Here is a 56,513-nt window from a genome sequence, read left to right as displayed (position 1 = left end):
CATTTTATAATGTGCCAAATGTTTTCAGTGGGTGACAGACCTGGACTGCAGGCAGGCCAGTTTAGCGCCCGGACACATTTAATACAGAGTCATGCTGTTGTAGTACATGCAGAATGTGGTTTGACATTGTTCTGCTGAAATAAGCAATGCCTTCTATGAAAAAGACGTCGTCTGAATGGCAGCATATGTTGCCAAAACATGTATATATCATGACGATGACTCAGAGGTGCAGTGACAGGCCTGTAGACCGATACACCAGCACTACTGGCTGTTCAGCAGCCTGATGGCCCAGGGGAAGAAACTGTCTTGGAACCAGCTGGTTCTGGACTTTATGCTTCTGTACCTCCTCCCGCTTGACAGCTGTGAGAACAGATGATGGTTTGGGTGGATGGAGTCCATCCGCACCACTGTCTGCACCTTCATCAGGCTTTCCGCATGATGGCAGTGCAGTTCCCATACCAGGTGAGCCTGTTAAAATGCTCTCCACAGTACATGTGTAAAATGTTCTGAGGATGCGGGGGGTTCAAGCCAAACCTCCTCAGCTGCCTGAGGTAGAAGAGGTGCTGTTGTGCCTTGCTCATCACCCGTGTGGTGTGTTAGGTCCATGTCAGCTCCTCTTAGATGTGAACACCAAGGAACTTGAAGCTGTTGACCCTCTCTCCAGTGGCTCCATTGATGGTGATGGGGGTGTGCTCTCTCTCTTGCTTCCTGAAGTCCACTATAAGCTCCTTGGTCTTGTTGACATTGAGAGAGAGGTTATTCTTCTCAAAGCACTTGCTTATGATGGCGGTCAGAGCAACTGGGTGCCAGTCATTTAGAGTATTTACCCTGGCTGACTTTGGAACTGGCACAATGGTGGCCCATTTGAAGCATGCAGGAACAACTGAGAGTGAGAGAGAGCGGTTAAAAATGTCTGTAAACACTCCTGCCAGCTGATGTGCACAAGCTTTGAGAGCACATGCAAGTATGCTGTCAGGCCTGGCTGCCTTGCAGATGTTAACATTCTTAAAGGCTCTACACACGTCAGCCACAGAGACGGAGGCGGGGGGGGTTGACTCAGCGGGAGCGGGGGCAGGGACGTGCGGCGTGATTTGCCTCAAAACAAGCATAGGGAAGTGTTTAGCTCGTTTGGAAGCACAGCCCTGATGTTATTCACAGTCCGTTGTTGTGTTTAACCCCTCCCACGGGCTTCTTGTGTTGGTGGTGTTGAACTGAGATTCCACTTTAGCCCTATACTCACGTTAGGCTGCTCTTATGGTCTTACGGAGAGCATAGCTGGCTTTTTTTATACTTAGCCGTGTTTCCTTACTTAAAAGCAGCGGTACGTGCATTCAGAGCTGCAGGGCTTCACAGTTGAGCCATGGTTTCTGATTGAAGTAAACACAAACTGTTTTTGTGGGCACAACATCCTTTGTACACTTTTTGATGAACCCTGGAACTGAGTTTGCATATTCATCAATGTTATTGTTTGACACCTCGTGGAACATCTCCCAGTCTGCAAATCTTCAAAACAGTCCTGGAGCGCATTATCCAAGTGGTCCGACCAGTGGTGGACCTCTCTGATAATGGGTTGTGCCCTTTTCAGCTTCTGCCCATAGGTGGGCAGGAGCAGAATGGAGAGAAGATCCGATTTGCCAAATGGAGGTTGGGGCAGGGCTTTGTACGCCTGACGGAAGGAGGAGTAGCAGCGATCCAGCATGCATGATTTTCGTGTGCTGCATGAGATGTGTTGGAAGTACTTTGGAGCGACTTCCCTAAAGTTTGCTTTGTTAAAGTCCAACTACAACAGTAGAGGCTGCCTCTAGGTGTGCGGTCTCCTGCCTGTTAACAGCCTCGTACAGTTACCCAAGTGCCAGGTCTGTATCAGCCTGTGGTGGAATGTATACTGTGGTGACAATGATCTCTCCCTGTAATCTCTCTTGGCAGCCACAGCGATCAAGACTCGATGAAGTGTACATTCCTCTGATCACACCAAGCATTGTTGATCCCAAAACATACACCTCCCCCCTCGCTCTTCCTAGAGAGGTCCTTTGTTCTGTCTGCGCGGTGCACAGAGAAGTCTGCGGGCTCAATGGCCTCTCTGGGAATCTCCACTGATAGCCAGGTCTCTGTGAGGCAGATTATACAGCAGTCCTGTGTCTCTTGCTAGAAAGAGATCCGTGCCCTGAGTTTGCTGATTTTGTTGTCCAGGGACTGTACGTTTGCCTGTAGTATCCTGGGAAGTGGGGGGCGGTTAGCACGCAGTCTCAGCCTGACCAGAACGGTGGCTTTCCTGCCCCTTTTCCGGCGTCTGCAGCGTTTCTTGGCCAGTCGGCCCAGATGATTCTTTTCTTTGCAGTTTGCTGACAGACAGATCAGATCCACTGATGATGCAATAGCCCTGACTCTTCATACTGCCCTCTCCCATCTGGACATAAAAAAAAAACACATATGTGAGAATGCTGTTTGTGAACTACAGCTCAGCATTCAAGTCGTGCCCTCAAGGCTCGACATTAAGCTTTGGGATCTGGGTCTGAACAGTTCTCAGTGCAGATGGATCCTGAACTTCCTGACGGACCGATGCCAGGTGGTAAGGATGGGCAACATCGCCTCCTCCTCACTGACCCTTAACACCGGAGCTCCTCAGGGCTGTGTGCTCAGCCCTCTCTTGTACTCCTTGTACACCCACGACTGTTCAGCCAGACACAGCTCCAATGTCATCATCAAATTTGCAGATGACACCACGATTGTGGGCCTGCTCTCCAATGACAGCGAGGAGGCCTACAGAGAGGAGATTGGCTTCCTGACACCCTGGTGCCAGGAGAACAACCTCTCTCTCAACGTCGACAAGACCAAGGAGCTCATAGTGGACTTCAGGAAGCAAGAGAAAGTGCACACCCCCATCACCATCAATGGAGCCACTGTAGAGAGGGTCAACAGCTTCAAGTTCCTCGGTGTTAACATCTTAGAAAAATTGACATTGGCCGAACACACCACACTGGCACAACAGCACCTCTTCTACCTCAGACGGCTGAGGAGGTTTAGCATGAACCCCCCGCATCCTCAGAATTTTACACATGTACTGTGGAGAGCATTTTAACAGGCTCCATCACCACCTGGTATGGGAACTGCACTGCCATCGAGTGTAAAGCTCTGCAGAGGGTGGTGTGGACAGCCCAGCACATCACCGGGGTGCAGCTCCCAAACCTCCTAGATTTATACACCAGCTGCTGTCTGAGGAAGACCAGGAGGATTCTAAAGGACTCCATCCACCCAAGCCACTGTCTGTTCTTACAGCTGTCAAACAGGAGGAGGTACAGAAGCATAAAGTCCAGCTGGTTCCGAGACAGTTTCTTTCCCCAGGCCATAAGGCTGCTGAACAGCCAGTAGTGCTGGTGTATCGGTCTATAGGCCTGTCACTGCACCTCTGAGTCATCATGATGATGATCTCCATTGGCAATCTACACATCATCCACATCTCAATAGACTTACTCTGATCTTACTGCACCTTCAATCTAGCAAATCTATACTTACACATATAGATTGACATGTTGTACATCTTCTATCCATATCTTGTATAATCTGGAAGATTTCTATATCAGTATTCTATCACCTGTGTACCCTGCATCCCATTTATTTATCTACCTCAGGCAAACCTCTTGCATTTAAATTCTACAAGGTGGCTACGCGCCTAAGATTTTCACTCACCTTGCACTTGTGTAAATGTGACGTGACAATAAACATGATTTGATTAGTGGCTATTTTCTTATATAGCTAATTATAGCTACTCTAATTAGGCAAATGCTAAGCAATAGCTTAATGCTTATTAGCTAAATGGTTATGTTATAAATGATCTGGCTTCAGGAAGGTTAAAAAAGTGGACAAATATATAAAATATATAAAACTGGACAAACTTTTTATTTTCTTTTTTCTTTTTTTTTTGTCTTGTTCTTTCAATTACAGAAGCAGGGCCTATATTACAGAAACTTCCTCTTTTTTTGTCTGAAGCTCTGACAGATCAAGATAAGATTTAAAAAAAAATTGTATTAAAGAAGCAAATCTTATATTTACCTTATCCTACAGCATTATCTTTTCTTTATCTTATCTTAAAGCCAGTTATGAAATCGTAAAGTACTTGATCGATGTCGATGATCACTGCTATATGTTACCTAGCAACCGACCAATGCCTAATCAAAATAAGCAGGTGAGCTAGCCAGACAACAATCTCCCATTAGAATTAGAATGATAATTAGGAAGTTTTGTATTAATGGCCCTGGACTTCCAAAACATTTAATACCCTTAAAGGATACCTCACAGAAAGTTGCATGAGTTGGTTTCTAATGCATGCCTGATGCCTAAGACATTATTTTACTATTTAAAACAGGATATATATATATTTTTTTTCCTTTTAATTTCCTTTCCACTATTACTTTCAATATATAAAAAAAAATCAAACGACAGCTGTAGGTTCACTGTTTTTTTTTTAATAGTGAATGACATGAATATATTTCTGTTGTGGACCATTTTACCCCTGGTTCCTAGGACCATTTTAAGAAAATTCAGTCAGTAAGATTCTCTGTTTACATCAAACTTCTGCCATTGATTTTGTTTTCATTTGTGTCTTGTGAAAATTGAGGTATCAAGGGATTGTATTCCACATTAAAATAATATGTTTGAAAATGTAAACATGTTAACATTACAGTTATAAGTGTCATATTCTTTATTCCAAGCCAGTTTAATAGTGCTTGTGCAGCTCACTTAACTGGCACTTTATTCATAAGTTGTTTTTTAGTGTTCATTTCTGGTTTTAGTATGATTATGTAACACTTTGGAAGAAAAATACAAAATAACAAACCAAAGCTTGAGGCCAAAATAGCAAATATCTCCACAGCTACAGTGAACTTTCCAGGAGAGCTGACATAAGCTGGGATGAAGGTGATCCAAACTGCACAGAATATGAGCATGCTGAATGTAATGAACTTGGCTTCATTAAACTTATCAGGCAGCTTCCGAGCCAAAAAAGCTAAAACAAAACACAAAAGAGCCAAAAGTCCAATATAACTCAGAACAGCCCAGAAACCTACGGCTGAACCTAACTGACATTCTAGAATGATCTTTTCCTTGTAATGCTTACGATTTTTGAAGGGGAAAGGAGGAGATGTTGTTAACCAAATCACACAAATTAGGACCTGTATGAGAGTGAAAGCAAGAACACTGAGTCTCTGCTGTGGAGGACCAAACCATTTCATGACATTACTGCCTGGAAGTGTAGCTCTGAAGGCCATTAACACCACTATTGTTTTCCCCAGAACACAGGAGATGCAGAGGACGAAGGTGATCCCAAACGCTGTGTGACGCAGCACACAGGACCACTCAGAGGGCCGACCAATGAAAGTAAGTGAACAGAGGAAACACAGAGCCAGTGAGAAGAGCAATAAGAAACTCAGCTCTGAATTGTTGGCTTTGACAATTGGAGTATTTTTATGTTTAAAGAATATAATTGCTATTATTATTGTCATAAATGTACCAGTAATTGAAACAGTTGTTAGTAAAATTCCCATTGTTTCCTCATACGACAAGAATTCAGTTTCCTTCTTCACACATTCATTCCTATATAGATTTGACCAATAGTCTTCGTAGCATTGTTCACATTTAATCGAATCTGTCAGAAAGAGATAAATGACATTAATATAAAAAGATAACATAATAAACAGGAACATAATTAAAAGAATGCATTACAAATAAGATTGCAATTGTCTTGTGTCCTAAAACATAAAATTTTCAATTTAAACATCACAAATATGGTAAAATATGTTCTCACCACAGTAGTGATACCAACAATACTCTTTTTTTTTCCAATTTTTACAAATATTTGTACCTGTCAAATTACTGATCTCTCCTTCAGCACATGGTATACAGTCAAAGCAGCAGATAGGCTTTCCTTTCTGCACAGCCTTCCTGGTGCCTGGAGGGCAACTCTCACTGCACACAGACACCGGCACCTATGATCAAAATAAATGTTCAGTAACCTATAAAACATTTATACATATTATGCAAACATTAAATAAAATATGCATATTTTATTGAGACCATATGCAGTTTTATCCTTATACCTGATTTGTATTTTGTGCCCACACAATAGAGGACATTTTTAGTGCTAATCGATTTTGAGCAGGGAAAGAAGAGTCATAAAGTCCAACAGTGACAAACTCATGGTGATCTTCAATAGTTTGCACATTTATTATTTCATATTTAGCTGCAGGGTCACCATTTCTATCAAAATAAACCTCTTCACCATCTTTGGTGTTGAAGCGCACCCTTTTGAGATGTTCTAGAAACTGATGAAATAGAGTAAACTGTAAATTACAAAATCTTAAAGAGCTTAACACATATCTGTCCAAGTGCAGCATCTTTGCTGATTTTTCTGAATTAGTGCTACGCGCAAGTGCCAAAGCCGTGAAACTTTAAGATCTGTGCTTAAACAGAATTTTAACTTACAGTGAGAGGATCAGGCTGTTTCTTTGTAGGACATGTTTGCGTGCAGCCAAGAAGGTTGTGTAGTGTGTGGGCAATAGCATATACTCCTTTATACACATTACAGAATATGGGCATCTGGGTCATGTCTGTAAATTCATTTTCTATTTCAGACAGTTTCTCCTGTCCTGTACACACTGTTGTATCTTCTGAGTCATTCTGCACTGTATACTTGCACTTAAACAAAGTCTCCCATAATTCAGTAAAAATGCCACTGCCTGCAGACTGCAGTGGATTTATATCCAGAATGAATTCCTTCAGACCTGTTACCTTTGACTGGGCTAAAGCTAGCCCTATGGCTCCTTGCAGTATTTTGTGCTTATCCAGTCTGGCTACAGCTGCATCAGAGATCCAAGATTCAGTTCCCACCCACTGGTATCCAGTGATGTTGTGCTCATAAAATACGTCGAGTAAAATCTCAAAGTCCCAGTGAGTAACAAATGCCACAATCACTCGAGAAGTAGAGCTTTTGATCTGCTGAATTATTCTCAGCACTTTTTCTTGTGAGTAGGTTCTAAAAAATGGAAGGGAATATTCTAAACAAACACCCAATTGTTCTGCAGCTTCAGTAAATGCAGCCATTCCGTTGTTACCATAATCATCATCTCTTCTTATTGCGCCCACCCATGTCCAGCCAAACTGTTTGACCATCTCTGCCATTGCTCTGCTCTGGTAGTAATCACTGGGAACAGTGCGCAAAAATGAGGGGTATATTCTTTTGTCACTGAGACACTCGCAGGTGGCTGAAGGACTGATCTAGAAACAGATTCACACAATTATGTCACTTGATTATTTTCACTTATTTTTTATTAATTAATTTATTTTTTTATATGGCCAGGAATAAACTGCATTTAACATTACAAGTATGTTCTTATTTTATTAGGTCTAAAGAGGTTTTATATTTTAATAGTTATATTGTTGATAAACATTATATAAACACTTACCATGGGAATGCTGAAAGGTCCAACACTCTTTGCAATAGCCATTGATACTGATGACTGTGTCTCCCCAATTATGGCTTGCACCTGTGCTGGCTTTGTGCATTGCTCATTCAAGGTTGAGTTTTCATTCCCATTAATAAGTGCCATAGCCATTTTAACCCCCATAGTTGTGGAACCACATGTGTCATAGATCTTATAGCCCAGTGAAATACCTGGGAGTAAAGAGGAACTGTTGTTGATCTCTTCTATTGCAAAAATCAAGGACTGTGAAAACTGGAAGTCTCTGAAATCAAGACTTGATTAGGATAAAACAGATACACACAGACATTTTAACAATGACAAGTTGAAGCTTTTTTTCTACTGTGTAATGTAACTGTTCAATATATGAAAATGTCATTTTGTCTTGCTACTTACCTCACACAATTCATTGGTGATGGCTTGACCATATAGGACATGTCTATGATTTCCCAAGTCCTGTGGATTGGTAAAATCCCTCCAACTATGATATCACCATCCTTAGAAAGTGGTGGGTATACAGGCTCTCCATGCAGTCTACAGAAATTCCCATTTGTGCTGGAAAAATTGATGATGGCCATCACCACATGCAAGAGAGTAAAGATAGACTCCATCCACCTATTTAACTGCTCAGTAGAGTTAATGATTCAGTATGTACAAGGTCTGGGGTTTCAAGTGGGTCGGAGAGGAAGGATTTGTAATATTTATAGAGATGGAAATACAAATCCTCTACGGTAATGTTACACTGTAGGGCCGCACTCAAAGGAGGTGTGACTTTCATATGTCAGCAGTACTACTCTGAAAGAATTAAGTCTTAGTTTTTTGCCTGTGTTTATTTGCATTTACTTATGCTTTCTTGTTTTTTTCTTCTGCGAGTTTCTTAAAAACATTAATATTTTGTTTTTTGTATATTTTTGTCTAATTTTTGTTTTATTGTATTTTTTATTATGACGTCATACTTAGTTGGCTTAAATATCCAAATTCCTCTCCCTTCCTCTCCCTCTGAAATGATAGTAAATAAATATGTAAATAACTAAAATGTGTTGCTGTATTTCTTAAACGAAATCACAGTCGGTGAGAGGTATGCTGTGAAAATTGTATCAATTATGTTTATGCCATGGAGGTTCTGCTGGCGTTCTCATTTGGCTACATGCGGTCATTAAAAAGTAACTACGCCCTAAGACCGATTTTTCCATTAACAGCTGAAATGCACTGCTTTGTAACAATAAAATATACCTGCCTTGTTAAAATTTGTGAAAGTAAAAAAAAATATATAATTTTTATCGTGGTCATTTCCACCTCTGCAGCACCTCTCTGGTTCGGCTTCGCTATAGGCGTGGATCACGTGTCTTCGTACCAAAGTACGATGACGTCACTGTATGCAAATCTGTCAACCCATGTTGCCACTGCCGATGACGACCTACTTATACTTATATGAAACCGTAGGAGCCTAGAGTGAGGAGATAACCACACATGCTGAGCTAAATACCCCCATCACCGCCTCACAAAGTTACGATATGCCAGCTGTCTGTAACAACTGCAAATAACCCAATTACTCTAAACTTAGTTGGTAATAAAGATGTTATGATTAGCACATTTATTGATAATGTTCAACGTATGAGTAGGTGACCTTAAGGACTGATTAAGTGAGGATTCTTGCAAGTCTCCGTATAGCTGCCAGTGTTGCATCCGATTCACATTTTCCTTCACAAATGAAACCCTCAGGCGTGCGCTCTCACTGAATAGAAATCAACGTCAAGCAACACTGGAACTACAGAAAGCTGAAGGGTTCAGGAAAGGGTAACGTTAAATGGCCGTTGTTACTGACTGTGTCAGCCTTTCGTCCGTACATCCTTTATCAAACTTTTTTCCCGCTTTTTGTAGTTCCAGTGTTGCTTGCTCTTGATTTCTGTTCAGTGAGTGCGTGCGCCTGAGGGTTTGATTGAAGGTGAACGTGAATTTGAGGGGGAACTGAATCGGATGCAACACCTGTAAATGCCATGAACAGCTTGCAGAACATAAAGATTTAAGGCCACTGCAGCAAACCCTGGTTGACAAGTGATGCAGTCTGCAACCTCAACCTCATGAACCTGCTGAACAGATAATTAGAAGCTAGCTGTCACGGTTTTAGGGAATGTTCCACCATTTGGATGCTTTTCTGCTCGTTGTTAATCATTTTCCGGCACTATGTTAACTCTTCAGCGGCTTGAGTCAGTGGCTCGTACTGGTATAGCTCAAGACACACTGCCTGATCTGAAGCGTTTTTCCCATCAAAGATGGGGATGGTCATGGAGAAAATTTATCAGTCTCATAAGACCTCGAAGTTGCAAAAGTGCTGTTTGATTCTGTCACTCTTCATATTTTCTGATACATTACGGTTAATTTTAAAGAGTAACTACACCACACTACTTTCAGCTAACTCCATCCCTGGCACAATTAGAAAATTCTCAAAATAGGAGGGGCACGTTGGGAGGGGCACTGCAGTTATGTTAGGGTTTGGAGGTGGGGCTGTGAGGGAAACCAGGTGGGCTGGGCTGCTGTGCTTTTAGAGCTAGACTACGTTAGCTACCAGAAAATATGGAGAGTGACAGAATCAAACGACACTTTTGCAACTGAGATATCTTGTAAGGTTGGCAATTTTTCTCTACTACCATCCCCATCTTCGACAAGGAAAGGTGTTTCTGATCAGGGAGTGTATCTTCGGCCTTAACAGTATCAGCCATTGATATAGCCCGAGTTCTGATTTCTTAGATGCACTGAATTCTGAATAAATAAAGTGGATTTCTTTGAACACTGTCTAAGTTTTATTCAGTTTGACATCAAGGTCGCAGACTGCATCACCGGTGAGCCAGGGTTTGCTGCAGTGGCCCTAAATAATTACATTCTGCAAGCTGTTCATAGCATCGGCGTTACATCCGATTCAGTTCCCAGTCAAATTCACGTTCCCCTGTATAAAGCTACCCCCGGAGCTGACCAGGACACGGAGACCAAACGAGCCATTCATACTGATCAGAAGAGCCCGGCGCCGGCATCGAGACCGTAAACAAAGATGGGGTAAGCATGGAGATCTGCATGCTAAGCTATGGCTAAACCCACACCGGCCAGCGCTACCTAGCATCTTCCTCGCCAGTGTGCGGTCTCTGCCGAACAAGCCGAATGAATTAAAGATCTAGATCCTCACACAGAAAAGGCTTATGGACTGCAGTTTCATGTTTTTTTTCTCGGAAACCTTACTAAGCAACGATGTTTCTAACAGCGTGATTAGAGGGGCACACTCTGTTCAGAGCCAAAAGGTCAGCTACAGCCTCAGGTAAGAGGGTGGTGGTGTTTGCATTTATGTAAACAAAGCATGGTGCACAGACTCTGTCGTTGTTGATACTCACTGCTCTGCTGGTCTGGAATTCCTAATTATTAAGTGCAGACCCTTCTATATTCCACGTGAGTTTACCTGCATTGTTGCTGCTGCAGTTTATGTCCCCCCAGATGCTAATGTGACTTTGAAAGATCTTTGTGCTGCTATTAACAAACTGCAAACTGTGCACCCGGACGGAGCCTTTATTGTTGCTGGGGACTTTAATTACAGCAATTTGAGATCTATACTTCCAAAGTTTCATCAGAACCACAAGGGAACAAAGAACTTTGGATCACGTTTACACCAATGCGGCTAACGCTTACAAAGCCCCACCCCTCCGCCACCTGGGACAGTCTGACCACCTCTCTTTGTTCCTGCTCCCCAAGTACACCCAGTTTCATCAACTGTGAAACCCACAACAAAATCTGTGAAGGTCTGGATGGAAGAGGCTGACTCCTTTCTTCAGCACCAGTTCCAGCACACAGACTGGAGTGTGTTTGCAGCCCAGGCCATCACAGACTCTCATACCAACATTGATGTCTACACCAACTCTGTCCTAGAACAAATCAACAGCTGTGTGGACAGAGTGACAGCTCACCAAATAACAAAGACCTTCCCTAATCAGAAGCCCTGGGTAAACAGAGAGATTTGCCTCCTGCTCAAAGCAAGATATGCTGCCTTCAGGTCTGGAGATCAGGAGACTTACAGCTCAGCCAGAGCCAACCTCAGAAGATGCATCTCAAAGGCTAAACGCTGTTACAAACAACAGATTGAAGAGCACTTCAACTCCTCTGACCCTTGGCATATGTGGCAAAGCATACAGTCTTACTTTAAACCACCCAGCACTGTGCCCCCTCCCAACTGTGCCTTACTCCCCGATGAGCTCAGCTACTTCTATGCTCGCTTCGACAGGGGAAATAAGGTGGTCTTCTCCAAAACAGATTCACCACCTGATGAGCAGCCACTCACATTCTCCATCGCGGATGTCTGTTGCACTCTGAGCAAGGTGATGAATGCACAAAAGGCAGCTGGCTCTGATGGAGTACCTGGTCATGTGCTGAGAGCCTGTGCTAAGCAGCTGGCTTGGGTCTTCACAGACATTTTCAATCTGTCGCTGTCCCAGGCAGTTATCCCAACTAGCTTCAAGACTGCCACCATTGTGCCAGTGCCAAAGCATTCAACCGCTTCAGCTCTGAATGACTTCTGCCCTGTTGCACTCACCTCCATCACCTAGAGACTATGTGAAACTAGACTAGTTCTTTCACATTTGATTTCCTGTCTGCCTGTTACACTGGACCCACAACAGTTTGCCTACCGGTGCAACAGATCAACAGAGGACGCCATTTCCACAGCGCTCCACACTGTACTGACTCGCCTGGACTGTCAAAATTCATATATCAGAATGCTGTTCATTGACTTCGGTTCAGCATTTAACACAGTGATCCTCTCCAAGCTGATCTTAAAACTTAGCCAGCTTGGTATCAGCACATCTCTGTGCAGTTGGATTCTGGACTTCCTGACTGACAGACCTCAGGCTGTTAAGTTAGACAAACTCCTATTCTCCCCCATCGTCCTGAACACTGGTGTGCCACAAGGCTGTGTGCTCAGCCCTCATCTGTACTCCCTGTTCACCCATGACTGTGTTCCTGTTTATGGCTCTAGTTAGATAACCAAGTTTGCGGATGACACCACAGTGATAGGTCTGATCAGAGGTGACAATGAGATGGCCTACAGGGATAAGGTGCAGCACCTGGCGGCATGGTGTGAGGACAACAACCTGGCGCTCAACACCCAGAAAACCAAGAAGATCACAGTGGACTTCCTGGTCACTAAACTCCTCTGTCATGGTCAAAAAGGCGCAACAGCGTCTTTACTTCCTAAGGAGCCTCAAGAAAGCTCACCTTTGTCCAGGGATACTGGTGAACTTTTACCGCTGTACCATTGAGAGCATACTCACAAACTGCATCTCAGTGTGGTACGGCAACTGCTCTGCATCTGACCGCAAAGCACTCCAGCGGATGGTGAAAACTACCCAGTGCACCACAGGTGCCCAGTTACCCTCCATTGAGAACATTTTCCATAAGCGCTGCCTGGGCAGGACAAGGAACATCATCAAGGATGTTTCTCATCCTAACCATGGACTTTTTACCCTCCTCCCATCTGGCAGGTGTTACAGAAGCCTCCGCTCCAGCACCAGCAGGGTCAGGAAGAGCTTCTTCACTGAGGCTGTGACCCTGCTGAACTCCTCACCGCCACTTTAACCGCATCACTGCATTTACTGCACTGTACACTGCACTTTATATCCTAGAATTGTTGCACTATTCATATTTGCAGTCTATTACTGCACTATTCATATTTGCACCCTACAATTACTATACACATTTACTCTGCATACTTATCTTTTACATATACTGCTCTCACAGGACATACTACCTTATTGTATCCTCTCCACTCACTCTGTATGTATGTATATGTATATTATATTAATGCTTGCATATCTGTATGTTCTTCTGTATTTTATATGTAAATAATATTTTTTTTTTGCACTTCTGCTTAGATGCTAACTACATTTCATTGGCTCTGTACCTGTACTTTGCAAAATGACAATAAAGCCGAATCTAATCTAATCTAATAAACTGAACCTTTGGCACGCACACTCACTGAACAGAAATCAACAGCAAGCAACACTGGAACTACGAAAAGCAGGGGAAGTCTGAGAAAGGCTGTACGGACAAAAGGTTGACACCATCAGTAACAATGTCCATTTAATATTAACATTTTCTGAACCTTGTCGCTGTCCGTAGTTCGAGTGTTGCTTGCCGTAGATTTCTGTTTGGTGAGTTGCGCGCCCGAGTTTGATTTGTGAAGGAAAGTGAATCCTCACTTAATCGGTCCTTCGGATTACATAGTCATACGTTGAACATTATCAATCTTTATTACAAACTGAGCTCAGATTAATTGGGTTATTTACAGTTGGTACAGACAGCTGACTTATTGCAGGCTTGTGAGGTGGTGCTGGGGGTATTTAGCACAGTGTGTGAGTGTGGTAATTTCCTCACTCCAGGCTCCTGTGCTCTTATATTTATGAGCGCAGCACGAGTAGGGCGTCACCAGGGGGTGGTAATGTTGTTTGACTGACTTGCATACTGTGACATGTCATAGTACTTCAGTACCAAGACACGTCATCTGCGTCTATAGCAGTGTTGAACCAGAGGGGTGCTGCAGAGGCGGAACTGACCACGATAAAAATGTTATTTTTTTTTCTCCCTCAATTTAGCTGTCTCCAATTCCACCCGCTAGTTAGGACTCCCCCAATCACGATACTACCAATGCTAGGAGGGCGAAGGCTAGCACAGGCCTCCTCCGAGACCTGTGAAGCCAGCTGCCGCATTTTTTCAAGCTGCCGCTTGCTCGGATGAAAAGCGCCAACTGTCAGATCTGTTACATCAGCTAACTGCGCCTTCGCTGACTAGCGTCATGCTGAGTGATGGGGGAGAAGGGGGGGCCATCCTACCCACCCAGAGAGCGAGGCCGATTGTGCTCTCTTGGACTCCCGGCCACGAATGACTGTAGCATTACCAGGGATCGAACTCACGATCTTCTGTTGATAGGGTCACCGCTTAGACGGCTGTGCCACTCGGGAGCAAAAATGATATTTTTACAGTTTGGAAAGATCTGTTCACATTTTAAGCAAGGCTGGTATATTTTATTATTACAGAGCAGTGCATTTCAGCTGTTAATGGAAAAAAGGTCTTAGGGTGTAACTACAAAACTAATAACTATAAAAACACAGCAGCCTAGCCCGCCCAGTTTCCCTCGCAGCCCCACTTCCAAACCCAACCCAATCATCATTGCAGTTCCCCTCCCAGTGTGCCCCTTCCATTTTTGAGCATTTTTCAAAGGTGAGCTAGGGATGGAGTCAGCTGAAAATAGTGGGGTGTACAGTTGTGGCCAAAAGTTTTGAGACTGACACGATTTTTGGTTTTCACAAAGTTTGCTGCATTTGTATGTTTGTATGGTGTACTGAAATACAAGTATAAGTATTTCTTAAGTTTTTTTAACTTTTATTGACAAATACATCAAGTGTATGCAAGGACTCAAAATTTACGGTGTTGACCCTTCTTTTTCAAGACTTCTGCAATTTGCCATGGCTTGCTGCATATCAGCTTCTGGGCCAAATCCTGACTGATGGCAACCCATTCATGTAGTTGATCACAATTTCTGTATTTTTGTTTTTTTTTAAAGGCTTGATCACAGGTTCTCAATGGGGTTGAGATCTGGGGAGCTTCCTGGCCATGGACCCAAAATTTCAATGTTTTGTTCACTGAGCCACTTAGTTATCACTTTTGCCTTGTGACATGGTGCTCCATCATGTTGGAAAAATCATCAGTTATCACCAAATTGCTCCTGGATCATTGGGAGAAGTTGTTCTTGGAGTATGTTTTGATACCATCCTATAGGCAGAATTGTGAGTGAACCCACTCCCTGGATGAGAAGCAACCCTACACATGAATGGTCTCAGGATGCTTTACTGTTGGCATGACACAGGACTCATGGTAGCGCTCACCTTTTCTTCTCCAGAGAATAATTTTTCCAGATGTCCCAAACAGTCTGAAGGGGGCTTCATGAGAGAAAATAACTTTACCTCAGTCCTCTGCAGTCCAATCCCTGTACTTTCTGCAGAATGTCAGTCTGTCCTTGATGTTTTTCGTGGAGAGAAGTGTCTTCTTTGCTGCCCTTCTTGACACCAGGCCATCCTCCAAAAGCCTTCACCTCACTGTGCGTGCAGAGGCACCCACACCTGCCTGCTGCCATTCCTGAACAAGCTCTGCACTGGTGGTGACCTGATCCCGTAGCTTACTGTACTTTAGGAAACGGTTATGGCACTTGCTAGACTTTCTTGGGCTCCCTGAAACCTTCTTCACAGCAATTGAACTTCTCTCCTTGAAGTTCTTGATGATCTGATAAATGGTTGATTTAGGTACGAGCAGCAATGTCCTTGCCTGTGAAGCCCTTCTGATGCAAAGAAATGATGACTGCATGCATTTCCTTGGAGCTAACCATGGTTAACCAAAGAAGACAATGATTTCAAGCACCACCCCCTTTTTAAAGCAACCAGTCTGCTCTTCTGATTCAATCAGCATGACAAAGTGATAGAGGCTGACTTGTCCTCGTTACAGTTTCTCCTGAGCTAACGAGAAGATCACTGAAATGATATTAGCAAGTCATTATATGGGCAGAAGGGCAGAAATGCAGTGGAAATGGGGGTTAACTGAAAAGTATGTTAAACACTAGGATATATACGTATCTTTCGAAAAGGGTAACTAAAGTCTCTGTTACCACCTTCGGCTATCAGTCATCACAGAAGACTTTGCCATCTAAGTATACATGAAGTTAGTGTAAAGAAGAAAGTGTGTGTGGGGGGGGGGTGGATTCCATGTTTTTGCTTTAATATTGGGATTTTCTCTTGACAGCTCCAATATGTGGCCAGCCATATGCTTTGATTACTCCTTCTGCCTCCCATGCAGCACCAGTAGCCCTCTGTGCTAACCTGTTTTGCTGAATGCACACTTGTTAGATCCTGTCCTGTCCAGTGAGCCTGTGCCTGTTCAGGATTGCTCCAAAAAGTTGTATAACAAATTTTGTGGGAGTGTTTTGGACTGTTTTATACATCTTTACATACTAACGTCACATGCACTGGCTCAAAATGAAACTCAATGTTTAGCTCTCAAATGCAACATCAACATTTTACTTTTAAAGATATGATGACGTTTGTAGATATTTCACTTACATCCTTGGAAGACATTTTTCACCTGGTTTTGACTGTGTTCTCTTTAAATACTCTTTGAACCAAATGTACTTCCACACGTTGCATGCAATTACACAGTTCCACCAGAGAGTTCTCCAAATCATGTTTTAGACCCTCTGCTCTAGTGCTGTCATGATACTCAAATTTCCAAGTTTGATACAGTCCTTTGAAAATTATTGATATTCTGTACCAAAGAAGGAAAGGTTGTCAGAGAACTGATGGTCTTTTTATGTTTTTTTGCTTGTTTGTTTGTTTGAAGTTGTTTTAGAACAACCACATACATAATAAATTGAATTAAATTCTTATACTTCATAATCTTACTTTGAGGTTGTGAAATTCAAAATTCAGTTCAAAAATTACAAATGTCGTGTTTTAGAAACTTTTCTTTTATTTCTAGATCCAATTAAGAAAAGAAAGTATCAAAAGTATCAACATTTTTATTTTGGTCATTTATGTATACAAAATGTTTTACTTTATTGTGCATACCGTTAGGGCAGCACGGTGGCGCAGTGGGTAGCGCTGTTGCCTCACAGCGAGAATGGCCTGGGTTCGATTCCCAGCTGGGTGACCAGGGTCGTTTCTGTGTGGAGTTTGCATGTTCTCCCCGTGTCTGCATGGGTTTCTTCTGGTTTCCTCCGACAGTCCAAAAACATGCAGTTACGCTATTTGGACACGCTAAATTGCCCCTAGGTGTGAATGTGTATGTCTGTCTGTCTGTCTGCCCTGAGATGGACTGGTGACCTGTCCAGGGTGTGTCCTGCCTTCTGCCCAATGACAGCTGGGATAGGCTCCAGCACCCCACCGTGACCCAGAAGGATAAGCGGTTTAGATTATGTATGCATACCATTAAAAGGAATAATGATATAATTATATAGTTATACAGTATGTGAAGTAAATTGTATGTAGTTTGTAAATATGGGGTACTTACCAGAAAGTTTGTGGCACATACTTTACATGTACATAGCAATTTTCAGTAAATCTGCTCAATTAATGTCGACAATAAACTGTCATATGTTACCTAGCAACTGACGAATGTGTAATCAAAATAATCAAGGGAGTTAGCCGGGCAGCTACCTACTGTTTACTGATGTAAAAGGTCAAACAAAACTAAAGCGCAGAAACTTAAAAAAATTTGTCTAGTTAGGATGTTTCTGTAATACGGTTTTCTTATCTGGAGTTATCTGGAAATAATAATAATAATAATAATAATAATAATAATAATAATATCTGGATATAATGAGTTAGATAAAATAATAACTTAAGAACTGTTATTCTATAATAACTTCTGACCTAAATTCAGTTACCTCACAGAAAACTATTGCATGACTTAATTTCTAATACATTGCCTGATACTTAAGACATTGTTTTACAAATAATTTAAAACAAGGTTTTAGCCTTAAACATAAACCATTTTTTAATCAGTTCATAGTGGAAAGGTACATGCAGGGCATTAGAAGGCAAAATAGTATCCAATATTTTTAATTTATTTTTTATTTTATTTTTATTATATATATATATATATATATATATATATATATATATATATATATATATTTTCATATTTCCCACTATTACCATCAACATTATCACAAAAAAAAGGCAGAAGACAGGTAGACAGGTGTAGGAGGTGACTATTTTAAATAGTGAATGAAATAGCCATATTTCTGTTGTACACTATTTGTTTTTCTTTGTTTTGTTTTGTTTGTTGTCAAATTTTTTTTTTTAGAAAATCAACTGTATAACGTTAACATTACACTTGTAAGGATCACGTGCATTATTCAAAAACAAATTGATAGTAAATATGCAGCTCACTTAACTGGCACTTTGCTCATCATTTGTTTTTTAGTGTTCTTTTCTGGTTTCATTATGATTATGTAACACTTTGGGAGAAAGATACAGAATAACAAACCAAAGCTTGAGGCCAAAATAGCAAATATCTCCACAGCTACAGTGAACTTTCCAGGAGAGCTGACATAAGCTGGGATGAAGGTGATCCAAACTGCACAGAATATGAGCATGCTGAATGTGATGAACTTGGCTTCATTAAACTTATCAGGTAGTTTCCGAGCCAAAAAAGCTAAAACAAAACACAGTAGAGCCAACAGTCCTATGTAACTCAGCACAGCCCAGAAACCTACTGCTGAACCTAAATGACATTCTAGAATGATCTTTTCTTTGTAGTGCTTTCGATTTTTGAAGGGGAAAGGAGGAGATGTTGTTAACCAAAGTACACAAATAAGGACCTGTATGAGAGTGAAAGCAAGAACACTGAGTCTCTGCTGTAGAGGCCCAAACCATTTCATGACATTACTGCCTGGAAGTGTAGCTCTGAAGGCCATTAACACCACTATTGTTTTCCCCAGAACACAGGAGATGCAGAGGACGAAGGTGATCCCAAACGCTGTGTGGCGCAGCACACAGGACCACTCAGAGGGCCGACCAATGAAAGTAAGTGAACAGAGGAAACACAGAGCCAGAGAGAAGAGCAATAAGAAACTCAGCTCTGAATTGTTGGCTTTGACTATTGGGGTATTTTTATGTTTGAAGAATATAATTGCTATTATTATTGTCATAAATGTACCAATAATTGAAACAGCTGTTAGCAAAAGTTTCCTTCTTTACACATTCATTCCTGTGTTGATTTGACCAGTAGTCTTCGTTGCATTGTTCACATTTAATCGAGTCTGTGAAAGAGAAAAATAAATGACAGAATATCAAAAAATTTAGATGCACAGGGAAAGTATTTGACAGAATGCATTATATATAATATTTCCATCTGTGTTTATCCCAAAATTTTCATTTTAAACTTATCACAAATATTTTAAAATGTGTTCAAGTTACAGTGGTAATACCAACAATATATATATATATATATATATATATATATATATATATATATATATATATATATATATATATTTCATTTTTTGCAAATCTTTGTACCTGTCATATTACTGATCTCTCCTTCAGCACATGGTATACAATCAAAGCAGCAGATAGGTTTTCCTTTCTGCACAGCCTTCCTGGTTCCTGGAGGGCAGCTCTGACTGCACACAGACACCGGCACCTATGATCAAAATAAATATTCAGTAGCCTAAAAAAATATTTTATGTATGTTAAACAAACAATATATGAAATGAACATGTTTTATTGAGACCAAAGTGCAGTTGTGTACCTATACCTGATTTGTATTTTGCGCCCACACAATAGAGGCCATTTTTAGTGCTAATCGATTGTGAGCAGGGAAAGAAGAGTCATAAAGTCCAACAGTGACAAACTCATAATGATCCTCAGTAGTTTGCAAGTTTATTATTTCATATTTAGCTGCAGGGTCACCGTTTTCATCAAAATATACCTCTTCACCGTCTTTGGTTTTGAAGCGCACCTTTTTGAGATGTTCTAGAAACTGATAAAATAAACTGTAAATTACAACATCTTAAAAAGCTTAGCGCATACTAACTCTGTTAGCTGATTTTTCTGAATTTGTACCAAAAGCTGTGAAACTTTAAGATATGTGCTTAAACAGAATTTTAACTTACAGTGAGAGGATCAGGCTGCTTCTTTGTAGGACATGTTTGCGTGCAGCCAAGAAGGTTATGTAGGGTGTGGGCAACAGCATATACTCCTTTATACACATTACAGAAAATGGGCATCAAGGTCATGTCTGTGAATTCACTTTCCATTTCAGACTGTTTCTCTTGGCCTGTGCACATTGCTGCATTTTCTGAGTCATTCTGTACTGCATATTTGCACTTAAACAAAGCCTCCCATAATTCAGTAAAAATGGCACTGCCTGCAGACTGCAGCAGATTTATATCCAGAATGAATTCCTTCAGACCCGTCACTGTTGTATTGGGTATAGCTAGCCCTATGGCTCCTTGCAGTATTTTGTGCTTATCCAGTCTGGCTACAATTGAATCAGTGATCCAAGCTTCAGTTCCCACCCACTGGTATCCAGTAATATTGTGCTCATAAAATACATCCAGCAAAATCTCAAAGTCCCAGTGAGTAACAAACGCCACAATCACTCGAGAAGTAGAGCTTTTGATCTGCTGAATTATTCTCAGCACTTTTTCTTTTGAGTAAGTTCTAAAAAATGGAAGGGAATATTCTAAACAAACGCCCAGCTGTTCTGCAGCTTGAGAAAATGCAGCCATTCCACTGTTACCATAATCATCATCTCTTCTGATTGCACCGACCCATGTCCAGCCAAACTGTTTGACCATCTCTGCCAGTGCTCTGCTCTGGAAGTAATCACTGGGAATAGTGCGCAAAAATGAGGGGTATTTCCTTTTGTCACTGAGACACTCACAGGTAGAATAAGGACTGATCTAAAAACAGATTCATACAGGTCAGGGAAAATGTGCAGTCTTTGCAAGAGATTATCTGCATATAACATTAAAAGTAAGATTGCCATGATTTCATTAGCTTCTAATAGTTTTGATTTTTAAATAGTTTTAATATTGATAAAAAGTGTATAAATGCTTACTAAGGGAATGCTGAAAGGTCCAACACTCTTTGCAATAGCCATTGACACTGATGACTGTGTCTCCCCAATTATGGCTTGCACCTGGGCTGGCTTTGTGCAGGGCTCATTCAAGGTTGAGTTCTCATTCCCATTAACAAGCGCCATAGCCATTCTCACCCCCGTAGCCGTAGAACCACATGTATCATAGATCTTATAGCCCAGTGAAACACCAGGGAGTAAAGAGGAACTGTTGTTGATCTCTTCTATTGCAAAAATCAAGGACTGTGAAAACTGGAAGTCTCTGAAATCAAGACTGGATTACAAAAAAGCACATATCCACAGACATTTTATAGATTAAAGATTTCTACTGTGTAATGTAATTGTTTAAAATAATAAATATTTAGTATGAAAATGCCATTATGTCTTTCTGCTTACCTCATACAATTCAGTTGTGATGGCTTGACCTTATAGGACACGTCTGTGATTTCCCAAGTCCTGTGGATCGGTAAAATTCCTCCAACTATGATATCACCATCCTTAAAAAGTTGTGGGTATACAGGCTGTCCATGCAGGCTACAGAAATTCCCATTTGTGCTGTGAAAATTATTGATGGCCATCACCACATGCAAGAGAGTAAAGATAGACTCCATCCTCCTGTTTAACTATTGGGTAGAGATACTGATTGAGAATGTATAATGTCTGATGGTTTGAGTGGGTTGGACAGGAAGAATTTGCAATATTTATACATACAGAAATGCAAATCCTCTACAGTGTTGTTACGCTGTTGGGCCACACTTAAAGGAGGTGTGACTTTCAGATGAGAGCAGCATAATTTTGAAGGAATTAAGCCTTAGTGTCTCATTTGCCTGTTTGTTCATTTGTCTTTTTTTTCTTTGCTTTCTTTTTTTGTGCAGATTTAAAAAACATTCATAATTTTTATATTTATTTACATTATTATTTTATCCTTATTTTACTTAAATATTCAAAAGTATTTCCTGTCTTTCTTGAATGAAAATAATTGCACAAGTAAACAACTAAAATGTGTTGCTCTATTACTTAAAATAAATTGTGTTTAACAAGTTGTGTAGGCATTTAACATTCTTTGGTTTACAGTGTCCGCTGTGTAACGAGAATACATCATAGAAGTAGTGGCCGCCTTCAGGTGCTTAATAATAGTGAGTGACGAAGTCTGGCTAGAATTGTCCGTGCAAACAGACAAGCAACTCTGGCAGAAATCATATCCACATTCCATCCAGGAGGTCCAACACACATATCCTGCAGGTCAGTGCATCATTCTTTAGCTTCCCTGAGGTATGGGAGCAGAAGATCCACCAGAGTGGCTCTGTTAACTCCACGACACCGGACACAATGCCTTAACTGGGCTCGTCAAGTAGCTAACTGGACCCTAGAGGACAGGCAACATGTGGATGAGTCACAGTACCAATTAGTTCAGGCTGATGGTAGGGTTTATGTGTGGCACAGACCCTATCAAGCCTAGACCCTAGTCGTCAACAAGGCACTGTGCAGGCTGGTGGTGGTTCCATATTGGTGTGGGGTGTGTTCTTATGTCATGGGTTGGGTCCACTGATTCGCCTGAATACGTCATTGACCATTTCACTGCTTAGTGACCATTTGCAGCCCTTCGTGGACTTCATGTACCTTCACAATTATGGATTTCCCAGCAAGATAATGCACCGTGCCATCAGGCCCAAGTTGTCCAGAACTGGTTTGAGGAGCATTCTGGAGAGTTCCAATGAATGATGTGACCTATGTTTGCCAAACACCACAGTGCAGTGGGTGGCTATCTAGATGGCATGGTTCAGCGTCCCTCCAGAAGTCTTCTGTCCACTGGTAGAATCGATGCCACGTTGAGTTGCTGCACTTTGCCAGGCTAGAGGGGGCACCACACAATACTAGTTGCTGTCCCATGACTTTTGGTGTTTCAGTGTATATTTCTGCAATAGCCTGTACACCGACCTCGCATACCAGCTCTAATGTGGTCTACTTCTCTTCATGATATTATGGCCTTCTAAACATGGACAATTATTATGCTTTATAACCAGCAGCCAGTATTAAATATTGTATCTTTATTGAACATGGATTAAACAGTCGAGGTCATTGGCTAAAAAATATGTTAAACACTAGGATATATATATATATATATATATATATATATATATATATATATACGCTATATTGCCAAAAGTATTCGCTCGTCTGCCTTCACACGCATATAAACTTGAGTGACATCTCATTCTTAATCCATAGGGTTTAATATGATGTCAGCCACGCTTTGCAGCTATAACAGCTTCAAATCTTCTGGGAAGGCTTTCCACAAGGTTTAGGGGTGTGTTCATGGGAATTTTTGACCATTATTCCAGAAGCGCGTTTGTGAGGTCAGACACTGATGTTGGACGAGAAGGCCTGGCTCGCAGTCTCCGCTCTAATTCATCCCAAAGGTGCTCTATCAGGTTGAGGTCAGGACTCAAGTTCTTCCACACCAAACTCTCTCATCCATGAGAGAGCACCTTGCTTTTTGCACTTCTGCGCAGTCATGTTGGACCAGGAAGAGGCCATCCCCAAACTGTTTCCACAAAGTTGGGAGCATGAAATTGTCCAAAATCTCTTGGTCTGCTGAAGCATTAAGAGTTCCTTTCACTGGAACTAAGAGGCCGAGCCCAACTCCTGAAAAACAACCCCACACCATAATCCCCCCTCCACCAAACTTTACACTTGGCACAATGCAGTCAGTCAAGTACCGTTCTCCTTACACCACTGCATTCAACGCTTTGCATTGCGCTTGGTGATGTAAGGCTTGGATGCAGCTGCTTGGCCATGGAGACCCATTCCAAGAACCTCTATACACACTGTTCTTGAGCTAATCCGAAGGGCACATAAAGTTTGGAGGTCTGTAGCGATTGATTCTGCAGAAGGTTGGTGACCTCTGCGCACTATGCACCTCAGCTTCCGCGAACCCTGCTGTCATTTTACGTGGCCTACCACTTCGTTGGTGAGTTGCTGTCGTTCCCAGTCGCTTCCACTTTGTTATGATACCACTGACAGTTGACTGTGGAATATTTAGTAGCAAGGAAATTTCACGACTGGACTTGTTGCACAGGTGGCATCCTATCACGGTACCACACTGGAATTCACTGAGCTCCTCAGAGCGACCCATTCTTTCACAAATGTTTGTAGAAGCAGTCTGCATGCCTAGGTGCTTGGTTTTATACACCTGTGGTCATAGAAGTGATTGGAATACCTGTATTCAATGATTTGGATGGGTGAGTGAATACTTTTGGCAATAAATATTATATATATATATATATATATATATATATATATATAATATATATATATATCTTAAAATGGATAACTGAAGTCTCTGTTACCACCTTTGGCTATCAGTCGTCACAGAAGACTTTGCCATCTAAGGATGCAAAGTCAGTGTAAAGAAAGAAGATTCCAGGTTTTTTGCTGTTTTACTGGAATTATCTATTGATAACTCCAGTAAATGGCCAGGCTGAGAGTCTTGAGAGTCTGTGGAAACGGAGGAAGAATCCGGAAACATGACAGTATCCCCCCAAGGAGTCAGAAATGGCCGATGGACAAGGATGACCACAATGACGGGCAACCACACAACTGAAGGTTCAAACTACCTGAGCCACAGCGGTGCTGGACGGAAGATCTCCTTCTTGGACAACCTCTGGGACGTCCGCTGTGCTGACCACTCGAAGGGCTGGATGAATGACGTCTGGGGCAACCTCTAGGTATAGGGGCAGGCTTTCCTGGATGCTGATGGAAGTCTTACGGGCAGCATAAACTGGGCTGCCCTCAATACTAACTGGAAGTTTCAACCCAGGACCCAGACATTGAATTAAATCAATTGCTATACACTTGTACCTATTCTAAGTTCAAATTGAAAAACAATCCTACAGAATAAAAGACTTCGAACCCTGATTTGGTGGAAAGAGGAAAATGCTTCAGCCTTTATTTAAGCATAGCTCAAAGCGTTTGTACAGCAGAGCTCTCCGGACAACAACACCAAGATGCAGCTTAAAGACCCCTTTTTCTGGGGGTGATTCCTTTACCCTGTTTAGCCATGTATGAATCCTGAGGTAATTCCTTTACCATGTTCAGTTTCTCCTAGGTGTAAATGCATCCTGGTCCACAGTATTAAAATGTACAGGCCTGCCTAGGTGCAGATGCATCCCAGTTTATTTTTTTAAACAAGCCTTATTCCACAGCTTTCCCTTTTACAGACCCCTTATTCTGTGTGCTTGTATAACTCTTGCTCAGCCTGATCTATAGGCTTTTCATTTATGGTCAGTCTATACTCTATGCTTATATAATGCTTATTCAGCAAGACCCCCTGTTTAGAGGGTTCAGATGTTCAGCTCAGAAGCACACAGAATAATCCTATATGACTTTTTTTTTTAAGGGAAAACAATATTTCTCTTTTTAATCAATGCCTAATTTACTGATTAATTAGATATTTATTCAAATCAGCCATCAGCGTGACTGTCAGGTGTGATACCCGCCACTTGTTCCTAGTGACACCTTAACCTCTCTGACCTGCAGCTCATTAACCTCCCTTTATAAGGACCTTCACTAACACTGGATCTCTGCGACGTATTGCCAGTTCATCTGCATACCAAGCCTTGTTTCTTCACGTCTGTTGGATTTTTTGGATTGCCTGGACCTTTTTCTGAACTCTCTGACTCTGCTTTTTAAACTCCGTTTGGTACCTTTGCTGTGTTGTGATCTATTCTGTTTTTTTAACTTTTTGGACTGTCTCTGACTCTAATTCTTGCGATTTTGATACTGTATTTTGAATAAACGGGAATTATGGATTCAAACCCATCTGGGGAGTCTTCATTACAGAATACTTTGCCCACCCAGAATCCAGAAGACCTGTTTAATCTCCGTGCTGCTGTTTTGGCTCAAGGCCAGCTATTGGGCTCTCACACACAACAACAATTGCACCTCACTAATACCCTGGATGAAGTGCTCCATGTGGTTCGTAACCTTCAGGTTCCAGCTCGTCTGCCTACTCAAGCCCCCCCACCTGCTCAAGTCTCCTCGCAGCCTCCAGTACAGCTTTCCCCATTTCTCTTCTATTATCCTAGCCCTTCCTAGTCAACAGGACTCCTGGTCTGTGGGATGTTTAATGCAGTGCTCGAATTATTTTTCTCATGCCCCTGCTGCTTTCCCCACTGATTTATCCAAGATAGCTTTTGTCATGTCCCTGCTCACTGGTAAAGCTCTCTCCTGGGCTATGGCTATGTGGCAAGCGCAAATACCCAACTCCTGCACATACGCAAACTTTTAATGTGTGTTCCTGGAGGTTTTTGATCACCCAGTTAGCAGTAAAGATCCTGGAGAGCTTTTACTATCGCTCAAACAAGGGAACAAGACAGCAGCTGAGCACACTTTCCACTTCTGAACCCTCGCTGCAGAGGCCAGACGGGACAAGAAATCCTTGAAAGCAATTTACCGCCGAAGCCTTAATGAAGCCCTACAGGCGGAATTGGTATGCAGGGACAGTGACAATAGCCTTTCTGATTTCGTACAATTATAGATCACTTTGGACGATCTCATTCGTTCCAGACACCATCCTGCCACTAGCTCCTCTGCTATCCTTTCTGTTGTTCAGTCTACCTCTTAGCCCATGGAGGTTGGTCATGTGCAACTTACTCCAGAAGAATGGCTCAGGCACATGTGTGAGGGGCTTTGCTTTTACTATGGCCAGCAAGGACACTTTAAAGGTGATTGCCCCACTCTCAAGAACCCCAAAAGGGCGAGTGAGACCATATATTTTCCTATTGAAAGTCGCAAATTCACTCTACCCGTAACACTAATTTGGGGTTTCTCAATGTCTTTCTCTCCCATCAATTAACGAACTTTATCAACCAAGACATCACCACCAAACTTCACATTCCCCTCCACAAAATAAAATCACCTCTGACCATTAAAGGGCTGGATGGTTCTGGTCAGATTATAGCTGCCAGTCCTCCCTTAACTGTCATTACAGGACTCTTGCACTCAGAGAGCGTGTCACTATTAGCCATTCCCTCCCGAAAATCCCATTGTTCTTTGGTTCCCCTGGCTTTCCACTCACAACCCCACAACATCCTGGTCCAACGGAGAATTAGAGAAATGGAGTTCATTCTGTTTTACCCACTGTATGACTTTGCCATGTTTAACAACTTCCATTGAAAGTCCTGATACTGAAATTAAAGTGCCACTTCCCGTTGAATATACCTTCTTCCTGGTACAATGCCCCCTAAGAGTCGAATTTACCCCATCTGTTCCAGAGACTCAAGCCATGGAAGAATATGTAGAGCTCTAAAATTAGGCTACATACGCCCTTCTCACCTACCGCCTTAGCAGGTTTCTTCTTTGTTGAAAAAAAGGATGGAGGATTAAGGCCCTGTGTAGACTATCGAGGGCTCAATGAATTAACAGTGAAAAACCGCTATCCATTACCTTTAGTCCCGTCTGCCATTGAACAGCTCAGAAGAGCCGCCGTATTCACCAAGTTGGACCTCCGTAGTGCTTACAATTTGATACGTATCAAATCAGGTGATGAATGGTAAACAGCTTTTAGTACAACAATTGGCCATTATACCAAGTGGTCCCGTACTGCCTTGCAAATGCCCTGGCTGTATTCCAGTCTTTCATCAATGATGTGTTCAGAGACATGCTCAACAAGTGGGTAATAGTCTGTATTGATGATATTCTTGGCCATGATCCAAATCTACTAAAGAACTGCGACGCTTCTTAGTCTTCGCAGATTTTTATAGATGATTCATTAGAGGCCTCCCTTCCTTTTCTGGTGGAAGTGGACGCTTCCAAGACTGGAATCAGAGCTGTTTCCTCCCGGAGTCATGGTAACCCTGCTAAACTCCACCCCTGTGCATTTTATTCCAGGAAGCTGAGCAAAATTATGACGTAGGCAGTTGTGAATTGTTGGCTGTCGAAGTGGTTTCGGAGGAATGGAGGCACTGGGGCGAGGGCGCTGCCCACCCTTTTACCATTCTAATGGGTCATGGAAACTTGGAATACATTAAATCAGCTCAACGTCTGAATCCTCGCCAGGCCCGATGGGCATTATTTTTCATGCGTTCCATTTTACTTTAACGTATAGACCTGGGTCTAAGAATGGTAAGACAGACCCCATAATACCCCCTTTGTGTATTGTTACTCCGATTTCTTGGGATTGTATGTAAGAAATTAGAAGAGCACAAATCACTGACCCAACACCCCCAGCGTGCCCGGCTGACAAAGTTTACATTCCAGTTGCCCTTCGCAATAATGTGATCCAATGGGTCCAATGGGTACACTCATCCTTGAGCTCAGGTCATCCTGGTATTACCCGAATGGTTTTCCTGGTTCAGAACTTTCTGGTGGCCCTCTCTATCCACTGATGTAACCAACTTTGTCAAGTCATGTTCTGTTTGTGGTTGGAGTAAAACACCTTGTCAATGCCCTTCTGGGAACCTTATGCCCCTTCCTATCCCACATCGTCCCTGGTCGCACATAGCTGTGGATTTCCTGACAGATCTACCCCCTCTAACGGAAACACAGCCATACTGGTAGTCATAGATCGATTTTCCAAAGCTTTCAGATTAATTCCCCTCAAAAAGCTTCCATCTGCCTTGGAAACAGTGGAGAGGCTGTTTCATGAGGTATTTCATTTTTACAGGTTGCCGAAGGACATTGTCTCTGATAGAGGGGTTCAGTTTACTTCACATGTGTGGAAAGAATTTTGTAGATTAAATATCAACGTCAGTCTCACTTCTGCCTACCTACCGTCTTGAATTATAGGATGGGGGATTTGCTTATACTGTCCGTGCCATCTTGAATTCTCATCGCTGTGGACACTGGATGTGGTACTTGGTGGATTAGGAAGGCTGTGTCCCTGAAGAACACTGCTGGGTCCCTGCGGATGACATCCTTGACCCTTCACTTATCACGAGTTCCACGAGGCCCATCCGGATCGCCTGGCCCCTTGCCACAGGGGTCATCCTTGTCGCAGGTCTAAGCTGGAGCAGCCGCCTTAGGGGGGTCTAGCATAGCTTTAACCAACATCTTTGATTTTATTTATTTATTTATTTATTTATTTTTTAATAGGTCAGTTGTACAGGTACTCTTTAGAGATCAGTGTTTTGCCAGTCTGGAAATGTTGGCACCCCTATTTTTTTATTGTTCTGTAGCACTGTTTCCATATCAGCTTGCTTATATTTGTTGATTTGCTAAGTATGCAACACACTATCCTCTGCTAACTTGTATTGTCTTAACCCTACAAAATACACTCAGCAATGGCGGATTCATGAGAAAGCTTATGAAGGTGAACCACTAATTATTGTAATAAGGGAAAGAGGAAAGTAACTTAAACTGGCTTAAAATGTATGTCTTCCTAGTGTTGAATGAAGTAAACACATTCTGTATAGAAAGTTTAACTTTCTATCAAAGTGTTTATGAAGCATTTAGGAATTTTTTACTATTTGATTTAAAATACTAAGGATATCATTTGACACAAACAAACTTTATCATAAAATAATTTAATAGCATTTTAGTGATATAATAATAATTTAATACATTTTAATGTGGTAAAAAAAAAAAGAAGAAAAAAACACTTGCTGGTGTTTTTAGTATTAGTAGCTTATTATTAATTTAGCTCATTATAGCTGATATAAGAATCCAAATACTAAATTAAAGCACAATGCTAATAAGTTAAATGGTTCTGTAATAAATGATCAGGCTTTAAGTAAGAGGAAAAAATGGACATACATTTTTGAGCATTACACAGTTTTTCTAGGGAAAAGGACAAAAAACTTAAAAAATAGTTCAAAAACATGATTTTGACAATCTACGGTGGGGTACCAGGAATTACATTCACATTGAAACTCTTGAGTTTCATTCAGTTAAAGCTATAAATTATTATAAGTATGTTTTAGAATTCGAAAAACTTAATACAAAGCAAAGCTGTAGTATCTAGATTGAGGAAGAAATATTCAAAATTCTACATTGTTTCTATGTCTCCACTCAAATATAAGCAAATTCATGACATTGACCACGTAAAGGCTTTTGTACAACAAGACGTTTTCAGATTTATGTATGTATGTATGTATGTATGTATGTATGTATTTATTTATTTAGCTATTTATTTATTTCTCTTTCATTGCAGCTCGTGTTCAGATTGTTCTCAGGTAAATTTGATCTGGTCATCAGAGGCTTCTACACAAACTTGTGGAGTCAGTGCCAGATTAAGAGCACGCTGGCATTAAAACAGAAGGGGGCCATACCCAATACTAAGAAATTCTAAAATTCAGGTAAATATTACAGACATTGTAATTTGTACTCACACTGTTATGCTGATAATGTGTAACGAAAAAAAAAAAATGACAACAATGTAAAGTTTAAGGCTTTTCACTGGTGGACTTTTGGACCCCACTGCATATAATCAGCAACATGTAAAAATGCAGCAAGCAGAGCATTGTAAAGGAAAATAATCCCCAAAGAAAACATAATTTATTCTGCTTTTCTTCAGAATTTACACTATTACCATTATCAGCTTTATGTATAATGAACTCAGAAGACACTTCTAGGATCACTATTTATTTTGAATTGCGAATGAATCAGCTATATTTGTGTTGTAAACATTGTGACCACTGGTCCTAGGAAAATCATTATAAAAAATTGTCAGTAGGTTTTTCTAAAATGTTAACGTCAAACCAGTCTTATTGATTTTGTTTACATCTCAAAGACAGATGTATGCAGATTTTTTTTAATGGTGACATTCTTCTTGAAGATAATACATTTTAAAATGTTAATATATTAAGATTACAGTTGCATGGCTCATGTGCTTTATATAAAGCCATATTAATAATGAACATTCAGCTCACTTACCCATAAAAGTGCCAACATCATGGCACTTTACCCATTATTTGCTTTTTAGTGTTTTTTTCTGGTTTCAGTATGATTATGTAACACTTTGGGAGAAAGATACAGAATAGCAAACCAAAGCTTGAGGCCAAAATGGCAAATACCTCGACAGCTACAGTGAACTTTCCAGGAGAGCTGACATAAGCTGGGATGAAGGTGATCCAAACTGCACAGAATATGAGCATGCTGAATGTGATGAACTTGGCTTCATTAAAGTTATCAGGCAGTTTCCGAGCCAAAAAAGCTAAAATAAAACACAGTAGAGCCAAAAGTCCTATATAACCCAGCACAGCCCAGAAACCTATAGCTGAACCTAAATGACATTCTAGAATGATCTTTTCCTTGTAGTGCTTTAGATTTTTGAAGGGGAAAGGAGGAGATGTTGTTAACCAAAGCACACAAATAAGGACCTGTATGAGAGTGAAAGCAAGAACACTGAGTCTCTGCTGTAGCGGCCCAAACCATTTCATGACATTACTGCCTGGAAGTGTAGCTCTGAAGGCCATTAACACCACTATTGTTTTCCCCAGAACACAGGAGATGCAGAGGACGAAGGTGATCCCAAACGCTGTGTGACGCAGCACACAAGACCACTCAGAGGGCCGACCAATGAAAGTAAGTGAACAGAGGAAACACAGAGCCAGAGAGAAGAGCAGCAGGAAGCTCAGCTCTGAATTGTTGGCTTTGACTATTGGGGTATTTTTATGTCTGAAAAATATGATGGCTATTATTATTGTCATAAATGTTCCAGTAATTGAAACAGCTGTTAGCAGAATTCCCATAGTTTCCTCATACGACAAGAATTCAATTTCCTTCTTTACACATTCATTCCTGTGTGGATTTGACCAGTAGTCTTGGTAGCATTGTTCACATTTAATCGAGTCTGTCAGAGAGAAATAAATAACAAGAATAATAAAAATGTTAAATGCACTGGGAAAATAATCAAAGGAAAGAGCTACATATGTTACATACTGTGTTCTGTGTAAACTTGGAGAAAAACTTTAAACAGGTTAGACTTGTTACAACTATTCTGGAATATTTAGTAGTTATAGCAGTAATACCAAAAATACTTTTTTTGTGTTTGTACCTGTCATATTACTGATCTCTCCTTCAGCACATGGTATACAGTCAAAGCAGCAGATAGGCTTTCCTTTCTGCACAGCCTTCCTGGTGCCTGGAGGGCAGCTCTCACTGCACACAGACACCGGCACCTATGATCAAAATAAACGTTTAATAATCTTATCTTGTACTGAATGGAGACACTCTAATAAAGTATGCATGATTAATTGAGACCAAAGTGCAATTCTATACCTGATTTGTATTTTGTGCCCACAAAATAGATTCCATTTTTACAGCTAATTGATTGTTCTCAGGGAAAGAAGAGTCATAACGTCCAACAATGACAAACTCATGGTGATCCTCAGTAGTTTGCCAGTTTATTATCTCATATTTTGCGACAGGGTCACCATTTTTATCAAAATATACCTCTTCGCCGTCTTTGGTTTTGAAGCGCATCCTTTTCAGATGTTCTAGAAACTGATGAAATAGAGCAAGTTTTAATTACAACATTATCACTTACTTCTCCATAAATCAACAGCACTTTAGCTGATTTTTTCTGGATTAGTACTACAATTATGCCAAAGCTGTTAAACGTTATGTTTAAGATTTGTGCTTAAACAAAGTTTTAACTTACTGTGAGAGGATCAGGCTGCTTCTTTGTGGGACATGTCTGCATGCAGCCAAGAAGGTCATGTAAAGTATGGGCAATGGCATATACTCCTTTATACACATTACAGAACATGGGCATCAGAGACAAGTCTGTGAAGGCATTCTCCGTTTCAGACAGTTTCTCTTGGCCTGTGCACACTGTTGTGTCTTCTGAGTCATTCTGCATTATAAATTTACAGTTAAATAAAGTCTCCCAGAATTCAGTAAATATGGCACTGCCTGCAGATTGCAGTGGATTTATATCCAAAATGAATTCCTTCAGACCTGTCACTGTTGTTTGGGCTAAAGCTAGCCCTATGGCTCCTTGCAGTATTTTATGCTTATCCAGTCTGGCTACAGTTGAATCAGAGATCCAAGATTCAGTTCCCACCCACTGATATCCAGTGATGTTGTGCTCATAAAATACATTCAGCAAAATCTCCAAGTCCCAATGACCGACAAATGCCACAATCACTCGAGAAGTAGAGCTTTTGATCTGCTGAATTATTCTCAGCACTTTCTCTTGTGAGTAGGTTTTAAAAAATGGAAGGGAATATTCTAAGCAAACACCCAACTGTTCTGCAGCCTTAGTAAATGCAGCCATCCCACTGTTACCATAGTCATCATCTCTTCTGATTGCTCCCACCCAAGTCCAGCCAAAATGCTTGACCATCTCTGCCAGTGCTCTGCTCTGGTAGTAATCACTGGGAACAGTGCGCAAAAATGAGGGATATATTCTTTTGTCACTGAGACACTCGCAAGTGGAATCATGACTGATCTGAAAAACAGATTCACATAAATATGTCAGGCATTAAATTCAGTCGTAATATTAATTTCATATATTAACTGCATTTAACATTAAAAGTAAGTTCAGGATTTTATGTTATCTAGTTGTTGTAATATTGATAATAATTGCTTGAATGCTTACTAAGGGAATGCTAAAAGGTCCAACGCTCTTTGCAATAGCCATCGACACTGATGAGTATGTCTCACCGATTATGGCTAGCACCTGGGCTGGCTTTGTGCATTGCTCATTTAAGGTTGAGTTCTCATTTCCATTAACAAGTGCCATAGCCATTCTAACCCCCATAGCTGTGGAACTGCAGGTGTCATACATCTTATATCCCAGTGAAACTCCAGGGAGTAAAGAGGAACTGTTGTTGATCTCTTCTATTGCAAAAATCAAGGACTGTGAAAACTGAATGGTTCTGAAATCAACACTGGATTAGAAAAAGACAGATATACATTTATATTTTTTAGGCTGACATCCAAAAGCTTTATTACTACTGTGTAATGTAACTGTTCAAAGTCTGTCTTACTGCTTACCTCATGCAATTCAGTGGTGATGGCTTGACCATATAAGACACATCCGTGATTTCCCAAGTCCTATGAAAGGGGAAAATCCCTCCAACTATGATATCACCATCCTTAGAAAGTTGTGGGTATACAGGCTCTCCTTGCAGGCTACAGAAGGTCCCATTTGTTCTGGAAAAATTGATTATGGCCATTACCACATTCAACAAAGTAAATATAGACTCCATCCACCCATTCAAGTACTGAGTAGAGATAATGATTAAGTGTGTGCAAGGTCTGATGTTTCAATTAGTAGAACAGGGAGGGTCTGTTGTATTTATACAGATAGCAATGCAAATCCTCTATGGCATTTACACTGCTGGTCCCCACTCAAAGGAGGAGTGACATTCGGGTGTGATCAGCGCTAAACTGAAAGACGTAGGCCTCAATATATCTTTAGCCTGTTCTTACCCATTAATTCATTTTGGTACTTTATTGTTTCTTCTTTTAGAATTTTGATAATAACTGCTATTTTTTGCTTTTACTTAAGTTTGTGTGCTTAAATTTTTAGATGTTAAGAATCTTTGTGTAGTCATAATTATTATTATGTGATACTTATTTAAACACTTTCCTGTCATCAACAGTTTTCGTCAAAAATCCAAATATTTAACCCACTCCTCTTAATGGACAATCAGTGAATAGGTAAATAACTATATGTTTTGCTCTATTGGTTAAAACATTTTACAGACTTTTAGGATTATACACCAGAAACTAGTGCTTTTGTCGATTTTTCGCCAGTTTTGTCACTTACCTGTATAAGTTCAATAAGTGAAGTGTTCTATATTGGCCATATTTGGCATTGTTTCTTACTGCAAAAGCCTGTTTCCTGATCTTGCATACCAGCTCTAATGTGATAAACTTCTCTATACCACCGTGTAACTTTTCTAGCCTTGACAAATTGTGTGCTTAACAATACAGATAGATACATTTCAGCACCCAGTGTTGTATAGTATGTTCTTTGTACATGATTTAAACAGTCAAGGTCATTGACTGAAGAGTATGTGATCCTCTTGGATGAGTACCTCATGAAAAAGTTGATTCATGTTTCTTTCACCACTGCTGTCTATCAGTCTTCTCAGAAGACTTTGCTGTCTAAGGGTGCAGAACGTCAGTGTAAAGTAAGAAAAAAAGTGGAAAAAATTGATTTTGTGCCTGAATGAATGATTTAAGGTTTTTGCTGTTTTGCTAGACTCTCTTGATTGCTCCAGTATATGGCCAGCTATATGCTTTGGTTAGTCCTACTGCATCCCATGCAGCACCTTTAGCCTTCTATGCTCTATGCTAATCTGTTTTGCTGAATACACACGTCAGATCATGTCGCTCCACAAAGTTTAATAAAAGATGACCACTGTGCTACATGAAGCAGTACTATATAATGTTTCTTGTAAAAACTGAAAGAAGTAACTATAGAAGTTAGATTGGCTGCAGCCACCACAGGGAGGCAGAGAACCCCCTTTGCAATCTGGGCCAGGATTACTTACTAACTTACCTACTTAAAAGGAGATCTGGCACTACTCAGTGTTGTGTCTTGGGTTGGTCTCCGTGTGCAGATATCTCCAGAAGAAATTTGGAATTTCTTCTCAAGGTGTCTCTTTGCATTTTGAAGCATTTCTCTTTGAGTCACACATTGTGCCAGTGTAAGAAAATCCAATTTATTTATTCTTCTTATTATTATTATTTATTTATTTATTTATTTTTATTCAGAGGGCTGTTGTCAACAGCTCCCTTTCTTTGTTTACTTTCTTTTGTAACTGAGCAAAAGCTTAGTGGGACCTCTGAGGCCTCTTACCCTGGTTTATACCCCCAGTGAAGTGCCCAAAGAGTCTTCTTTGCCCTTTCTATAAAATATAAGTCACAGTTCTTGAGGTCTAGGTAGTGTTCAGCTCCTTTTTGAGTTCCTTTGAGTTCTTTCACTAGTTTCCCTTTGAGTCTTTGTTTGCTTTGTTCTTGGTTCCATTCCCAGCCTTGAGTGGGTGTCTCACTCAATTAACTCATTTCCTGTACCCAGAAGCCTGAGTTTGATCTTGTCCTGTGCTACGTCCCCATGTTAAAGCAAGACTGAGCCAGATAACCTAGACCCAGCATAGTTGGTGTATGTTAAGACTGCCTTTGTCAACCCTGAGTGCCCAAGCCTGTCTAGACAGCAGCCTCCCAAGGTGTTTCACAGTCCTCTGCATTGACTGTCCATTCCAAGCCCCGTCTGCCTGGACTATAAAGATATGATTGGAGCCCTAGGCATTTTTGGGGTTTTCTGGTGCAGTGCCCCTTATTGTTCGAACAGCAGCCTTTACACTTATTTAGGAATTCCTACCTGTCTGTGGTAGGAAGGCTGGTCCTCAGCTTTTTCGCACACTACAGGGGAATCTCTTGGTGGCCGATTATGCCATTAAATTCCGCACCTTGGAATAAGAAATTGGCTGGAACATGGAGGTATTGATGGTTTGCTACCATCAGGGGTTGTCTGAGGAACTCAAGGATGAGCTGGCTGCTCATGATCCACCCTCATCTCTTGAAGATTTCTAAGAGCTGACCCTCAGGCTGGACAGTCACCTTTGGGAGCATTTTCAGGACCAAAAGGCTGATGCTGACCACTTTTCCCCAGCAGTCAGGCATTTTTCTACCTGCTACCATCTCAGTCAAGCTTTACATCAGCAAAAGCACACCATAAGAGCTTTGTTGTCTTCAGGGACAGCTGCTAACTTTGACACTTTTGAAGGTGTACAACTGGGTTCGCATACGGAGAAGATATCAGTGTTTCCTATCTTAAGAGGTTGCTGGACTGGCCTGTTCTTGGGGTGGAGGAGGAGTAGGTCTGGCCTGCCACCTTTGATGAAAAAAAAAATCTTAGAGGAAACATGGATATCTCTGCTCCTGACCCAGGCCCCATGAACTACAGCTCACCTTAGGTTTCCTCTGGCTGCAGTGACACAGTCTCTGGATTGACTTGCTGACCATCATGCCCTTGGATCACTACGAGTACCTGGTGATGCCTTTTGGGTTGATGAATGCTCTAATCTTCTTACAACAGTTCATCAACGAGGTCCTCAGGGCGGCCTTGAACCACTACATGTTCTTCTACCTGGATTATATTTTTGTTCATAGGAAGACATTAGACAAGCACATAGCCCATGTCAGGTGAGTCCTCCAGCTACTTTTGGCCAACTACTTTTACATGAAACTTGAAGTCTCAGTTTCATGCACCATCTGTCTCCTGAGTTTGTTGTATCCAAAGGCAGTCTCCGTATGGATCTAGCCAAAAGGAAGGCAGTCGTGGGATGTCTGTGCCTTAACTCACTCCAGTTACAGTGCATCCTAGGTTTCTGTCATTTTTTCCAGCAAGTAAGAAAACTCCAGGGTGGTATCAGTGGTCACCTGAAGCCAAGGAGGCATTAGAGAATATCAGTGCCACCAGACATACGCTCCAGTCCTCCAGTTGCCCATGGTCCTCTTCCTTGTAGCGGTGGATGACTCTAATGTCAGTGTAGGTTCAGTTCTGTCACAGTGTTCTGTTCCCAATGAGAGGCTTCATGCTTGCGCCACCTTCTCCCACTGCCTCACCCCCAGGGAAATATGTGGGTCTTCTCAAGGTGGTTAGGTGGGTTAATACTTTTTCTTACCGGTCTCTTCTTTCCCTGTCCATGTAGATCAATCCAACTTTCCAGTGTCCTGCATCTTAAGCCGTTGTTGTGTAGCCCCCATGTGAAAGCTCCAGTTCGCCCTGCCCTGAGCCTGGCCGCTGGCTCCCTGGCTTACACGGTCAGGCATTTTCTTGAACTCTGGTTGTCTGTACCCGAAGCCCTAGGTTTAATCCCAGGGCAAGTCCCCACATTACAATAGCATTACTAAGTGCTGTGAGTCACCCTGTAAACCTGAAATAATAATTTAAGAATCAAAGATGTTGGGTTTTATTTTTCAGATGACGTCATACATCTTTACATCTTAATGTCACTTTAAAGACTCATAAAGAAGCTCCAGCTCAGTATGTAGCTCTAAAATGCAAAATCAGCATTATACTTACAGGCTATGATGGCAGTAGTTGATCATTCACTTACATCCCAGGAAAGCACATTGTTCATCAAGTGTGATTGTGTTCTCTCTGAATATTCTGTTAATAAAATGTTTTTTTTTGTTTTGTTTTGTTTTTTTGTTTTGTTTTTTTTTCCCTTATGTTGGATGCAACTACACAGTTCCACCAGAAAAGTCAACAAATCCCTAAATCCTAAAATCTTGCATAATGCAGCTTTTAAAATGGCCATATCAGACATGTTTCAGAAAAAAATAATTTCATTGTTAAAAAAAGTAAAATATGCATCTTCTTATAAAAATTAACTTTTAGCATGAATAGCATCTCCCTCCAACAAGTCTGATTGTAGACTATAATTTAAAACTGTGCTGTGAGGGATCTTTGAGTTATATCATAAAACTCCAAAATAATATCCAAATATCTGATTATAGTCAGACTTGCCTGGACTTAACAATATGCGTATTAACTTTGTTTTCATAACTATGACTATTCACACTAAATGCAATTATTTGAAATACTTGATGCATAGAGTTGCTCATATGAGCCTATATGAATCAGCAAACATAATAACCTACTACTTCACTTTTAATAAACACCACTTGTGTCGAAAAAGTAAATGTAGAGGCCATTATTGAATGTTTTGCAGTTGCTTCAGGTTAGTTTGCTAACACCAACCTCTCAAAACTCTTTGTACTTTGTGTCTGTCTTGCAACTGTTTTACCAGTTCGTTTAATAGTTTCTTTTGTCTAAACCCTAGAAAATACATCCAACAATGGAGGATTCATGAGAAAGCTTAGAAAGTGGCAAGTTGCATTTTTTTTTTTACATTACATTTTGTTGTGTAAAGAGAGAAGAGGAAAGAAATTTGAACTGGCTTAAACATTCAGATTTCTTTCTAGTGTACAATGAAGTGAATACATATTCAATAGAAAATGTAATTTGTGAATGTTTATGAATTTGTTTATGAAGCATTTATGGAAAAATGTAGCTTTTCAACTATTTGGTTTAATATACTAAATATGCCATTTGGTACAATAACTAAAATTACTATGAAATTGTTTAATAATATTTAACACTTAAAGTGTTGTATAATATAATAAGGGTATAGTATAATAAAGTTCTAATTTAATCATTTTATCATTTTTATTTGTGGTAGCAATTTTTTTATTCTAGCTAATTATAGCTGCTATAAGTAGATAAATGCCAAAGTATGGCTTAATGATAATGAGCTAAACGTTTGTGTAATAAATGAGCAGGATTCAACCAAGTGGAGAATGTGGGCATACATGTTTTGCACATTACAACGGTTTTTCTGTGGGGGGGTGGGGGGGTGGGGGGACTTTAATAAAAATATTTCAAAAGCATACAGTATGCAGATTTTGACAAAAAATCTACAGTGGGGCCCTGAAGTCAACGACATTGAAAATCTGGGATCATTCATTCATGCATTTAGTTCTGTAAATGGACCAAGGAATGTTTAAGAATTTTGAAATTTTAAGACAAAGCAAAGTTATGAGACATAAAATAAAGAGTACATGTTCAGGTTTATGTACTATATCTAGATCACTATTTGCATATAAGCAAATTTATGATCATACTCTTTTTTTCTTTTTCCTTCTATTGAAGCTCTTGTTCATATGATTTTCAGGTAGATTTGGCCTGCTCATTTGAGGCTTTTATACAGTCTTGTTGAGTTCTTGCCAGTTTGAGTGTACAGTGTCATTAAAACAAAAGGGGAGCTTGCCAAATGCTAAGAAATTCATGTAAATAGATTCTGCTTGTCACTCACACTGTTATGCTGATAATCTAATATATATATATATATATATATATATATATATATATATATATAGATAGATAGATAGATAGATGTATATATATGTGTGTATAAAAATGTTCACTAATGGTCTCAGACATTGAGGTTCCCCTGAACGTAATCAGCAATTTTTAAAAATGTACCTTAATGAAAAACAATATGCAGATTTTGATAAAATATCTATATGATCAGCAAAATATGAAAAAAAAAGGAATTAGGAATTATCTGATATGAAATGTGCCATTTGAAAATTGTTCACAGTGGTGGTGAAAAGAATCATGTTTTGCAATAGTTTTGAGATAACATTTTCGCCTTGAACATATATACATTTTATTAATTAGTTTATGGTGGAGAAATACATGCATTCTATAAAAAAGCAAAGTGTAAAGTCTAAAGCAAAGTAGTATCTAAAGATTGTTTATTTATTTATTGTTTTATTATATTTTTTTTTTTTGCTTTTATCAGACTTACCACTATTACCTATAGTAACCATACATATCTAAAACTCAGAAGACACTTGCAGTTTCACTGATTACTTTGAATAGCAAATGACATGGATTTGTGCTTTAGACATTGTGAAACCTGGTTTCTTGGATCATCGTTCTAAAGAAAAAATTGTCATGTTTCCGTAACAAGTTTTCTTCAAACCACTCTTGCTGATTTAAGTATGCAGAATTAAAAAAAATAAATGAATAAATAAAATTGTGCTGTTCCTCTTTAAGATAATGTGTCTTAATTTTTAACAAATAAAGATTACAGTTGCAAAGCTCATGTGCTTTATATAAAACCATATTAATAGTAAACCTGCATCTCAATTAACTGGCACTTTACCCATAATTTGTTTCTTAGTGTTCTTTTCTGGTTTCATTATGATTACGTAACACTTTGGAAGAAAAATACAGAATAACAAACCAAAGCTTGAGGCCAAAATGGCAAATATCTCTACAGCTACAGTGAACTTTCCAGGAGAGCTGACATAAGCTGGGATGAAGGTGATCCAGACTGCACAGAATATGAGCATGCTGAATGTGATGAACTTGGCTTCGTTAAACTTATCAGGCAGCTTCCGTGCTAGAAAAGCCAAAATAAAACACAGTAGAGCCAAGAGTCCTATATAACCCAGCACAGCCCAGAAGCCTATAGCTGACCCTAGCTGACATTCTAGAATGATCTTTTCCTTGTAGTGCTTTAGATTTTTGAAGGGGAAAGGAGGGGATGTTGTTAACCAAAGCAAACAAATAAGGACCTGTATGAGAGTGAAAGCAAGAACACTGAGTCTCTGCTGTGGAGGCCCAAACCATTTCATGACATTACTGCCTGGAAGTGTAGCTTTGAAGGCCATTAACACCACTATTGTTTTCCCCAGAACACAGGAGATGCAGAGGACGAAGGTGATCCCAAACGCTGTGTGACGCAGCACACAGGACCACTCAGAGGGCCGACCAATGAAAGTAAGTGAACAGAGGAAACACAGAGCCAGTGAGAAGAGCAGCAGGAAGCTCAGCTCTGAGTTGTTGGCTTTGACTATTGGGGTATTTTTATGTCTGAAGAATATAATTGCTATTATTATTGTCATAAATGTACCAATAATTGAAACAGTTGTTAGTAAAATTCCCATCGTTTCCTCATACGACAAGAATTCAATTTCCTTCTTTACACATTCATTCCTGTGTTGATTTGACCAGTAGTCTTGATCGCATTGTTCACATTTAATCGAATCTGTTAGAGAGAAATAAATAACATGAATAACAAAAAAGATAGATGCACAGAAGTGATTAAAGGAATACATTACATAAAATGTTGCTATTTTCTTCTATCACCTAAAACATGGCAAGAAAGTCCTAGCTTTTTAACAGAATTAATTATCACACATATTTTAGAATAATTTATAGTTACAGCAATACACAGAAAATTCTTTGTTACAGCTTTCGTGAATCTTTGTACCTGTCATATTACTGATCTCTCCTTCAGCACATGGTATACAGTCAAAGCAGCAGATAGGCTTTCCTTTCTGCACAGCCTTCCTGGTTCCTGGAGGGCAGCTCTCACTGCACACAGACACCGGCACCTATGATCAGAGTAAATGTTTGATAACCAATTAAAGACTTTTTACATATTTTACCATTGTTAAATGAATTTGCTTTACTGAGACCAAAGTGCAGTTCTGTGCTTGTACCTCATCTTTATTTTGTGCCCACACAATAGAGGCCATTTTCACTGATAATCGATTGTGAGCAGGAAAGGAAGAGTCATAAAGTCCAACATTGACAAACTCATGGTGATCTTCAACAGTTTGCAAATTTATTATTTCATATTTAGCCACAGGGTCACCATTTTTATCAAAATAAACCTCTTCACCATCTTTTGTTTTGAAGTGCACCCTTTTGAGATGTTCTAGAAACTGATGAAATTGAATAAAGTTTAAATTACACCATCTGAAAGAGCTTAACACTAACTTCTCTGTAAAAATACTGCATTTTTGCAAATTAGTACTAGTCACCTGTGCCAAAGCTATGATACTAGTGTAAGATCTGTGATTACACAAACTTTTAACTTACTGTGAGAGGATCAGGCTGCTTCTTTGTGGGACATGTTCGCGTGCAGCCAAGAAGGTCATGTAGGGTATGGGCAATGGCATATACTCCCTTATACACATTACAGAAAAAAGGCATCAAGGTCATGTCTGTGAATTCGTTGTCAGTTTCAGACAGTTTCTCTTGACCTGTGCACACTGTTTTGTCTTCTGAGTCATTCTGCACAGTATATTTGCACTTAAACAAAGCCTCCCAGAATTCAGTAAAAATGCCACTGCCTGTAGACTGCAGTGGATTTATATCCAGAATGAATTCCTTTAGACCTGTCACTGTTGTATTGGGGATAGCCAGTCCTATGGCTCCTTGCAGTATTTTGTGCTTATCCAATCTGGCTACAGTTGAATCAGAGATCCAAGATTCAGTTCCCACCCACTGATATCCAGTAATGTTGTGCTCATAAAATACATTCAGCAAAATCTCGAAGTCCAAATGAGTGACAAATGCCACAATCACTCGAGATGTAGAGCTTTTGATCTGCTGAATTATTCTCAGCACTTTCTCTTGTGAGTAAGTTCTAAAAAATGAAAGGGAATATTCTAAGCATATGCCCAACTGTTCTGCAGCTTCAGTAAATGCAGCCATTCCGTTGTTACCATAATCATCGTCTCTTCTTAATGCACCCACCCAGGTCCAGCCAAAATGCTTGACCATCTCTGCCATTGCTCTGCTTTGGTAGTAATCACTGGGAATAGTGCGCAGAAATGAGGGGTATATCCTTTTGTCACTGAGACACTCGCAGGTAGAATAAGGACTAATCTAAAACATGTATAAAATGTATAAATGTATAAAAAATGTATAAAAAATTTAAAATGTATATAAATGTATAAAAAAATGTATAAATACTTACTAAGGGAATGCTGAAAGGTCCGACACTCTTTGCAATAGTCATCGACACTGATGACTGTGTCTCGCCAATTATGGCTAGCACCTGTGCTGGCTTTGTGCATTGCTCATTCAAGGTTGAGTTTTCATTCCCATTAATAAGTGCCATAGCCATTTTAACCCCCATAGTTGTGGAACTGCATGTGTCGTAGATCTTGTAGCCCAGTGAAACACCAGGGAGTAAAGAGGAGCTGTTGTTGATCTCTTCTGTTGCAAAAATTAAGGACTGAGATAACTGCATGTCTCTAAAATCAATACTGAACAAGGAAAAAAACACACATATAGACAGACATTTTAAGGATGACAAATACAAACACTATATGTTTTTTGTTAAGTAACTGTTTCAAATAATACAGATTCATTTTGTCATTCATATTAAATTGTCTTGCCACTTACTTCACGCAATTCAGGGCTGATGGCTTGACCGTATAGGATACGTCTGTGATTTTCCAAGTCTGGTGGATTGGGAAAATTGCTCCAACTATAATATCACCATCCTTAGAAATTGTTGGGTATACCGGTTCTCCTTGCAGGTTACAGAAAGTTCCATTTGTACTGGAAAAATTAATGATGGCCATCACCACATGCAAGAGAGTAAAGATAGACTCCATCCACCCATTCAGCTACCGAGTAGAGATGATGTTTGAGTATGTGCAAGGCCTGAGGTTTCAACTGGTTGAGTAGGAAGGATTTGTTGTATTTATAGAAATAGAAAGCAAATCCTCTACGGTAATGTTACACTACTGAGCAACCGTGAAAGGAGGTGTGACTTCAAAGGAGATGTGAGTAGAACTAATCTGAAAGAGTTAGGCCTCATTGTCTCTATTTCCTTTTTTTTTTCTCATTTGAATTGTTTTTGGTGCTTTCTTGTTTCTTTTTGTGCAGATTTCTTCGAGACTTTTATTTTTTTGTCTTTTCTGTATGTCTGTATTATTATATAAATCCTGTTTTAGTTAAATATCTAAATATCTAATCAGTCTTTGTTAAAAGAATGTAAATGGATAGGTGAATATGTTAAATGTGTTGCTTTATTGCTTATAACAAATGACACGCAATTGGGTATATAGAGTGGAAACTAAATCAGTTGTGATTATGCCACGGAGCTTGTGCTGGGCCCCTAATTTAGCCGCATGAGTTCATTAAGCAGAGTGCTCTTTAAGAGGCTGTATTTGACATTATGTATTCCAGAAAAAGCCTGTATACTGACCTTGCATACTAACTCTAATGTGTTTCGCTACTCCACACCAGATTACAACCTGCCAGACATGACAAAAAGTATACTTCACAACCATTAGCCACTATTAAATGTAGTATCTTTATTGAACCTGGATTAAATAGGCAAGATCATTGACTGAAGTATGTTAACCTCTACAATATGTATCTCTTGAAAAGGCTTGAAAAGGCTGTTGCTGTCTTACTGGAATTATCACTTTACAACGCCAGTATCTGGCCAGCCATATGCTTTGGTTACTTCTATTGCCTCCCATGCAGCAGCAGTAGCTTTCTGTGTTAACCTGTTTTATTGAACACACACTTGTCAGATCCTGTCCTATCCAGTGAGCCTGTGGCTGTTCACTGTTGCTCCAGTGCTCCAGAAAGTCATATAAAAATGACCACTATATTATCTAAAGAGGAACCAAGTAGGTTTTTTTGTTAAAACTGATAGAAGTAGCATTACTGAGTCAGAAGTGAAAAATAAAAATAAACACTAAAATGTAGTGTCTGCTTCCCAATTTTTTTCTAACGCTGTTATACACCTTTACAACCCCATTTCCAAAAAAGTTGGGACACTGTGCAGAATGTAAATAAAAACAAAATGCAATGATGTACAAATCATTTAAACCCTATATTTCATTGACAATAGTACAAAGATGACATATCAAATGTTGAAACTGAGAAATTTTATTGTTTTTTGAAAAATATACGCCCATTTTGAATTTAATGCCTGGTGGTTGATTGACAACAGGTCAGTAACATGATGTGGTATAAAAAAGCATCCCAGAGAGGCTGAGTCTTTCAGAAGTTAAGATGGAGAAGGGCTCACCACTCTGTGAAATCCTGCATGTTTTTCATCATCTACATAATAACATTAAAAGATTCAGAGAACCTGGAGAAATCTCTGTATGCAAGGGACAAGGCCCTCAGGAGGCACTGCATTATGAACAGACACGATTCTGTAGAGGAAATCACTGCATGGGCTCAGGAACAGTTCTGAAAACCACTGTATGTGAAAACAGTTTATCGCTGCATCCACAAATGCTGATTAAAACTCTAAAACACAAAGAAGAAACAGGATCCAGAAACGCTGCTGCCTTCTCTGGGCCTGAGCTCATTTAAAATGGACTGAGGGAAAGTGGAAAAGTGTTGTGTGGTCCGACGAATCAACATTTGAAATTTCTTTTGGAAATCATGGACACTGTGTCCTCCGGGCTAAAGACCATTCAGCTTGTTGTCAGAGCACAGATGGTATAGAGGTGCATTAGTGCACATGGTATGGGTGACGTGCACATCAGTGAAGGCACCATTAATGCTGAACCATATATACATGATATACAAGCTGTATACAGAAGCACAAGGCATCAGAAACAAGTCCATATCTGATTTAAAGAACCATTCGGACATTGTGGATTGCTAGGTTCTTAGACTAAAGCGGTACTAAGGCTTGTTACGAAGATAAACCCCGAAGTCTGCCATGGGCCACGCTGCAAAAATTCTGCGCGCCATATCAAGTCTTGGCGCAGGCACTTTATAGTCATGACACGCAGCAAGTCAGGTGACAGCTTGAACTTGACCTACAGAGAGAGAGAGAGAGAGAGAATGAGAGAGATGGACACAAGACAGAAGGAGGCCACCGCCACATACAACAGCAGAGGGAAGGTCAAACAAGACTGAACATTGCATAGTCAGAAAATTATTACGTCTCACTCCCCCCCATAAAAAGTCAGCCACCAACACACAGAAATTAAACCCTGGAAAGAGCATTGGCCAAGTCATTATCCAACCACGTTTATGCTTAATGGTCAGATTATAGTTTTTAACTAGTAATGCCCACCTCATTAAGCGCGATTTGCATACATATGGTTTAGGAAGACTAGCGTATTGTGATCAGTGAACACAACTAATTCTTCAGAACTAGAGCCAATGTAAACTTCAAAATGCTGGAGAACTAAAACTAGGGCCAAAGCTTCTTTTTCAATGGTGGAATAGTTTAACTGGTGGCAAGTAAACTTCCGGGAAAAGTAGCAAACTGGGTGATCAATTCCCAAATTATCTTCCTGCAGGAGGACAGCACCAACTCCGGTATGGCTAGCATCAACTTCTAGTTTAAACAGACGCTGAAAATCTGGAGTGGCAAGCACAGGAGAAATGAAAGCACTGGGCAAAAGGAGAAGGTCGCTGAGAGGAAAAACTACGGTAGACAAATTACGGCAAAACCCCCGATAATAACCTACTATACCCTGGAATCGTCTAAGCTCTCGCTTAGTCTTAGGAACAGGGAAAGTGGAAATGGCCTCAATTTTAGGTCCAGAGGTCGAACACATCCCCCACCAACTTCTTTCCCTAAGTAAGTGACTATAGCTTTTCCAAGTTCACATTTACCCAAATTGAATGTTAGGGAAGCTTCTTCAAAACATTGGAAAACTATAGCGTTGCCAAATGCTCAGACCCATTTTGAGTATATATCACTACGTCATCCAGATAGGCCTTACAGTTTTGGACACCTTGTAGCACCGTACACATTAAACATTGGAAAGCCACAGGGGCAATTTTCATAACGAAAGACATAACTGCATACTGTAAAAAAGCATCAGGAGTAGCGAAAGCTGAGATATCTGATGCCCGAGGAGTGAGAGGAACCTGCCAATAACCCTTTAAAAGATCTAATTTGCTGACAAAGCGAGCAGAACCCACACTATCCACGCAGTCCTCCATTCGAGGCAAAGGAAAGTCTTCACGAGTTACGGCATTAACCTTGCGGTAGTCTGTGCAAAACATTGGCAAACTAGGACAGTCTAAAAGAGGACTAAATGTAGAATCTTCTAGATCTACCGAAGTTTGAGAAAAAGATGTCACTTCAGTCAAAGCTACTGGGGCGGGAGTGGAACAAAGAGTGGATACCTAATCCACAAAGGCAGAACTCAGTCAAGCCACATAACTCTGTAACATGTTGATGTGACACACACGAGTTTCGCATGCGGCCAGGAGTTTGCACCACATAGTCAGTGTCACTGAGTTTCTCCTCATTCGTGTATGGACCGGAAAACTTACCGGACAAACCTGGTAGAGGTAAAAGAACTAAAACTTGATCACTGTGTTGAAATAAGCGAGACACAAATTTGTCAAAACATTTCTTCATTTTAAGCTGAGAAGAAGACAGGCTTTTAGCAGCATCTCAAGCAGAATGCAAATGCTCTCTAAACTCACTAACATAATCAAGTATGTTAGTTTTTGGGGTCACTTCAGTCGATACTCACTTATCATTTAAAAGCTTTAAAGGTCCCCCTCACAGAGTGACCAAAGACAAGTTGTGCAGGACTAAATCATTCAGATTCCTGAATGGTTTCTCTCACCGTGAACAGTACTAAGGGAACACCTTCATCCCACTCAAAGCAGTACCTACGCAGCATAGCTTTTAGGCTCGGGTGAAATTGCTCCAATGCTCTTTGAGACTCCAGATGGTAAGCAGTCAACACTTAAACTATATTGCCAAAAGTATTCGCTTGTCTGCCTTCACACGCATATAAACTTGAGTGACATCCCATTCTTAATCCGTAGGGTTTAATATGATGTCGGCCCACCCTTTGCAGCTATAACAGTTTCAACTCTTCTGGGAAGGCTTTCCACAAGGTTTAGGGGTGTGTTTATGGGAATTTTTGACCATTCTTCCAGAAGCTCATTTGTGAGGTCAGACACTGATGTTGGATGAGAAGGCCTGGCTCGCAGTCTCCGCTCTAATTCATCCCAAAGGTGTTCTATCGGGTTGAGGTCAAGACTCTTTCACACCAAACTCACGCATCCAGGCCTTTATGCACCTTGCTTTGTGCACTGGTGCGCAGTCATGTTGGAACAGGAAGGGGCCATCCCCAAACTGTTTCCACAAAGTAGGGAGCATGAAATTGTCCAAAATCTCTTGGTCTGCTGAAGCATTGAGAGTTCCTTTCACTGGAACCAAGGGGCCGAGCCCAACTCCTGAAAAACAACCCTACACAATAATACCCCCTCCACCAAACTTTACACTTGGCACAATGCAGTCAGACAAGTACCATTCTCCTGGCAACCGCCAAACCCAGGCTCGTCAAGCGGATTGCCAGACGGAGAAGCGTGATTAGTCACTCCAGAGAACACGTCTCCACTGTTCTAGAGTCCAGTGGCGGCACTTTATACCACTGCATTCAACACTTTGCATTGCGCTTGGTGATGTAAGGCTTGGATGCAGCTGCTCGGCCATGGAAACCCATTCCAAGAAGCTCTCTACGCACTGTTCTTGAGCTAATCTGAAGACCACATGAAGTTTGGAGGTCTGTAGCGATTGATTCTGCAGAAAGTTGGCAACCTCTGCGCACTATGCGCCTCAGCATCCGCTGACCCCGTTCTGTCATTTTACGTGGCCTACCACTTTGTGGCTGAGTTGCTGTCGTTCCCAATCGCTTCCACTTTGTTATAATCCCACTGACAGTTGACTGTGGAATATTTAGTAGCAAGAAAATTTCATGACTGGACTTGTTGCACAGGTGGCATCCTATCACGGTACCATGTTGGAATTCACTGAGCTCCTGAGAGCAACCCATTCTTTCACAAATGTTTGTAGAAGCAGTCTGCATGCCTAGGTGCTTGGTTTTATACACCTGTGGTCATGGAAGAGATTGGAACACCTGAATTCAATGATTTGGATGGGTGAGTGAATACTTTTGGCAATATAGTGTATGTTTAATAGAGAGTTGGGACAGCACCTAAGAAAACAATCTAGACATAAAATTTGAGCCTTAATCTGTCTGCACATACTTTGGCAAGCCAAAAGTGGTACAAAAGTTGATGAGAGCTTTAACAATACTTTTAGTTTTCAAGGTATGTAATGGTAGAGCCTCAGGAAATCTAGTAGCACAGCACATCAAAATCAACAAGTACTGGTGCCCTGATTTAGTTTTTGGCAGTGGACCAACACAATCTATCAGCAAAGTTTCAAAAGGTTCTCCCAGAACAGATATGGGTTGAAGAGGAGCAGGAATAACCTGGTAAGGCTTTCCAGTGATCTGACAAGTGTAACATGAGTGACAGTAATTAGCTACATCCCTTTTTACACCGGGCCAAAAGAAATGTTGCAGAATATGGCTGTAAGTTTTAGTGACTCCTAAGAGTCCAGATAAGCAGTGATCATGAGCTAAGGCCAAAACCTGAACATGATAAACAGTAGGAACTACAATCTGATAGACCATGCTCCAATCAGAATCAGTACCTGGTAACTTAGGAGGAACCAATTTATGCAAAAGAATTTCATTATCCCAGAAATACACACAGGATGAAGCCACCGGATTACTGACATCAGGTCATTCTCTACATTGAGCCAAAGATAAATCAGACCTCTGCTCTCTGCTAAGTTCATGTCTAGTAGCACCCCCACCTAAATCTAGCAGGGTCTGGTCCAGCTTACAAGAATGAGGAATGCCATCTTCCAATTTATTCAAAAGACTAGCCTTAGCAGACAGAGAATCATTAGGAGAGTCAGAGTGCAGAAAGGAATGGGACAACTCCACCACATCAGGAAATTTACGCTTCATCATTATTAAGCAATAACTGAGACAGTGAGGTTCATCTGTGACCTCAAGGGCAGGCAAAACTTTCCCACCAGCTAAGTCATTCTCCAAAATAAGTGACACCCCAGCTATGGGCAGTTCTGCACAAACTCCAACAGTAACTCTACCTGACACCAGGTCCAACTGTAAGTAGATAGAGTGCAGGGGAACACTAACAAACCCTGAGCCAATGTCATGCACCAGTCTATCTACTCCACAGTAAGTTTCAGCTAACAAAGGAAGAATACCTCCTAATAACAATGACTGAGCAGCACCTGTGTCACAGAGAATAGTGACCGGCTGTTTACGCTCCCTATCTTCAGAGAAGCATACAGAACCCTTTAAAGTGAAAGACTCAAACACATCTTTAACCTGACTAAAATCTCCAGAACGATCCACTTCTGATCCAAACTAGTCTGGATAAGTGCTACTCCACTAGAAGCGCTCTGCTTTTTCTTTAAAGAACAACCACTAACCAAAAGCAACTCTGCAAGCTTCTAGATCTCATCATCATCATCATCATCATCATCATCATCATCATCATCATCGTTAACCGTTTAGTCCAGATAGGGTTGCGGCAGCAGTTGGGAGAGCAGAGAATCCCAGGTGACCCTGTCCCCCGCAACTTCCTCCAGCTCATTCCCGGGGACCCCAAGCCGCTCCCAGGCCAACTTGGAGATATAATCCCTCCAGCGGGTCCTAGGACGACCCCGGGGTCTTATTCCGGTAGGCCGTGCCTGGTACACCCCCACCGGGAGACATCCCGGGGGCATCCGGATCAGATGCCCGAACCACCTCAGCTGGCTCCTCTCAATGCGGAGGAGTAGCGGCTCTACTCCGAGCTCCTCCCGGATGGCCGAGCTCCTCACCCTATCAAATAGAGTGTAGCCCGCCACCCTGCGAAGAAAGCTCATTTCTGCCGCTTGTATTCGCAATCTCATTCTTTCGGTCATTACCCACAGCTCATGACCATAGGTGAGGGTCGGGATGTAGACCGATCGGTAAAAAGAGAGCTTCGCCTTACGGCTCAGCTCCCTCTTCACCACTACCGTCCGGTACAGCGACCGCATTACTGCTGCCACTTGTCCCAGCCTGCGGTCAATCTCATGATCCTTCTTCCCATCACTCGTGAACAAGACCCCGAGATACTTAAACTCCTCCACCTGGGGCAAGTCCTTTCCCCCTACCTGGAGTGGGCATACCATCCTTTTCCGGGCTAAGACCATGGACTCAGACTTGGAGGTGCTGATCCGCATACCAACCGCTTCACACTCAGCTGCAAACCGCTCCAGTGTGCGCTGGAGGCATCCATGTGATCCAGCCAAAAGAACAACATCATCTGCAAATAGCAGAGACGCCACCCTCCGGCCTCCACACATAATGCCCTCCTGACCCCGGCTACGCCTTGACACCCTGTCCATGAATATCACAAACAGGAGTGGAGACAGGGCACAACCCTGGCAGAGTCCAACGCTAACACTGAAAGAGTCCGACTTAATGCCGAGTATACGAACACAGCTCTCACTCCGGGCGTACAGCGATTGAATGGCCCGGAGTAGTAACCCCGGCACCCCATACTCCCGGAGGACCTCCCACAAGATATCTCGGGGAACACGGTCGTAAGCCTTCTCCAAATCCACAAAACACATGTAGACTGGGTTGGCAAACTCCCATGCCCCCTCAGCAATCCGTGAGAGGGTGAAAAGCTGGTCCATTGTTCCACGGCCAGGACGGAATCCGCATTGTTCCTCCTCAATCTGAGGTTCAACTATCGGCCGAAGTCTCCTTTCCAGCACCTTGGCATAGACTTTCCCAGGGAGGCTGAGCAGTGTGATACCCCGATAGTTGGCACACACCCTCCGGTCCCCTTTCTTGAAAATAGGGACCACCACCCCGGTCTGCCAGTCCAAGGGTACTGTTCCCGAGGTCCATGCACTATTGCAGAGGCGTGTCAGCCACGACAGCCCCACAATATCCAGAGCCTTAAGCATCTCCGGACGAATCTCATCCACCCCCGGTGCCTTGCCACTGACGAGCTTCCCAACTACCTCAGTGACCTCCACCAGGGAAATGGAGCTTGACACGCCAGAGGCCTCTGGCCCTGACTCCCGTGAGGGAGGCATGTCACCCGGATTAAGGAGTTCCTCAAAGTGCTCTTTCCACCGACCGACAATATCCTCATTTGAAGTCAGAGTTTCTCCACCCCTGCTGAATACAGCCTGGGCGCAGTCACCCCGACCACTCCTGAGTCGCCGGACAGTTGTCCAGAACCTCCTCAAGGCTGACCGAAAGTCTTTTTCCATGGCCTCACCAAACTCGTCCCATGCCCTGGATTTTGCTTCTGCCACCTTTTTTGCCGGTCGGTACCTATCTGCTGAGTCGGGAGTCCTCCGGGCCATCCAGTCCCTAAAGGCCTCTTTCTTCAGCTTGACGGCCTCCCTCACCACCGGTGTCCACCAGGTGGTTCTTGGGTTACCGCCCTGACAGGCACCCACAAGCTTTTGGCCACAGCCATGCCTGGCAGCTTCCACAATGGAGGTTTTGAACAGGGTCCATTCAGACTCCATGTCTCCTACCTCCTGCCGGACATGAGAGAGCTCTCCCGGAGGTGGGAGTTTAAATCATTCCGAACAGGGGCCTCCGGCAGTCATTCCCAGCACACCCTCGCTATTCGCTTGGGCCTACCGGGTCTGACCATTAGTCTTCCCTGCCATCTGATCCAACTCACCACCAGGTGGTGATCAGTCGACAGCTCAGCACCCCTCTTCACCCGAGTGTCCAGAACATACGGTCCCGAGTAGATGAAACGACAACAAAGTCGATCATTGACCTTTCAGCCAAGGAGCTCTGGTACCACGTACACTTATGAACATCCTTGGGTTGGAACTTGGTGTTCGTTATGGACCATCCATGCCTAGCACACAAGTCCAATAACAACTCACCATTCGGGTTTAGATGGGGCAGGCCGTTCTTCCCAATCACACCTCTCCAGGTCTCCCAGTCATTGCCAACATGAGCATTGAAGTCTCCCAGTAAGACTATGGAGTCTGTAGTTGGGACCCTTTCCAGAACCCCGCCCACTTGCTCCAAGAAGGCCGAATACTCCGACCTGTTGTTTGGTGCATAAGCACACACAACAGTCAGAGTTTTCCTCTCTGCGATTTTAATACGCATTGAGGCGACCCTCTTGTCCACCGGGACAAACTCCAACTGTACTGCCGCCAGCCGGGGACTCGTGAGTATCCCCACACCTGCCCGGCGCCTCTCACCTTGTGCAACCCCGGAGTAGGAGAGGGACCAACCCCTATCCAGGAGTTTCGTTCCAGAGCCGATACTGTGGGTGGAGGTGAGCCCAACTATATCTAGTTGGTACCTCTCAACCTCCCGCACAAGCTCCGGCTCCTTCCCCCCCAGTGAGGTTACGTTCCACGTACCAAGAGCCAGTTTCTGCCGCAGGGGCCTAGGCCACCAAGGGCCCCCCTGCAATCTCCCACTGCCTGTACGGCACTGCACCACTCCCCCATGCTGGACCTTGCGGGTGGTGGGCCCACATGGTCCCCCCACGTTGCCTCTTCGGGCTGAGCCCGGCCGGGTTACGTGGGCTGCCCGGCCACCAGGCGCTCGCCGAGGGACGCTACCCCCAGGCCTGGCTCCAGGGGTAGGTCCCGGTGACCCTCTCCTGGGCAGGGTACACGATGTTTTGCATCCGTTTTTCATGGAGGTTTTTGGATCGAGTTAGTCTGGGTCTTCACTCCAGACCTGTTCGCCCTGGGAGACCCTACCAGGAGCATGTTGCTCCCGACGACTTAGCTCTGAAGATCCCTATATGAAGATCCTTCTAGATCTGCTTTCGCAAAATTATCAGTATGGGAAGACAAAGGAAACAGCCTTATGGGACAAGACAAACTCATCTGCAGCAGTAGCAGCATCAGACAGACAGGAATGCTTCTGCTCATTCAAATACACGTCTAGTCTCTCAGCTACACAGCATGTTAAATCTTCTAACAGTATTAATTCTTTAAGCTAGCAAAGTAGTAACTTTACTAGCTTTACACCACTTGTCAAATAAGAGTGTTTTCTCTCAAGTGAACACCACATAAGTAAGATTGGCTGTTTTTGAATATGCACGAAAATTTTGTTGGTATGCCTCGGACACTAATTCGTAAGCATGTAATACAGCAGCTTTACAGTGTCATAATCTAAGCTTTTCTCTATGGGTAGAGCAGAAAAAACGTCTAGAACTTTACCAGTTTGCCTACACTGGAGCAAGAGCGCCCAGACCGATTTTGGCCAATTCAAAGATCTAGGAACTCTTTTAAAAGCATCAAAATATGAATCCAATTGAGACTCACGAAAATGAGGGACTTATCTGATTTGTCTGCTCACATCAAACTCAGAACCAGAATCTACTGACCCACCAGTGCTCTGGGACATGGAGGAACGAGGAGAAGGAACCGGCTGCTCAGAGCGCTTTGCCTCTAACTCCAGCTGATGCAGCTTAATAACTTTGTCGGCTTCAGTCTCTAAAGCACATACCTGTTGTCGCTGCAATTCCACCTCCAGCTCCCTCAGACACACCACGGGCTCAGGATTGATGACCTCTAGGATCCATGCCAGGAAACATTGCCAGAGGACTCCCAGGATCTATGCCAGGAGACGATGCTGGAGCCCCAGCCTCCGCAGCTGCTGCGAGAGACGCCTCCTCTGCGGCAATACCTGCACCATCCGTCACGGCACACGGTCTCTCTGGCAGAATCCCTTTGTTCACCAACTGCTGATACAGAGCAGACTAAATCAGTGCTTTAGTCGCATAGTGGCTAACGTCAAAACTAAAGAAATCCGCAGTCAAAAGTAAATCAGCTTTACGGCAATGGTTGACTTGCTCCAGAGTAGGATCACACACAAAGGCTCTTAGACTAAACATGACTGCTTACCAAAAAAATAAATAAAAAAATACAAGACACCCTACCACCCAATACGAAAACAGCAAAAAGCGAGCTAACAGTGTACCCCATGCACTGAAAAAAAAGACGTGCCCCCAATTTATGTTACGTCCCCTCTCTGGTAGTAATAATCAGACTTGCCTCGACTTAAACCTATGCATGTTAACTTCGTTTTCATAACAATGACTGTTCACACACACACACACACACACACACACACACACAATATCTGAGCTGCTTATCCTCCTGAGTTGTGGGAGTTCACACAAAATGTAATTATTTGAAACACAAACTCAGAGTTTATTATGTGAACCTTAGGTTTGCCTTCTCAGCGCAGTGAGTAAATGTACAGGAAGATGGAACACCTGCTAGGCATTGCTGCCAGTCGCACCTCCTCCGGTGCCCACGGGTCAGCTGCAGGGTCATCAGCCAGGAACAACCCTTCATTAACGTTTCACTCCTTTAATCCTGGAACGTCTCCTGGTGGCGGAGCAGTGACAGGGACGTCTCCCTGTCAACCCCTACAGCTGATAGGTGTTACCCTCTGCGGCTGTTGTCAGGGTTAGTTGTTCTTTCCCCAGCACTTGTCTCTCCTCCTCAGCCAGAACCAAAAGCTCCCCCCCTCAGTCACCTCCGCTAGCTCTTTGGTTGCCTTCTTTAGGTTCCCTTTTGCCACTCCTGCATCCCTCACTGGATAGATGGTAGTCTTCCAGCCAGCCTCTCCGCACTCAGCAGCCAGTTCTGAGTACTTTACCTTCTTGCGTTCGTAGGCAGCCTCCATCCCCTCCTCCGCTGGTATTGTGAGCTCAATGAGGAGCACGGACTTGGTGGACCATACCACTATGTCAGGGCGGAGAGATGTAGCAGTGATCTCGACCGGGAAACGGAGCTGCCTGTCGAGGTCAACTCTCATGTTCCACTCCTGATCGGGGGAAAACGGCCTAGGTGTTTCTCTTGGCCTGATGTTTCTCCTCCCTCCACCTTCCATAATGAAGCTGATGTAGTTCTGGTTGCTTGCTGGTGGTGGCCCTTTGCTGCCCTGTCGACACCCCTCTAGCACCTCGGCTAGCTTTCTCAGGACCTGGTCGTGGCGCCATCTGTAGCGTCCTTGGGAGAGCGCGATCTTACAGCCTACCAACATGTGCTGGAGGCTTGCATTAGGGGTATTGCAGAGTGTGCAGCATTCCTCCCTCCCAAACCACTGTTGAAGGTTCTGAGGACAGGGGAGCGTGTCGTAGGTTGAGCGGATGAGGAAGCTGAGCCTTGCCTGTGGGATCTTCCACAGGTCTGACTAGGTGATGTTTCGGTTGGCAACTCCCTCCCAGGTTGTCCATCTTCCCTGTCGGCCCTGCGACAC

At 41.9% G+C, this 56,513-nt stretch overlaps 3 protein-coding genes and 1 pseudogene across 3 annotated transcripts; all 4 read right to left on the bottom strand.

Annotated features, from left to right (window-relative positions):
* Positions 1-3,395: 3,395 nt before the first annotated feature.
* On the bottom strand, positions 3,396-8,083 carry LOC118818501 (annotated as a pseudogene).
* Positions 8,084-18,438: 10,355 nt separating this feature from the next.
* LOC118818399 (extracellular calcium-sensing receptor-like) lies at positions 18,439-21,748 on the bottom strand. Its single transcript, XM_036585654.1, is given in 7 exon segments — positions 18,439-19,240; positions 19,242-19,314; positions 19,574-19,697; positions 19,812-20,036; positions 20,170-20,961; positions 21,120-21,411; positions 21,534-21,748. Coding segments are annotated over 7 exon segments (2,523 nt in total).
* A 9,279-nt stretch (positions 21,749-31,027) lies between these two features.
* On the bottom strand, positions 31,028-34,294 carry LOC118818500 (extracellular calcium-sensing receptor-like). The gene is made up of 6 exons (XM_036585754.1): positions 34,080-34,294; positions 33,682-33,973; positions 32,740-33,531; positions 32,358-32,582; positions 32,134-32,257; positions 31,028-31,929 (listed from the first exon to the last, which is right to left on the bottom strand). The coding sequence occupies exons 1-6, from the start codon at positions 34,292-34,294 to the stop codon at positions 31,028-31,030; spliced, it is 2,550 nt and encodes an 849-aa protein (XP_036441647.1).
* Positions 34,295-40,757: 6,463 nt separating this feature from the next.
* Positions 40,758-44,033, bottom strand: LOC118818395 (extracellular calcium-sensing receptor-like). Its single transcript, XM_036585649.1, has 6 exons — positions 43,819-44,033; positions 43,388-43,679; positions 42,505-43,296; positions 42,123-42,347; positions 41,891-42,014; positions 40,758-41,665 (listed from the first exon to the last, which is right to left on the bottom strand). The coding sequence occupies exons 1-6, from the start codon at positions 44,031-44,033 to the stop codon at positions 40,758-40,760; spliced, it is 2,556 nt and encodes an 851-aa protein (XP_036441542.1).
* Between the last annotated feature and the right edge of the window lie 12,480 nt (positions 44,034-56,513).

The sequence above is a fragment of the Colossoma macropomum genome, unplaced genomic scaffold, assembly GCF_904425465.1.
Source record: "Colossoma macropomum unplaced genomic scaffold, Colossoma_macropomum, whole genome shotgun sequence".
Taxonomy (NCBI): Eukaryota; Metazoa; Chordata; class Actinopteri; order Characiformes; family Serrasalmidae; genus Colossoma; species Colossoma macropomum.
The sequence above is the reverse complement of the archived record's forward strand: the minus strand, read 5'-3'. Positions and strand labels throughout refer to the sequence as shown.

Coding starts and splice junctions, on each gene's coding strand:
- LOC118818395 (XM_036585649.1), bottom strand. CDS start 44,033: ATGGAGTCTATCTTTACTCTCTTGCATGTGGTGATGGCCATCATTAAT. Junction 42,348..42,504: donor AGCAGCCTGATCCTCTCACA/GTAAGTTAAAAG, acceptor CAATTTCATCAG/TTTCTAGAACATCTCAAAAG. Junction 42,015..42,122: donor GGGCACAAAATAAAGATGAG/GTACAAGCACAG, acceptor CTCTGATCATAG/GTGCCGGTGTCTGTGTGCAG.
- LOC118818500 (XM_036585754.1), bottom strand. CDS start 34,294: ATGGAGTCTATATTTACTTTGTTGAATGTGGTAATGGCCATAATCAAT. Junction 33,974..34,079: donor TCACCACTGAATTGCATGAG/GTAAGCAGTAAG, acceptor TTTCTAATCCAG/TGTTGATTTCAGAACCATTC. Junction 31,930..32,133: donor AGAGATCAGTAATATGACAG/GTACAAACACAA, acceptor TCTCTCTGACAG/ACTCGATTAAATGTGAACAA.